Consider the following 72089-nt stretch of genomic DNA (forward strand, 5'->3'; position numbering starts at 1 on the left):
AAAAAGGTATGGAACTGGGCCAGCAAGTCGGCTCAGCAGGTAAAGTGCTTGCTGCCAAAGCTGGTGATCTCAAAAGTAGAACTGTCACCATCTGATAGAGCTCTCACTTCAACTTTACTCCTTCTGATTACCCGTCATCACACTAAAAGTATTTTGTCTTCCTTCACTCTGTCATGTTTATCTAGATAGTGTTTCAACAGGGGCATTTTCAGTTTTCATTTCATAAGCATATCTAAGAGTTCCTTATTAAATTTTTACTTTCTTTTAAAATAAATGTTCTATGCATCTTGTACTTCATGTATCTTAATCCCATTAATTTCCCCATCCCTTCACCCCTGCACCCCGTCCCCCCAATAAAACAAAATTTAAAAGGCAAAGGGAAAAATTAAAAGTCTGATCCTAGAAGCTGCAGTGTGACACAGTGAGCCATGCAGTAAACCCCTTTGTCCATATATCTTTACTTGCAAGAATCATTGGTCTGGTTTGAGGCCTCTGGTTTCTACTATACTATAGATGCTGAGTCCTCACTATGACTCTTCTTGGATATCCTGCTGTTGTCATGTATTGTGGAGATCCCATGGCTGGGTCTTTGAGTACAGATTAAACATGGCACAGAACTTTCTACTCAGAGATAACACTAGGACTCTCTTTGTAATAAATTTCATGAGTATAGAAGACTAGAAATACAGTGTTCCTTAGTAGAAGATATATGTCTAAAATATAAGTTACCTGGCCAGGGACACATTGTTTGGTGATCTCATAGGCCCTGGGGGAAACTCACAGCTATTATTTTGCTAAATGTGCATAGTATCAGAATAAGTCTAAATATTTATATCCATGTTGATAGATGACTGATGTTTTCAGTCCTCATCAGAGAAACTCCTTTTTTTCAGTGGATAGAAGATAACATAGGAACTGATAACTTGTCATAGTATGGAGAATAAATTTCTACAAAGCATTCAGCCCCAAATGAGACATCTAAATAAAAATGTTCAGGAAATAGTGTGAAAAGGGGAGTGGAAAGAGTAAGAGACAAAAGTTTGGGTTTACTGTGGTATTATGCTTTTTGCACACAGCAGGGCCCTTATACTTATAACCTCACAGCATCTATATTTGATTGTACAAGACTTGTACAAGATCAAACCATTCAACACTCTATTGTGAAGGAGAAAAGACTTCATAAGGCTTCAAGCTTGGCTGAGGAACCATTGGCAGTTGATAGCTGCTGGAGGAGACAGAGTCCATTATTTTCAGGGCTGTGATCCCTAGTAGGTTGACAATAATCCTGTGCCAGTGAGTACCACATGAATATATGACCAGAGCTAATTGAGCTAAGAAGAGGTAGAGCTGTGTGTGTGTGTGTGTGTGTGTGTGTGTGTGTGTGTGTGAGAGAGAGAGAGAGAGAGAGAGAGAGAGAGAGAGAGAGAGAGAAATAGAGAAGGGGAAGAAGGAAAGAGGGAGGGAAGGAAGAAGCATTGATGTTAGATTATTGATGAGTGACTAAAACTTCCCAATATTTCTTCTTTTGGTAGGCATATCAAACACATGGAAGAAGGAAATGATACTCAGCTTTCAGAATTCCTTCTTCTGGGATTTTCAGAGAATCAACCTCAAATTCAACCTCTCATATTTGGACTTTTTCTTTCCATGTACCTAGTGACTGTTTTTGGCAACCTACTCATCATCATGGCCATCATTGTGGACAGCCACCTGCACACGCCCATGTACATCTTCCTCTCCAATCTGTCCTTTGTGGACATCTGCTTCACCTCGACCACTGTCCCACAGATGCTGGTGAACATCCAGACACAGAGTAAAGTTATCCTCTATGCAAATTGCATTGCTCAGGTATACTTCTTACTACTTTTTTCAGTATTGGACATCTTTCTTCTGACTGTGATGGCCTATGACCGCTATGTGGCCATCTGCCACCCCCTGCACTACATGGTCATCATGAGCCCAAGATGCTGTGGGTTGCTGATTCTAGCATGCTGGATCATAAGTGTTCTGAATTCCTTGTTACACAGCTTTTTGGTTCTGCAGTTGTCATTTTGCGAAGACCTGGACATCCCTCACTTTTACTGTGAACTTGATCAGGTGGTACACCATGCCTGCTCTGATACCTCTCTTAATGACATGGTGATTTATATTGCCGCTATGCTACTGGTTGTGGGCCCCCTGTCTGGCATCCTTTACTCTTACTCCAAGATAGTATCCTCCATACGTGCAATCTCCTCAGCTCAGGGGAAGTACAAAGCATTTTCCACTTGTGCCTCTCACCTTTCAGTTGTCTCTTTATTTTATTGCACCCTCCTGGGAGTGTACCTCAGTTCTGCTGTGACTCAAAACCCACATGCCACTGCAATGGCTTCATTGATGTACACTGTGGTAACCCCTATGCTGAACCCATTCATCTATAGTCTAAGGAACAGTGACATCAAGAAGGCTCTGAAAATACTTTTAGGGAGGGCAACTAAAAACAGACCAATGGACTTACTTTCATAGTGTCTACTCATGTTTGTAGAACCTAGGGTTATAGAATTAGCAATTGTGGTCTTTGGTCATATATTGCAATACAACTAAGTTTCACTGATAGTTCCCCTGTCCATTATATTGTTTCTTCATACAATTCCTTTACAAGACTTATTGTTCCTTCTGGTATCTGTGTTTTATTTTGTCATTTCTTATTTCCTTAAATAAATACCCATCCTTGGATCAAATCCTCTAGAAATTTCCACTCTAACCAGAAAACAACTGAGACTTCATAAGAATGATCTATTTTGGAATAACAAGTGTTTCGTTATTTTTCTTTTCTGTTACTAAGCGGTATCCCTAATCTACAATCCTCCTATGGACATAATTCCATTCAGCAGGTAGGGTACATAATTGAATAGCGTCTAATAATTTGAACAATACCCCTGAGTCAGAGGTCAAACAAAGGGTTATAAGAAGGAGAGGTTGGGTCCTGGAGAAATGGTTCAGCAGCTAAGAGCACCGACTGTTCTTCCAGAGGTCCTCAGTTCAATTTCCAGCAACCACATGATGGTTCACAATCATCTGTAATGAGATCTGGCACCCTCTTCTGACCTGCAGGCATACATGCAAACAGAACACTGTACACATAATAAATAAATAAAAACATTTTTAAAGGGAAAGGCTGGGGAGAGATGCATGGAAACTCCCTTCTGGATTTGGCAAGTAATTATTCCTGAAATCACAGAAGCTGTGGTTGCCTCTACAAGGCCTACATAAGCTCTTTCTGTTGTGCAGTAGTTTCCTACAAGAGTAGAAGCCTTCCATCTTGGAGGGAAGCTCATTAAGCACAAGGTGTTTGCAGGGAGGTGAATATACAGGATATTCTAAGCGTGGGTGAAATACTCCATCATACAGGAAAACTTTTTAAGTTTAGAGTAAACAACTCAAAATAGCTTGAGCAAGTCCAGAGACTGACTAGGTTCACTAGACCTCTCCCTCTATAATCATGTATATAATCAATAAGGACTGAGGAGACACTTGCTGACAAACTGTTGTCTAGAATACTCTCAAATAAGCCTAGCTGCTTAATGTGGCTCAGATCAGCTGAGCACCCTGGAAGAAGAAAGCATTAGCAGATATGCCTGCGAGAAGCTTAAGAACCAATGAGCTACCTGGAAAGGACACTCTTCAACCTGTTGACCTGCCTACAGGTGAAGAAGTATGCTCTAGGTTTTCAGTTTGGGGGCTGTGGTGGACTTTGGTGATGCAGCTCTTTGAATCATTTCTGTTCCTGTAAGTAACCCCTCACCCATATTCCTGTAAGTTACACCAATAAAACTCATTGGTTCACCAAGTTGGACTTTGGTGGTATCTTTATGATCCTTTGGTCTATCCTTGATCTGGGGTGGGTAGATGTCTTTTCAAATCTCACAAAAGTATCAAAACATACAGTCAACATTACAGCATGGAGGGAGAAACGGATTATTGTTCTCACTCCTAACCGAGGAGCTACAGGTAGCTGATGGCAGCTAGTGGAGGGAGACTCTTTCTTTTTTTAAATGACTGGACCCTAGTAGGTTGACCATGCATAGGTAAATGTCCCCACTCACACGAGCAAATGGACACTCATAATTGGGCTTAGTGTGTTATAGTAAGTTTATAAAAGAAGATGTAGAGTTGGGAGGGGCATATAGTCAGGAGGTATAAGAGGAGAAAGAAGTGGTTATGATCAAAATACATTGTGTGTGGGAGAGAGAGGGAGAGAGAGAGACAGAGAGAGAGAGAGAGAGAGAGAGAGAGAGAGAGAGAGTCTCACAGAGTTAGTAAAATCATATTTAAAAATTTGGGTCTGCAATTTTTATGTTTCTTTCATCTTTGTATCATTCTTTTAAGACTCAGATTCACTATGTTCTGAGAGCTGTTCTTCAATGACACCATCAGCTGTCCTATTACATCTGAAAAAGCTGAATAGATATTGAACTCCCTCAAAATTTCCTACAGCATTTCAACTTTTATTTGTACAATAACAAAACTTTGATTTGTGGACTATTGTTGAGGTCAATTGAATCATTCATACGTCCAAGCACCTCCTTTATATTTTGCTAAGCTTTTAAACAATTTTTTTAAAAAATGTGTTTTCTTCCCACGTGGATTGGTATTTCATTTTAAGAGTGAACATATTTTTATAGTAGATAGCAGTAATAAAGAGACTCAAAACTTGCCAAGCTGCAGAGAATCAGACTACAGAATAACCACCCCAAAATAGGACCTCTTTTTCAAACCACCTTCTCCCAAACTTCAGGTAACATTGCAGAAGAGAGAGAAAGAAGTGAATGACTATGAGAGTCAGGTGTTTTCACAAGATAACAGTGTTTTGCAGAAACAGCATAGCATCTTCATTTTGAACACACAGCAGTGGAAACAGAATGCCCAAGATGTGAGCAAATTGAAGCCGGGTAAAATCCCAGAATGGGCAGGGGAATTTGGTCCCAATTTTCACCCTTATATGGAATAATATTGGTAAGCAGTAGCTACCAGGAGGGAGAGAAGTGGTTTTTTTAAAATAAATTTTTATTTAAAATAGAAACAATCTTATTTTACATATCAATCCCATTTCCCTCTCCCTCCCATCTTCCCATGCCCCGCACTGACCCTCCTATCCCACATCCATCCACTCCCCAGGGATGGTGAGGTCTTCCATGGAGGATCATCAAAGTCTGTCACATCATTTTCGGCAGGGCCTAGGCCATCCCCTGTGTATCTAGGCTGAGAGAGTATCCCTCCACAAGGAGTGGGATCCCAAAGTCCATTCATGCACTAGGAATAAATACTGGTTCTACTTCCAGAGGCCCCATAGACTGCCCTAGGCCTCCTAACTGACACCCATGTTCAGGGGCCTTAGTTTGGTCCTATGTTGTCTCCCCAGCTATCAGACTGGGATCTGTAAGCTTTTACTTGCTCAGGTCAGCTGTTTCTGTGGGTCCCCGAATATGGTCTTGACCCCTTTACTCATCACTGCTCCCTCTCTACAACTGGATTCCAGGAATTCTTCTCAGTGCTTAGCTGTGGATCTCTGCTTCTGCTTCCATCAGCTACTGGATGAAGGCTCTAGGATGGTGTTTAAGGTAGTCATCAATCTCATTACAGGGGAAGGGCATTCAAGATAGCCCCTCCACTATTGCTTAGATTATTACTGGGGGTCATCCTGTAGATCTCTGGACATTTCCCTAGGGCCAGATTTCTCTTTAAACCTATAATAGATCCCTCTATTAAGTTATTTCTTTTCTTGCTCTCCTCTATTCTTCCTCAGACTCAATATTCCTGATCCTTCATGATCTCCTGCCCCCTCCTATTCTACCCTCCTCTTTCTCGTGCCTACCTCTCCCCTCCCCCATGCTCCCAATTTGTTCAGGAGCTCTTGTGCCATTCCCCTTCTCTGGAGGATCATGTACATCTCTCTTAGGGTCCTCCTTGTTTCCTAGCTTCTTTGGGGTTGTGGATTATAAGATGGTTATCTTTGCTCTATGTGTAATATACTCTTATGAGTGAGTACATACCATTTTTGTCTTTCTGTGACTGGGTTACCTCATTCAGGATGGTTTCTTCTAGTTCCATTAATTTCAAGATTTCATTGGTTGTTTTTTTCCCCTGCTGAGTAGTACATTGTGTAAATGTACTACCTTTTCTTTATACATTCTTCAGTTGAGGAGCAACTGGGCTGCTTCCAGGTTCTGGCTAATACAAATATTTCCACTATGAAGATAGTTGAACAGATGTCCCTGTGGTATGAATGTGTATCCTTTGGGTATATGCCTAAGAGTGGATTTGCTGGATCTTGAGGTAGACTTATTCCCATTTTCCTGAGAAACCACTATACTGGTTTCCAGAGTGGCTGTAGAAGTTGGCACTCCCACCACAAATGCAGGAGTGTCCCCCTTCTCCACATCCTCTGCAGCATAAACTGTCATTGGTGTTTTTGATTTTAGCCTTTCTGATGGGTGGAAGATGATATCTCAGAGTTGTTTTGATTTGCATTTCCATGATGGCTAAGGATGTTGAGTAATTTCTTAAATGTCTTTCATCCATTTCAGATTCCTCTATTGATAATTTTCTATTTAGTTCTGTACCACAATTTTTAGTTGAATTATTTGGTGTTTTGGTGACTCGCATCTTGAGTTTTTTGTAGATTTTGGAGATCAGCCCTCTGTCAGATGTGGGATTGATGAAGATCTTTTCCCATTCTGTGGGCTGCTGTTTTGTCTTGTTGACTGTGTCCTTTGCCTTACAGAAGCTTCGAAGTTTGAGGAGGTCCCATTTATTAATTGTCGATTTCAGTGTCTGTGCTGCTGGTGTTATGTTCAGGAAGCAGTCTACTGTACCACTTTATTTAAGGGTACCTCCCACTTTCTCTTCTAAGAGGTTCAGTGTGGCTGGATCTATGTTGAGGTCTTTGATCTATTAGGACTTAGGTTTTCTGCATGGTGATAGATATGGATCTATCTGCAGTCTTCTACATGCCAGCATCCAGTTATTTCAGCACCAATTGTTAAAGATACTTTCTTTTTTCCATTGTATAATTTTAGCTTGTTTGTCAAAATTAGGTGTGTGGATTAATATCAGGCTTTTCAATTCATTTGGTCTACCTGTCTGTTTTTATTCCAATACCAAGCTGTTTTCATTACTATATTAGAGCTTGAAGTCAGGGACTGTGATGCCCCCAAAAGATCCTTTATTGTACAGGGTTGTTTTGGCTCTCCTGGGTTTTTTGTTTTTCCATATAAAGTTGAGTATTGTTCTTTTAAGGTCTATGAAGAATTGAGCTGCGATTTTGATGGGGAGTGCATTGAATCTGTAGATTGCTTTTGGCAGGATTGCCATTTTTACTATGTTGATCCTGCCTATCCAAGAACATGGGAGATCTTTCCATTTTCTGGTATCTTCTTTAATTTCTTTCTTTAAAGACTCAAGGTTCTTGTCATACAGATCTTTCACTTGTTTGGTTAGAGTTACCCCAAGATATTTTATGTTATTTGTGGCTATTGTAAAGGGTAATGTTTCTCTGATTTCTTTCTCAGCCCATTTATTGTCTCTATATAGTAGGGTACTGATTTTTGAGTCAACATTATATCTTGCCACTTTGTTTATCAGTTGTAGGAGTTCCCTAGTTTAATTTTTGGGTCACTTATGTAAACTATCATATCATCTTCAATATGTGAAAGTTTGACTTCTTCCTTTTTAATTTGTATCCCCTTGATCTCCTTTTGTGGTCTTATTGCTCTAGCTAGAACTTCAAGGAGAATATTGAAGAGATATGGAGAGAGTGAACAGCCTTGTCTTGTTCCTGATTTTAGAGGAATCACATTGAGTCTCTCTCCATTTAGATTTATGTTGGCCATTTGCTTTCTGTATATTGCCTTTATCATGTTTAGGTATGTTCCTCTTATCCCTGATCTCTCCAAGACCTTGATCATGAAGGGGTGTTTGTCAAAAGCTTTGTCAAAAGCTTTTTCAGCATCTAGTGAGATGATCATGTAGTTTTTCTTCTTCAGTTGGTTTATATGGTGGAGTACATTGACAGATTTTCTAATGTTGAACAAACCCTGCATCCCAGGGATGAAGCCTACTTGATGGTGGTGGATGATTTCTCTGATGTGTTCTTGGATTCCAGTTGCCAGTATTTTATTGAGTATTTTTGCATCAATGTTCATGAGGGATATTGGTCTGTAGTTCTCTTTCTTAGTTGTGTATTTGTATGGTTTGGGTACTAAGGTAATTGTAGCCACATAGAGTTTGACAATGACCCTTCTGCTTCTATTGTGTGGAACAATTTGAGGATTATTGGTATTAGCTCTTCTTTGAATTTCTGGCAGAATTCTTCACTGAAGCCATCTTGCCCTGGGCTTTTTATTGGTTGGGAGACTTTTGATTACTGCTTGTATTTCTTTAGGGGTTATAGGTCTATTTAAATTGCTTATCTGTTCTTGATTTAATTTTGGTAAGTGATAACTATCCAGAAAATTGTCTATTTTCTTTAAATTTTCCAATTTTGTGGAGTTCAGGTTTTCAAAGTATGACCTGATGATTCTCTATATTTCCTCAGTGTCCATTGTTATGTCTCCCTTTTCATTTCTGATTTTGTTAATTTGTGTTTTCTCTCTCTGTCTTTTGGTTAGTTTGGATATGGGTTTGTCTATCTTGTTGATTTTCTCAAAGAACCAATTCTTTGTTTCTTTGATTCTTTGTACTGTTTTCTTTGTTTCTGCTTTATTGATTTCAGTCCTTAATTTTATTATTTCTTGATATCTAATCCTCTTGGGTGAGTTTTCTTCTTTTTCTTCTAGAGCTTTCTGTTGTTCTGTTAATTCTCTAGTGTGACTATTCTCCAATTTCCTCATATGGGCAACCAGTGCTTTAACCTTTCCATTTAGCAATGCTTTGAAAGTGTCCCATAAGTTTGAGTATGTTGTGTCTTCATTTTCTTTGAATTCCAGGAAGTCTTTTTTGCAGATTTTTAAAATTTGAATTAGAAACAAGAATGTTTTACATGTCAATCCCAGTTCCCTTCTCCCCCCCTCCTCCCCTATCACCCCCACAACTAAAACCCTACCTATCACATATCCTTTCTCCAGGAAGTCTTTAATTTATTTATTTATTTCTTCCTTGACCTAGGAGTGATACAATTGAGCATTGTTCAATTTCCCCAAGTTTATAGGGTTTCTGAAATTTGTGTTATTGTTGAATTCTGACTTTAAATCATGGCGATCCAGTAAGATACTAGGGGTTATTCCAATATTTTTGTATCTGCTGAGGTTTGCTTTGTTGCAAGTTTGTGGTCAATTTTAGCAAGGTTCCATGTGGTGCAGAGAAGAAGGAAACACATTTTTGTGTGGGGGGGGATGTTTCAAGACAGGGTTTCTCTGTGGCTTTGAAGGCTGTCCTGGAACTATCTCTTGTAGACCAGGCTGATCTTGAACTCACAGATATCTGCCTGCCTCTGCCTCCCAAGTGCTGGGATTAAAGGCGTGTGCCACCATCACCCAGCAGGAAACACATTTTTAAAGTCATTTTTTATTTTTTTATTTGAGAGAGAGAGAGTTTTGCCCATTTTCATCTCGTTCCCCTCTCCTCTCATCCTTTCTTCCACCTTTAGAAATTTTTTTCAGTAAGTCTCTTTCTGTCTTTCATGCATTTATTTAGCATATGGCCCACCAAGTTTAATTACCACTTCTCTCTAGAATGTGAGACAAAGGTTATTTACTGGAGATAGGGTGTTTTTTTTTCTAGTATCTCTACTGAAAAATACAGGGAAAAAATGACCCCCTTCTTCCAATAAACCTTAATTTCCAGCCTCCAGAGGGAAGTGGAGTCCCATGCCCCCTCCCTCATCCATAAAAAATGTTAATGTCCCCAATCTTATAGATATAGTTAGAGGATTTCTTGTTGAGAAAATCCACTCAATTCTTGAAAATCCACGGTATAAATGTATTATGTTTCATTAAAAGTTAGTTGATTTATAAAGTCCTATCTGGCATCCTCTGCTGCTGTACTTTACTGTCTTATAGCCAGTCATAAATGCAGGATCTGTAGGACCTTCCTAGATTCAGCATATCAGAACCTTCATTTTTGCAAATCTTCAAAAGAGTCCTTCCATTCAAGTTAGAAGAGTCTTGATCTAGACAGGATTCCTCACTCCCCCAGTGCTGACCTTTGAGTTGCCTCCTTTATGGGAAGGGAGATGGAGGATGGACATTGAGATGGGTGGGAGTATGGGCTGAGGAGGGGGGTTTTCGAATTAGAGCTCCTCTTGATCATTTCTGATGCTGACCATCACCTTTGCCCTCATCCTATCAGATGCTCAGAGGCAGAATCATATCTGATCAATGACAGTAAGTGTAAAAAGTAGAAATGAGGGCTGATGAAGTAGTTCAGTTTGTAAAGTCTCTTGTGTGACAAACTGAGTTCATTAACAAGAGTCCATACCGAGAAAGAGAAATGGCTCCTTAAAGTTCTTCCCTTGTTTGAGGAAATGTGTCATAGTAAGGGCACTCGCACTCGTACACACACACACACACACACACACACACACACACACACACACACAAATACATGGCATATAATGAAAACATTTAAAGAAAACAGGAAAAATCATTTGTGGAGTTCTACTCTAAATCTAGCTGTTTCTTATTTGTACCTTGGGATGTAGCACAGAACTACCTGAACTTCACTTTTGCAAATTTGCAACCAGTCTCTTAATAACAGTTGTCAATGGCTATATTCAAACCCAAAGAAACAAGTAGCTGATTTTAGAAAAAAATGTCTAAGAGATTGGAATGTATTCAATCATTATATGTCTCGTGAAAAATGGCATGAATAGAATTTTTCTATTTGCCTTACAAGGAATACACCCTTCATTGCTTTGGAAAAAGAGCAATGAAGCCAACTAACATAGGACTCAGGTCTCACATCATGAACAAAATCATGAATGGAATACAATGCTTTGGTGATTTGAGACATATTTAAGTCAAGTTTCATCGCTTTAGACTTTGGTGAAAATATTAAATCAGGATGAAGTAAGCTAGGAGGAGGTTAAAGCAAGAGTGTTCATGGGGAAGGAACAACAACTGGTCACCTGGGGTTTTCACCTATTCTTTTGAGAACAGTCAATCTTCAGGAACAATTTTCTTTCTAGGCAGAGCAATGTCCCATGGGGAAATCATGTGCTTAGGGGCTGGGATAACAGGAGAAAAATATTCTCAAAGGAGACGCTGCTGTCATCTTTGAGTGTCTCCCCAGTGTAGTCCTTCTGATTTGCAAACTTGAGCTACACATTAATTTTCTCATTTTGAAGTCCTAACCCTGGCTGGGGATTAATGCCTCTGTTTTTTCTGCTTCATGTGCCAAGCACAGCTTCAGTTCTCCTTCATCAGCCATTCAGAGGGGATTTGGGACTTTGATGCACAGACCTACCTTTCAGAGGTCAATCTAGGTGAGTCCTGGAGCTCTGCTGGTATTTCTGCAAGAGTTCAGAAAACAAGAACAGAAAATGTACATGAGAGAAAAGTTAGCCTAGCCAAGACTAGGAGACACAAGGGAGGCTTTCTGGGTTGGTCCTGGAATACATTGGTTCATGAAGCTGGAAAGAAAAGAATCCACTGAGCTCAGTAATTGGGGTGAGAATTAATCCTTAAGTGATAGTTTTGGAATGATAATCATAAAATGATGGTTTTGTGAACTCATAAAAATTCCATATAAATGAGAACTTATCTTCTGGACCCTGGAAATTATGGAATGTACAGACAAAGCATTGCATGTTAAGTTACATATACCAAAAAATTGCATGTCTTTTTATTTTATGATGAATATAATGTTGCATTGATAAGAAATATCCAAATGAATGGCATATAGCTGGGATAAAGCATGGTATTAGTGCTTGCTGCCATGGTGTCTTTCAGGGTTTAAGTAGACATTGGAAGTTTGTCAGTGTAATAGGACAGATTTGCCCTAGTATTATGATGGAAAAGTCTGTGCAGCAATACTGGAGATGCCTTGGTTAATGACTAAATTTGTTCCTTGGCAATTTGACACATACGTGTATTATAATCTTTGCTCTACCTCACCCTTTCCTGTCTGCCTCCTCTGATAACCCCTGACCTTCTTACTAGGAGTCACTTTTACATACTTAAGTCTTTTTGTTTTGTTCTGTTACTGAGTAAGTATAATCATGGCTGCATGCATGATTTTGGAACTATCCATTGTAGCCTGGTTGGTTCATCAGAACTTATGCAACTAAAGACGGTCTTACCCCAAAATCCACATACTTTGTTAAGAAGGGCTCTGTGACCCCTTGTACTGGTGGTACTTTTGCATATTAATGATCCCTGAAATAAATACTTGAGAGTACACATGAAATTTATCTAAGAAGAGTAAAAATCCAAACCCTAGTATTAAGAAAGAAAAGCTTAATACATGATAAAATTGAAGTATCAATTCACTGGTCCTCCATACAAGCTGGTAGGTCACACAGACATGGTGTAGACAAAGGGAAAAGAAGCTTTTTGTTGTTTCATAGGTAAATACCCCAATCCAGGCATTCTTTGCATATTTCTTTTATTTATGCAAATATCAATTGGTTTATTCATGTGAACACCCAAGTGCCACCACAACAGTGTGTGTGTGTGTGTGTGTGTGTGTGTGTGTGTGTGTGTGTGTGTGTGTGTAAAACTTGCAGGAATGTCCTCTGTCCTTCCATCATGTGTCTCCCAGATAGTCAGTCCAGCCTGTGTGGACTGGTGGGAGGTACATCTACCTACTGATATATTTTGTTGGCTCTGATCCTTTTGAATTGTGGTTTTATTGTCATGGCCATCTTTCTCTTTTTAGAGTCTACATCACTAAATGTCTCTAAAGTAGCAAAGGCCACTTTTCATTTGGAGTAAATTCTTTTCCTCATTTACTGTGTTTGCTGGATGTCATGATACAGAATTGGAAGCAGAACATCTCTCATGACCAAGAAGCTACTCTTCCTCCTACTCTCATGGGAATCATCTCATTTCATTGTTTTTGTCTCTGAAATCGACTTACTTCAGTTCCGTCTTTACTGAGCAGTTATTTAATTGTCACACAAATATCTCATATATACAAAGTCCATTTTTACTTTCTTTTTATTTATTCTTTGTGTCTTGTACATCATGTATCTTGAAACCATTCATTTCTCTGTCCCTTCCCATCCACCTTGCACCCCCCCAATAAAACAAAATTTAAGAGGAAAAGGGGAAAAATATTACAAATCTTGTCGTGGAAGCAGCAGTGTGACACTGTGAGTCATACAGGAAACCCTTTGTCCATGGATTTTTACTTGCAAATGTTCACTGCAAAGTCATTGGTCTGGTTTGAGGCCTCTGGTTTCTACCACACTATTGATGCTTGGCCCTCACTGGTACTCTTCTTGGATATCCTTTTGTTTCCCCATGTTGTAGAGATCCTGAAGCTCTGGGTCTGCAGGTCATGTCCTTTCATGAGCTCCAACAGGTCATAGATGGGGTGAATGTTTGGGCTGGCCAAGTCATAGCACTGTTTCTGGCCTATGCTGCTGTAGGAATGTCTGTCTGCCAGTTCTCCTCTGTCCTCACCACCAGGGTGAGTTCTGCAGCATTGCCCTGACCAATTCACCTCTGGCAGCAACAAGCAAAGGGTGGGACCAGTTTTCCTGCTTGGAAAGCCAAGTTTTAAAAGTCATGCAAATGGAGCAGAAAGATGGCTCAGCTCTCGAAGAAGATTGTTGTGAAGCCTGATGACTCGAGAACTGACTTGTCTTCTGACAAAACACACACACACACACACACACACACACACACACACACACACACACACACACACACACACTCAATGGACAAACAAGCAAAACAATATAATAAAAATGGTTAAAAGTCCTGAAAGTAGAAGGCAGAATATTTAGAGGAAGGGTGCAGCAAAAGCAAAGAGAATGGATTGATACACTGATACACTAAAATATGGTACATACATAAATGGAGATATTACTATCTAATGGTGTGGTATAGTTAGTACACAACAATAAAATGTTTCTTGGATCTGAAAATAGGCCTTAATGAAACAAAAAGATGATGTGGCAGTGACAATTTTCCTAGTGTAGCCAGGTGTAAAAAGACAATGGTTTTTATTCAAGTTTCATGTCTATTTCTGTGACAAAATACTCAGAAAACAAAGGTTACAGGAGAAACAGGCTGGTCCAGCTTAGAATTACATGTTACAGTCCATTATAGCAGAGGAGTCACACTCACAGGAACTCAAAGGAGTTTTCCACATCATATTCAGTATCAAAGACAAAGGGTAACAAATAGGCATAGGATGCCTTTGGTTTTCTCCTCGTTTACACAGTTCAGAACATCCCTGTCTAGGAAACGGTGCCACCCACAATGGAAACATCTTTCCACATCAATAAATAATCAAAACAATTATCCCCAGACATACCCACGAGCCAACCTGTTATAGTTAATTCCTCAGTTAAGACATTTGGCCCATGTGATTCTAAATGTGTCAAATTGACACAACACAGTATTTACAAGGCCTTCACGTGTGTGTGTGTGTGTGTGTGTGTGTGTGTGTGTGTGTGTGTGTGTGTAGGGGATCTTCAAGGCAATCTATACAAGACTTGACCAAATTACTAGGCCAGAACCCAAGGCAATCTGTGGAACAAAGACAGATATACTTCTTTCAAGGAAGATCCATGGAGTCACTTTCCTAATGCGCAAACGTAGTAACCCGTGTTTAGAAATGTCTGCATGAATAAAAATTCTTAGGTCGTTTTTTTTCTGTATGACACTTACGGAACCCATCATTGTCACACAGCTACATCAAACTTCTTTTCAAGTAAATTTCAGATGGGAGTCTCGTTATTTTATAGACTGCTATCAAATTCTCATGCTCATGACATACTCTGCCTCAGCCTGCTGGAATGCTTGTAATTATAGGGGTTTACTGCCACACCTGGCTTATGCACCCATGATTTCATGATATCATTCATAAATGTTCACCCTCCTCCTAATTCTTTTCACAGCTTTTACTTCCTTGTCCAAATTAAATAATTGCAAGAAATATCTTCCTTGAGGCCTTGCATGTATGTTCTTCCTTATATGGACAGTCCCAGATGCATTCTTGGGATCCACCCTGTCTTCCTTGATGACTGTGTATGAATGTGACCTTGTCCAATGATCTCAAAGCACCTATGAAAGGCAATATATCCATAAACAATTGCCTGTTATTGTATTTCTTTTTCTGCATTCCACTTGCTGTAGTGTGCATCTTGAGTGTCCCCCAAATGGTTGTGTGTTAAAGCTTTAACTCCAAAGTGGTGCTATTGGGAGGTGGTAGAACTGTCAAAATAGGGGCCTAGTAGAAGTCTTTAGGTTATTGGACTATGAACTGAGTGGACAGTGTTGCACCCCAGTTTTTCCTTTCCATTTTGCTTCATAGCCTTGGGGTAAAAGGGCATCTCTTTCCCTCTCTATCACCCCTCTTTCTCTACCTCCTCCCTCCCTCCTTCCCTCTCCATTTCTTTTACTTTATGAGCAGTGTGTGTGTGTGTGTGTGTGTGTGTGTGTGTGTGTGTGTGTAGGTGCACTGTGTACGTGCAGTGGGGGACTTCAGGTACCCTGTCTCTGTTATGAACTCTGTCACTGAACCTGGAGGTGCTGTGTCCACCTGGGAATCCTAGTGATCTTCCTACCTCTTTCTCCTGTAGCACTGGGCTTATAGGCACAAGCCTGGCATCTTTTGTAAAATATAGGTCATAGCATCTGAACACAGGTCCTTGGGCAAGCATTCTTATCTGATAAGTTATATCCCAAGGCCTTGGATGAGTGCCTTTATTTGACTGTGTGCTTCAACCATGTTGGGCTGCCTCTATGAAGGCTCAAAGCCACAGGGCCAAGGAACCAGGGCTATTGTAAATAATGTTGCTATGAACATAGTTGAGCAAATGTCCTTGTGGTATAAATGTGCCTCCTTTGGGTATATGCCCCTAATTTTCTGAGAAATCACCATGCTGGTTTCCACAGTGGCTGTGCAAGTTTGCACTCCCACCAGAAATTGAGGAGTGTTCCCCTTTCTCCACATCCTCTCCAGCATAAGCTGTCATTGGTGTGTTTGATCTTAGTCATTCTGATCAGTGTAAGATGGAATCTCAGAGTGGTTTTGATGTGCATTTCCCTGGTAACTAAGAATGTTGAGCATTTCTTTGAATGTCTTTCCACCATTTGAGCTTGTTCTGTTGAGAATTTTCTCTTTAAATCTATACCTCATTTTTAATCATATCATTTGGTAGTTTAATGTCTAGTTTCTTGAGTTCTTTATATATTTCAGAGGTCAGCCCTCTGTCAGAAGTGGGGTTGGTGAAGATCTTTTCCCATTTCTAGGCTTCCGTTTTGTCTTGTGGACTGAGATTTTTGCTTTACAGAAACTTCTCAGTTTCAGGACGTCCCATTTATTAATTGTTGCCCGCAGTGTCTGTGCTTCTGGTGTTTTATTTAGGAAGTGGTTTTCTGTGCCTATGCATTAAAATGTATTTCCCACTTTCCTTTCTATGAGGTTCAGTGTGGATGGATTTATATTGAGGTCTTTGATCCACTTGGACTTGAGTTTTGTGCATTGCGATAGATATAGATCTATTTGCATTCTTCTACATGTTGACCGCCAGTTGTAACAACACCATTTGAACATGTTTTCTTTTTCCCTTTTATATTTTTAGCTTCTTTGTCAAAAATCAGGTGTTCATAGGTGTATAAGTTGATATCAGTGTCTTTGATTTGATTCCATTTTTCCAGCTGTCTGTTTTTGTGCCAGTAGCAAACTGTTCTCATTACTATAACTCTATAGGAGAGCTTGAAGTCAGGGATGGTGATGTCCACAGATCCTTTATTGTACAGGATTGTTTTGTTTATCCTGTTTTTTTTCATATAAAGTTGAGTATTGCTCTTTCAAAGTCTGTGAAGAATTGTGCTGGGATTTTGATGGGGATTGCATTGAATCTGTAGATTACTTTTGGTAGGATTGCCATTTTTACTATGTATCACATTTATCCATGAGCATGGGAGATCTTTCCATTTTCTGGTATCTTCTTTAATTTCTTTCTTTAAAGACTTGAAGTTCTTGTCATACAGGTCTTTCACTTGTTTGGTTAGAGTTACCCCAAGGTATTTTATGTTATTTGTGGCTATTGTAAATGGTGATGCTTCTCTGATTTGTTTATAATCTATATATAAGAGGGCTACTGATTTTTTTTAGTTAATCTTGTATCTGTTACAGTACTGAAGGTGTTTATCAGTTGTAGGAGTTCTCTGGTAGAATTTTTGGGGTCTCTTATGTAAACTGTCATATCATCAGCAAATAGTGAGAGTTTGACTTCTTTTCCAATTTGTGTCTCCATGATCTCCTTTTGTTAACTTATTGCTCTAGTTAGAACTTTGAGTACTATGTTGAATAGATATGCAGAGAGTGGGCAGCCTTGACTTGTTCCTGATTTCAGTGGGGTTGCTTTGAGTTTCTCTCCATTTAATTTGATGTTGGCTGTTGCGTTACTGTATATTGCCTTTATTATGTTTAGGAATGTTCCTTGTATCCCTATTCTCTCCAAGACCTTTATCATGAAGGGATGTTGAATTTTGTCAATGGCTTAATATATAATTATTATAGATAATATATAACACATAATATTATAGATAATATATAATATACATTATATAATTATTATATATTATATTGTTGTAATATCTAATATAAATACATAAATAAACACATATTAATATATTATGTTTTTTTAAATTAATTGTTTTAATTTAAGTCAAATACAATCTTATTTTACATACCAATCCTAGTTTCCTCTCCCTCAGGTCCTCCTGCTCTCCCCACCTTCTCCTAACCCCAACCCTCATCCACTCCTCAGAGAGGCTGAGGCCCCCCATGGGGAATCAACAAAGTCTGTCACATCACTTGAGGCAGGACCAAGGCCCTCCCCCATGTATATAGGCTGGGTAAGGTGTCTCTCCATAGGGAATGGGCTCCAAAATGCCAGTTCATGCACTAGAGATAAATCCTGGTTCTACTGCCAGTGGCCCCACAAACTGCCCAAGCCCCCCGAATTGTCACCACATTCAGAGGGCCACAGGTTCCCCAGCTGACATTCTGGAGTCAGTGAGCTCCTTTTTGCTCTGATCAGCTATTTTTGTGAGTTTGCCCATCTTGGGCTTGAGCCCTTTGCTCATGTTATCACTCCTCCCTCTCTAAGACTGGACTCTAGGTGTTTGTTCCAGTGCTTAGCTGTGGATCTCTGCCCCTGCTTCCATCAGTTACTGGATGAAAGTTCTATGATGACAATTAAGGTAGTCATCAATATGTTTACAGGGAAGGGCAGTTAAGGTACCCTCTTATATATGATCAGCTGAACCTATTTATTACTGCTTATATGTATATGATTTCAGGGCTGAGCATTTGGACTTGGATAACTAGGTATTTGCTTTCCTGTTATAGCTACAAACCCAGCAAACTCTCTAGTCCTTTGTTTTTTACAGTCTTCTCCCCGCCCCCATCTCTGGTGATACTCTTTAAGACATAGGTTTAGTTTTAAATGTATCCCTTGGATTGGGTACACACAGGCTGTTGTTCTATGCATTTTGAAAAGTTGTAGATTTCTGTAATGTTCTCTGTATACTTTAAAATAAGGTTCTTTGATGAAGGATAACATCTATACTTATCAATGTAGTCATTCCAGTTGTGTGGGCTAAGAAGACCATGGTAGGGAGATATCTGTAATCAAAGAAGTCCAAATTTGAGGGAGGGAGCCAGTAGAATGTCACAGTCCTAAAGTTCATTTAATAGATTATCTTTGGGCAGAGGTTGAGTGTGATACAGACATTACTAATCAGAAATAACACAAGGAATCTCCTCAGAATTCATATAAAATTGAAAAATAAATTGGGCTTGCAGGGTCACTTAATGGTTAGAGTTCTTGGCTAAGTTTTTTGGCCAAGAGCCTGTTGGTTGTGGAATTCATGGGTTCTGGTAAGAACTTACTGCTGCTATTTTGTTAAATGAAAAATAAATTTTCTTCTGAATATTTATATGTAATCAGTGAATTCGTTAGTTTCCATCTGAGAAACGTTTTCCAGTGGACAATGGATATTATAAAAACCCATAACTAATCAACGTGTAGAGAATAAGTGTCTACGGCATACTGAGCTCTAAATGAGACTTCTATAGCATAGGCCTCCCCACTAGCCTCAGGGAACACCACAGGAAAGGAAACAGATAGTAAGATGCTGAGAACAGGGAGGGCTTTGTGAAATAGTGGCTGCTGGACATGACAAAACCAGTGAACTAATGAACTCACAGCCTTTAAATGACCTTCACAAGATCAAACCAATCAACATTCCTCCACAAAGGAGGGGATAACAAGGTCTCATCCCTAGCCAAGGAGTCATTTACAGTGATGGCTGCTGAAGAGAATCAGTTTTCTTCAAAGGTGTGGTCCCTGGTAGGTTGACCATGCCCCAGCCTCAGTGTAGAGTCACACACCCATGAATACATGGGCATCACAAATCGGGTCTACTGGTCCATAATACAAATGAAAGGAAGGAAGGAGGGAGGGAGGAAGCATTGATGTCAAGTTATTGATGGATGACTGAGTCCTTTTCAAATTCTTCTTTTGGTAGGCATATCAAACACATGGAAGAAGGAAATGATACTCAACTTTCAGAATTCCTTCTTCTGGGATTTTCAGAGAATCAACCTCAAATTCAACCTCTCATATTTGGACTTTTCCTCTCCATGTACCTAGTGACTGTTTTTGGCAACCTACTCATCATCATGGCCATCATTGTGGACAGCCACCTGCACACGCCCATGTACATCTTCCTCTCCAATCTGTCCTTTGTGGACATCTGCTTCACCTCGACCACTGTCCCACAGATGCTGGTGAACATCCAGACACAGAGCAAGATCATCACCTATGCAGGCTGCATCACCCAGATGTACTTCTTACTGCTTTTTTCAGGTTTAGACATCTTTCTTCTGACTGTGATGGCCTATGACCGCTATGTGGCCATCTGTCACCCTCTGCACTACACAGTCATCATGAACCCAAGACACTGTGGATTGCTGATTCTAGTATGCTGGATCATAGGTGTCCTAAATTCCCTGTTACACAGCTTTTTGGCTCTAAGGCTCTCATTCTGCACAAACTTGGAAATCCCTCACTTTTTCTGTGAACTTAATCAGGTGGTACACCATGCCTGCTCTGACACTTTTATTAATGACATGGTAATTTACATTACAGCCATGTTACTGGCTGTGGGTCCCCTGTCTGGCATCCTTTACTCTTACTCCAAGATAGTGTCCTCCATACGTGCAATCTCCTCAGCTCAGGGGAAGTACAAAGCATTTTCCACTTGTGCCTCTCACCTTTCAGTTGTCTCTTTATTTTATTGCACCCTCCTGGGAGTGTACCTCAGTTCTGCTGTGACTCAAAACTCACATGACACTGCCACAGCTTCATTGATGTATACTGTGGTCACTCCCATGCTGAACCCCTTCATTTATAGTCTGAGGAACAAAGACATAAAGACAGCACTAAAACTCCTGTTAGGGAGTATAACTAGAAGCAGACCAATGGATTCTCTATCATAGCATGCCTGTTTTGTAGTAGTCAATGTTTTACATTACAGTCCATTGATTAGATTGAATAACAAAATCTTAATCTTTCATCTTCTACCTTTTACCTCACCTTTATTGTTTTATTATACAATTCAAGTTCGTCCCTTTCATTCCTTCTGGTATCTGTAATCCATTGCCATTTCCTACTTTCCCCAACATATTCCCATCCTTGGATAAGAATCCCATATTAATGGCTGCCTCATTTAGAGAATGACTGGGAATTCTGGTGAATGATTTATTTTGGAAAATATATATTGAGGATTTTTCCCTGTCACTAAAGGAGTATTCTTAAATTTGATCCTCCCATGAAAACAATTCCATTTGGCAATTAATTTTATAGCATCGGAAAATGTGAAACACCCTCCATAGCCTCATAAAACATAATTGATGAGGGGACAGAAAGTCATAAAAATCAGTGGTTTCAGGTACCACTGGGAAACTTTGTCTCCTGGACATAGCATGACTGTTACAATCATGAACCCACAGTAACTATAGTTGTCTATACAAGACCTCCATAAAATCTAACCAGTCAAGAGTCCAGTGTGTAGTTGAAAAGGCTTGCTAGATCCCACTCCTAGCTGAAGAGCTATCAGCAGTTAATGGCTGCAAGTGGAGAGAGGATTGTTCGTGTTTGGGCGCTTGATCCCTGGTCCTGTGCGTGGGCCCTCATACATGTGCATATGGCCAACACTAATTAGACTCAGTAGGTTATTAAAAGAAATTATAGGAGACATGTAATAGGAGGGGGACATAGTAAGGGGACATAGAAGGAGTTGGAGCAGTAGGGTATGGATGTAATAAAAATATTTGATATACATATGCAAAAATCTCAAAGAATAACTACAAATGTATTTAAAATTAGAGCCACAATTTTTGTGTCCTTTCATCATTCTTTCATTTTTCTTTCTTTTGAAACATAGACTACTGAGTGACCCAGGCTGACCTTATGAACCTCCTTCCTCTACTTTCTGAGTTCTAAAGTTTGTCTTTCCCTTTCTTCCCAGACTCTCTACCTTTGTTTCTCTCTTTTTGTTTCTTCTTTTTTTCTCACCTCTCTGTCCTCTCCTTGTATCTTCATCTCTTTCACTTTGAGGACTGAACCCAGGGACTTGTGCATACAGAGCATGTGTTCTACACTGACCTATGCCATTAATTCCTCATTAATTCCTCATTGTTATTTTATTTCACACCTTACCTCATTATACTCATGCAGACATTAACATAAAATGTCTTCTCAACTGCACCCTTGATTTTATTTTCTCAACACTGTCCCTTGGTAATTGCAGAGTACATAATAAATGCTGTAGTTACTGGCAAAAGCTGATTACCTCACCTAAAGTTTACATGGAGAGAAAAATTTGAATATTAAAGATACGACCTTAAAGTCATGAAGGACTTTAATATGACAAAGCAAACAACTTTACATCATTAAACAACTTTATATTATTATGTAAAATACTTCTTTTTCATGTTCTGTTTCTACTATTGGAACTGTGAAAATAGTAGTTTGTGTTCCCTAGGTTTCAGGATTGGCTGATGCATTTCATGTTGCTTCATTGAATTACTTTTCAGTTGCTGCCTGGAAATGTTTGTGCTGTTGGCAAATATGACTCTTAACTATTGATGGACATGAAATGTATCCTGAGCTAAACTAAGTCATGACACCAAATTTTGTGTGACTGGAGAGAGTCATCATCCTTATATACTGCATTGATTCTTGAGAACCTCTTCATTTTAAAGTCTTTTGAGGACTTACAGCATCATCGTTTTCTGTTTACATTGTAACCTAATTGTACGAAATTGACTTTTAGAGTAGAATAATTGTAAATCCTGTCACCTGGTATTCAAACAAGTATCAAAACACCAGGAAGCTGACTTTGATCATTGAACTCAGCTTTATTTTTTAACCTTTGGTGACAATGCCAGCATTAGATGTGTATGAAACCAAGCTAAAATAAAATAGACTGATAAAATACAAATGCTGCAAAATGTAATTGTTAGGTAGAGAGGATATCCCTCTTAGCTCTGCTATCTTCTCTTAAGTTTATATTCAATAGCGGGTCTGCATGTATAACCAAGGATCATTTGTATAATTATAGCTCTCTTGCCTTAGAACATACAATTGTTTGGGGCTAGAGAGATGACTCAGTAGTTTAGAGCACTGATTGCTCTTCCAGAAGATCTGTGTTTGATTTTCAGCAGGCAGCCATAATACTGATTACAGCCACCTGTAGCTACAGTTTCAGGGAACTCAATATCCTCTTATTCAGCCTTGTTCCTGATTTTAGGGGGACCACATTGAGTTTCTCTCCATTTAGTTTGATGTTTGTGGTTGGCTTGCTGTATATTGGGTTTATTATGTTTAGGTATGTTCCTTTTATCCCTGACCTCTCCATTATCATGAAGGGGTATTGGATTTTGTCAAAGGCTTTTTCAACATCTAATGAGATGATCATGTGGTTATTTCAGTTTATTTATATGGTGGATTACTTTGATAGATTTTTGTAGGTTGAACCAATCCTGCATCCCAGGGATGAAGCCTACTTGATCATGGTGGATGATTTTTCTGATGTGTTCTTGGATTCTGTTTGCCTGTATCTTATTGAGTATTTTTGCATCGATTTTCATGAGGGATATTGGTTTGTAGTTCTCTTTTTTTAGTTGTGTCTTTGTGTGGCTTGGGTACCAAGGTAATTGTAGCCTTGTAAAAAAGAGTTTGGCAATGACTTTTCTGCTTCTATTGTGTGGAACAATTTGAGGAATATTGGTATTAGCTCTTTGAATTTCTGGTAGAATTCTGCACTAAAGCCATCTGACCCTGCGCTTTTTTTTGGTTGGGAGATTTTTGATGACTGCTTCTATTTTGTTAGGGTTTATAGGTCTGTTTAAGTTGCTTATCTGTTCTTGATTCAATTTTGGTAAGTGATATCTATCCAGAAAATTGTCTATTTTCTTTAAATTTGAGAATTTTGTGGAGTACAGGTTTTCAAATTATGACCTGATGATTCTCTTGATTTCCTCAGTGTCTGTTGTTATATCCCTATTAATTTCTGATTTTGTTAATTTTCATGTTCTCTCTCTGCATAAGTTTGAATAAAAGTTTGTCTATCTTGTTGATTTTCTCAAAAAATCAACTCTTTTGTTACATTGATTCTTTGTTTTCTTTGTTTTGCCTTTATTGATTTCTGCCCTCAGTTTGATTATTTCCTGGGTGTCTGCTCCTCCGGGGTGAGTTTGCTTCTATTTGTTCCAGAGGTTTCAGTTGTACTGTCAATTCTCTGGTGTCACTATTCTCTAGTTTCTTCACATGGGCACTTAGAGCTATGAATTTCCTCTTAGTACTGCTTTCAAAGTATCCCATAAGTTTGGGTATGTTGTGTCTTCATTTTCATTGAACTCTAGGAAGTCTTTCATTTCTTTATTTCTTCCTTGACCCAGGAATTGTGCAATTGTGTGTTGTTCATTTTCCATGAGTTTTTAGGTTTTCTACAATTTGTGTTGTTGCTGAATTCTAACCTTAAAGCATGGTGGTCTAATAAGACACAGGGGGTTATTCCATTTTATTTTTACCTGTTGAGGTTTGTTATGTTGCCGAGTATGTGGGTGGCCAATTTTAGAGAAGGTTCCATGTGGTGTGGAAAAGAAGGTATATTCTTTTGTATTTGAATGGAATGCTCTATAGATGTCTGTTAATCCCATTAAGTTATCGTCATAACTTCTGTTACTTCCTTTGTCGTTTGTTAAGTTTCTGTCTGGTGGTCCTCTTCAGTAGTGAGAGTAGGGTGATGAAGTGTCCCAGTATAACTGTGTGAGTTCTTATATATGATATGAGTTTTAGTAATGTTTCTTTTATGAACATGGGTACCTTTGTATTTGGGGAATAGATGTTTTGAATTGAGACACCTTCCTGATGTATTTTTCCTGTGATGAATATGAAATGACCTTTTTCATCTCTTTTGATTGATTTTAGTTGAAGTCTAATTTGTTAGATATTAGGATTGCTACACCAGCTTGTTTCTTGGGTCCATTTGATTGGAAAAAAATTTTTCAACCCTTAACTCTGAGGTAATGTCTGTCTTTGAAGTTGAGGTGTGTTTCTTGTATACAACATAAGGATGGATTCTGTCTTTGTATCCTTTCTGTTAGCCTGTGTCTTTTTATAGGCGAGTTAAGACCATTAATATTGAGGGATATTAATGACCATTGATTGTTGATTCTGGTTTGTTTTGGATTTGTTGTTGTTGGTGGTATTGTGTGTAGATTTCCATTCCATTTTTCTTTTGTCTATTAGTAAATTGGGATTATCTATTACCTATTTTTTTGTGAGTGTAGTTAACTTCCTTAGGATGGAATTTTCCTTCCAGAACTTTCTGCAGGACTGGATTAGTGAATATGTATTATTTATATCTGGTTTTGTCATGGAATATCTTGATTTCTCCATCTATATTGATTGAAAGCTTTGCTGGGCATAGTAGTCTTGGCTGGCATCTGTGGTCTCTTAGTGTTGATAGAATATCTATCCAGACCTGGCTTTCAGAGTTTCCATGGAGAAGTAAGGTATAATTCTGATAGATTTGCCTTAATATGTTACTTGGCCTTTTCCCTTTGCTGGTCTTAATATTCTGTCTTTATTCTGTATGTTTGAGGCTTTGATTATTATGTGATGAGGGGCTTTTTTTGTGGTCCACTCTATTTTGGTGTTCTATAAGCTTCTTGTACTTTCATTGACATGTCTGTCTTTAGGTTGGGATAATTTTCTTCTATGATTTTGTTGAATTTCTTTTCTGTATCTTTGAGGTGGGCCTCTTCACCTTCTTGTATATCTGTTATTTTAAAGTTTGGCCTTTTCATGTTGTCCCATAATTCCTGGATATTTTGTGTTAGGGATTTGTTGGTCTTAAGATTTTCTTTGGTTGATGAATCTATTTCTCCTAGTGTGTCTTCAAAGCCTGAGATTCTCTCTTCCATCTCCTGTATTCTGTTGGTTATTGTTATTCTTTTGCTTAAATTAGAAAAAGGCACAAGATGAGACATGAGAAGGAGAGATACATTAACTGTAGTTTATTAGAGGTCGTCAGAGCAGAGAGAGTAAGAGATAAGAGGGACAGAGAGAATGAGAGAGTAGACGTGAAGTGAAGGGAGAAAGCAAGAAGAGGCAGAGAGAGGGAGGCAGAGGAAGTTATAACTTTTAAAGGGAAGACTGCACATGTGCACTGAGGTTCCACGCATGCACAGAGTCCTCACACAGATCTTAAAGCATAACAAGTGATGTGATGGAGTAACATATCCCTGTGTGTGGCCTGCCCATAGTCAGGGGGCTGGGGTCAGCCTGGTGTCTGTCCTAACAGTTATCCTTGCATCTGTAGTTTCTGATTGTTTACCCACATTTTCTATTTCCAATATTCCCTCAGTTTGTGTTTTCTTTAGTGTATCTATTTTAGTTTTCAGGTCTTGAATTGTTTTCTGCATCTGTTTGATTGTTTTTTTTTTTTCTTGGCTTTAAGAGATTTGTTGATTTCTTGTATTTTTTTCTTTTTAAAAAGTTTTTTTATTAGTTCAAATTAGGAACAAGCTTGCTTTGCATACCAATCCCTTCTCCCTCTACTTCCCCTCCCCACCAAGCTCCCGTTCCCCCCACCTACCCCACACCCCATCCATCCTCCACTCCCCAGGCAGGATAGGACCTTCGAGGGGGGTTCCCCAAAGTCTACCACATCATCCTGGGCCAGGCCTAGGCCCTCCCCAATGTGTCCAGGCAGGGAAGGGCTCTCAATGGGGCTCTGCAAAGTCCACCAAATCTTCCTGTGCTGGGACTGGGCCCTTCCCCACGTGTCCAGGGCCAGAGTGCATCCCTTCACGTGGGATGGGCTCTCAAAGTCCCTTCTTACACCAGGGAAAAATACTAATCCATTATCAAGAGCCCCCTAGAGTGCAGAGGCCTCCTAAATGACATCCATGATCAGGGGTCTGGATCAGGCCTGTGCTGGCCTCCCAGACAGCAGTCTGGGGTCCATGTGCTCCCCCTTGTTCAGGCCAGCTGTTTCTGTGGGTACCGACCCCTTTGATCTTCATTCCTACTTCTCTGCAACTAGGTTCCAGAGTTCAGTTCAGCGTATATCTGTGGTGTCTACCTCTGCTTCCATCAGCCCCTGGATGAGGGCTCTAGGATGGCATATAAAGCAGTCATCAGTCTCATTATAGAGGAAAGGCATTTAGGGTATCTTCTCCACCATTGCCTATATTGTCAGTTGGTGTCATCCTTATAGATCTCTGGAAATCTCCCTAGAGCCAGATCTCTCCTTGGACCTATAATGGCTCCCTCTGATATGGTATCTCTCATCTTGCTCTCCTCTATTCTTCCTCAAACTCAATATTTCTGTTCCTCCATTTCCTCCTCTCCTCTCATCTTCTCCTCCTCTAATTCTGGCAGCTCCCTCTCCCCTAGCCTCATGCTCCCAATTAGCTCAGGAGTTCCTGCCCCTTCCCATTCCTGGAGTCCATGCATTTTTCCCTTAGATTCTTTCTTGTTTTCTAGTTTCTTTGGTGCAGAGGATTGTAGGCTGGTAATCTTTTGCTCTATGTCTAAAATTCATATATGAGTGAGTACATGCCATGTTTGTCTTTTTGTGACTGGGTTACCTCACTCAGGATGGTTTCTTCTAGTTCCATCCATTTGCCTGCGAATTTCAAGATTCCATTCTTTTTTCTGCTGAGTAGTACTCCATTGTATAAATGTACCACATTTTCTCAATCCATTCTTCAGTTGAGGGGCATCTAGGTTGCTTCCAGGTTCTGGCTATTACAACCAATGCAGCTATGAATATGGTTGAACATATGTCCTTGTTGTATGAACATGCATTATTTGGGTATATGCCCAAGAGAGGAATTGCTGGATCTTCAGGTAGACTGATTCCCGTTTTCTTGAGGAGTGGCCATACTGATTTACAAAGTGGTCTTACAAGTTGGCACTCCCACCAGCAATGGAGGAATGTTCCTTTTTCTCCACATCCTCTCCAGCATAGATTGTCATTGGTGTTTTTTATTTTAGCCATTCTGGCCAGTCTAAGATGGTATCTCAGAGTTGTTTCGAGTTGCATTTCTCTGATGGCCAAGGGTTTTGAGCACTTTCTTAAGTGTCTTACAGCCATTTCAGATTCCTCTGTTGATAATTCTCTATTTAGTTCTGCACCCCACTTTTTAATTTCATTGTGTGGTGTTTTGGTGGGTAGCTTCTTGAGTTCATTGTATATTTTGGAGATCATCCCTCTGTCAGATGTGGGATTGGTGAAAATCTTTTCCCATTCTGTGGGTGGTCGTTTTGTCTTACTGTGTCCTTTGCCTTACAGAAGCTTCTCAGTTTCAGGAGGTTGCATTTATTAATTGCAGATCTCAATGTCTGTGCTACTGGTGTAATGTTCAGGAAGTGGTCTCTGTGCCTATTCGTTCAAGGGTATCTCCCACTTTCTCTTCTAGAAGATTCAGTGTGGCTGGATTTATGGTGAGGTCTTTGATCCATAAATCACTTTTTGCACTTTTGCACTTAAGTTTTGTGCAAGGTGACAGATATGGATCTATCTGCAATCTTCTACATGTCCGAATCCAGTTGTGCCAGCACCATTTGTTGAAGATGATATCTTTCTTTCATTATATAGATTTAGCATCATTGTTAAAAATAAGGTGTTCATAGGTGTGTGGGTTAATATTGTGGTTTTCAATTTGATTCCATGGTCTATCTGTCCATTTTTGTGCCAATACCAAGCTGTTTTCAGAACTATGGCTCTATAATAAGCTTGAAGTCAGGGATGGTGATGTCACCAGAAGATCCTTTATTGTACAGCGTTGTTTTGGCTATCCTGGGTTTTTTGTTTTTCCATATAAAGTTGAGTATTGTTGTTTCAAGGTCTGTGAAAAACTGTGTTGGGATTTTGATGGGGATTGCATTGAATGGCAAGATTGCCCTTTTTACTATGCAGATTCTACCTATCCTAGAGCATGGGAAATCTTTCCATTTTCTGGTATCTTCTTTAAGCTGTAGGAGCTCCCTGGCAGAGTTTTTTTGGGTCACTTATGTAGACTATCGTATCATCTGCTAAAGTGAGAGTCTGACTTCTTCCTTTCCAATTTGTATCCCTTTGTTCTCCTTTTCTTTTCTTATTGCTCTAGCCAGAATTTCAATTACAATATTGGAAAGATATGGAGAGAGTGAACAGCCTTGTCTTGTTCCTGATTTTGGAGGAATTGCTTTGAGTTTCTCTCCATTTAGTTTGATGTTGGCTGTTGGTTTGGTGTATATTGCTTTTATCATGTTTAGATATGTTCCTGTTATTCCTGTTCTCGCCAAGATCTTTATCATGAAGGGATGCTGGATTTTGTCAAAGGCTTTTTTAGCATCTAGTGAGATTATCATGTGGTTTTTCTTTTTCAGTTTGTTTATATGGTGGATTACATTGATGGATTTTCGTATGTTGAACCATACTTGCATCCCTGGGCTGAAGCCTACTTGATCACAATGGATGATTTTTTTGATATGTTCTTGGATTCGATTTGCCAATATTTTGTTGATTATTTTTGCAGCAATGTTCATGAGGGATATTGGTCTGTAGTTTTCCTTTTTTCGTTGTATTTTTGTGTGGCTTGGGTATCAAAGTGGTTGTAGCCTCGTAAAAAGTTTGGCAATGTCCTATCTGCTTCTATTGTGTGGAACAATTGAGGAGTACTGGTATTACCTCTTTTTTGACTTTCTGGTAGAATCTGCTGAGAAGCCATCTGGTCTTGGGCTTTTGGCTTTTGATGACTGCTTCTATTTCATTAGGGGTTATAGGTCTGTTTAAACTGCTTATCTGTTCTTGGTTTAATTTGGGTAAGTGATATCTATCCAGAAAATTGTCCATTTCCTTTAGATTTTTGAATTTTGTGGAGTACAGGTTTTCAAAGTATGACCTGAAGGTTCTCTGGATTTTCTCAGTGTCTGTTGTTATATCCCGCTTTTCATTTCTGATTTTGTTAATTAGCATGCTCTCTCTCTGCCTTTTGGTTAGTTTCGGTAGAGGTTTGTCTATCTTGTCGATCTTCTCAAAGAACCAACTCTTTGTTTCATTGATTCTTTGTAATGTTTTCCTAGTTTCTACTTTGTTACTGCTCTCAGTTTGATTATTTTCCGGCATCAACTCCTCCATGCTGAGTTTGCTTCTTTTTTCTTTAAAGCTTTCAGTTGTTCTGTCAATTCTCTAGTGTGATTATTCTCCAGTTTCTTCATGTGGGCACTTAGTGCTATGAACTTCCCTCTTAGTACGCTTTCAGAATGTCCCATAAGTTTGGGTATGTTGTGTCTACATTCTCATTAAATTCTAGGAAGTCTTTAATTTCTTTTTTTTAATTTCTTCCTTGACCCCTGAATAGTGCAATTGCACATTGTTCAATTTGCATGAGTTTAAGGTTTCTGCAATTTGTATTGCTGTTGAATTCTAACTTTAATGCATGGTGATCTGATAAGATACAGGGGGTTATTTCAATTCTTTTGTAACTATGGAGGTTTTCTTGTTTGCCAACTATGTGGTCAATTTTGGAGAAGGTTCCATGTGGTGCTGAGAAGAAGGTATATTCTTTTGTGTTTGGATGGAATGTTCTATAGATATCTGTTAAACCCAGTTGGGTCATAACTTGTTAGATCCTTTGTTTCTTTGTTAAGTTTCTGTCTGGTGGTCCTGTCTAGTGGTGAAAGCAGGGTGTTGAAGTCTCCTACTATAAGTGTGTGTGGTTTTATGTGTGGTTTGAGCTTTAGTAATGTTTCTTTTACAAATGTGGGTGCCTTCATATTTGGGGCATAGATGTTCAGGATTGAAACTGCATCTTGATGGACTTTTCCTGTGATGAGTATGAAATTCCTTTCTTCATCTCTTTTGACTGATTTTAGTTTGAAGTCTAAATTGAATAATATTAGGATTGCTACACCAGGTTGTTTCTTAGGCCCATTTGATTGGAAAATCTTTTCCCAACCCTTTACTCTGAGGTAACGCCTGTCTTTGAAGTTGAGGTGTGTTCCTTGTATGCAGCAGAAGAATGGATTCTGTCTTTGTATCCATTCTGTTAGCCTGTATCTCTTTATGGGCAGGTTAAGACCATTGACATTGAGGGATATTAATGTCCATTGATTGTTGGTTCTTGTTTTGGATTTATTGTTGGTGGTGTCATTGTGTGTGCATTTTGCCCTCCTGTTTCCTTTTGTCTTTGGTAAAATTGGATTATCTATTGCCTGTGTAGTTATCTTTGTTGGGTTGGAGTTTTCCTTCCAGAGCTTTCTGTAGTGCTGGATTTGTGGATATGTATTGTTTAAGTCTGGTTTCATCATGGAATATCTTGTTTTCTCCATTTATAGTGATTGAAAGTTTTGCTGGGTACAGTAGTCCGGGTTGGCATCCGTGCTCCCTTAGTGTTTGTAGGATATCTATCCAGGACCTTCTGGCTTTCAAAGTTTCCATTGAGAAGCTACGTGTGATTCTGATAGGTCTGCCTTCATATGTTACTTGGCCTTTTTCCTTTGCTGCTCTTAATATTTTCTCTTTATTCTGTTTTATTATGTGTCGAGGGGACTTCTTTTTATGACCCAGTCTGTTTGGTGTTCTGTAATCTTCTTGTACTTTCATAGGCATTTGGGGAAGTTGTCTTCTATGATTTTGTTGAATATGTTTTCTGTTCCTTTGAGCTATATTTCTTCACCTTCTTCTATACCTATTATTCTTAGATTCAGCCTTTTCACATTGTCCCATATTTCCTGGATATTTTGTGTTAGGGATTTGTTGGACTTCAGATTTTCCTTGGTCGATGACTTTATATCCTCTAGTGAGTCTTCAACAACTGAGATTCTCTCTTGCATCTCTTGAATTCTATTGGTTATACTCATATCTTTAGGTCCTGATCGTTTATCCAGCCTTTCTATTTCCAGCATCCCCTCATTCTGTGTTTTCTTTACTGTGTCTATTTCAGCTTTCATGCCTTGAATGTTTCCTTCACTTGTTTGGTTGTTTTTTCTTGGCTTTCTTTAGATTCTTTAAGAGATTTATTTCTTGAATTTTTTGGTTTGTCTTTTCCTCCATTTAATGTAATTTTTTGCTTGTTTTTTCTTCTATTTCTTTAAGGGATTTTCTTGTTTCCTCTTTTAAGGTCTCTATCATCTTCCTAAGATAATTTTTGAGGTCCATCTCTTCTTCATCCTCTGTGTTGGGCCTTTCAGATCTTGCTGGTGTGGAGTCCTTATATTCTGGTGGTGTCATATTGGTTTTTCTGTTGTTGAGTGTGCTCTTACTCTGTCTTCTTCCCATCTCTTCTCCCAGTGGGTGCAGGTGTGGTCTCCCTCTCTCTGGTGGCAGGTGTAGGGCTCAGCCTCTGGCGGCAGCCAGATGGCAGAGGGCGGTGGGTGGACAAGGGTGAGGTGTGTCCAGACTCAGGGTGGGCCTTCCACATCTGGGCAGGTCCACTCTTGTCCGGGCAGGCTCAGGCAGAATCCAGAAGGGGTTGATTGGGGAGGTTGGGGAGCAGAGCAGCTCTCAGACTCACCTGAGGTCAGGGGTGAGGTGTATCCCAACTCTGATTTCTTGTATTTATTTTTTTCTTCCATTTCTTTAAAGTATTTTTCTCATATCCTCTATGAGTGCCTCTATCATTGTCATGAAATTGTTTTTAAGGTCATTCTCTTCTGCTTCATCTGTGTTCGGATGTTTAGGTCTTGTTGGGGTTGAGTCCTTAGACTCTGATGGTGTCATATTGTTTTTTCTGTTGTTGAATGTGTTTTTATATTGTCTTCTTCCCATCCCTTCCTCCAGTGGTTGCAAGTGTATTCTCTTCCTCTCCTGGTGCATACAGAACCAAGGTTCTCTTCTGGTGGGTGCAAGCGAGTCCAATTTCCAATGGCTCTTCTCTTCCTGTGGGTGGTGGTGGTACTAGTACTGGGATGTTGGCAGACTCTGAATGTTCTGTTCTGCTGGGATGGGTTCCTCGTGTGCAGGCCACAAGCCTCAGGAGGTTGAGCAGGACATTGGAAGGTGGGCCAGAAAGAGGCCCACACTTATGTCCTCCTGTGATTGGAGGAGGGACTAGGAAGCTGGCAGACTCTGGATAGCCTGGTCTGCTGGGAAAGGTTCCCCTAATCCCTTGGTCTCAGAAGGCTCTGAGCAGGGCCTTTGATGGTGGGCCTGAAAGAGGCCCACGCTTACCTCCTTCCTTGATTTCTTTAAGGGATTCATTCATTTCTTCTTTAAGACCCTCTGTTGTCTTCAAAAAGATGGTTTTAGGGTCTGTTACTTGTGCTTCAGCTATGTTGGAATAACCGTGGCTTGCTATAGTAGAATATCTGTGTCCTAGTGGTGACAAATTGCCCTGGTTGTTGTTGTGTTCTTACACTGGCATCTAAACATCTTCATTTAAAATGATTATAAGTCTATTTTTTGCATTTTTTTATTAAATTATTAATATTTTCACATGTACTTTCCCTCTCCCTCTCCCTCCCCCCACCCCCATTCCTTCTCCCCCACCTCCAACCTACCCCCCACCCCATCCACCCACCACTCCCCAGGCAGGGTAGGGCCCCCAACCAGGGCTCCACCAAGTCCACCAAATCTTCCTGTGCTGGGCCTAGGCCCCTCCCCATGTGTTCAGAGACAGAGTGAATCCCTTCAAGTGGGATGGGCTCTCGAAGCCCCTCCCACCCATCAGGGCAAAACGCCAGTCCACCTCCAGAGGCTCCCAGGAGTGCAGGGGCCTCCCCATTGGCATCCATGATCAGGGGGCTGGATTAGTCCTGTACTGTCCTCCCAAAGAGCATCTGGGGTCGATATGCTTTCCCTTTTTCAGGCCAACTGTTTCTGTGGGTTTCTCCAACCAGGTACAGACCCCTTCGTTCTTCATTCCTCCCTCTCTTCAACTGAGTTCCAGATTTCAGCTCAGTGTATTTCTGTGGATGTCTGTCTCTGCTCTCATCAGCCACTGGATGAGGACTCTAGAATAGCATAGAGAGTATTCATCAATCTCATTCTAGGGGAAGGGTTTCTAGGCCATCCTCTCCTCCACTGCCCAGACTGTCAGATCGTGTCATCCTTATAGGTCTCTGGAGATCTTCCTAGTTCCAGATCTCTTCTCGGACCTATAGTGGCTCCCTCTGATATGGTATCTCTCATCCTGCTCTCTCTCCTCTATTCTTCCCCCAACTCAATATATCTGCTCCTCCATTTCTTCTCCTCTACTCTTCATCTTGTGCTCTTATTGTGGCAGCACCCACTCCCCTACCCTCATGCTCTCAATTAGCTCGGGAGTTCATGCCACTTCCCATTCCTGGGGTCCATTTATCCCTTAGAGTCATTCATGATTTCTAGTTTCCTTGGGGTAGAGGATTATAGGCTGGTAAACCTTTGCTCTATGTCTAAAAATCATATATGAGTGAGTACATACCATGTTTGTCTTTTTGTGATTGGGTTACCTCACTCAGGATGGTTTCTTCTAGTTCCATCCATTTGCCTGCGAATTTCAAGATTCCATTGCTTTTTTCTGCTGAGTAGTACTCCATTGTATAAATGTACCACATTTTCTCTTTCCATTCTTCAGTTGAGGGGCATCTAGGTTGCTTCCAGGTTCTGTCTATTACAAACAATGCTGCTATGAACATGGTTGAACATATGTCCTTGTTGTATGGACAAGCAGTATTTGGGTATATACCCAAGAGAGGAATGGCTGGATCTAAGTCTAAGTGATGATTTCTGGGTTTCTTTGTTGGATGTGTGATTTGTTCCTTGGTTTCTGTTATGCCTCTGGTCTTCTGGTCTGTGTATTCTGTAGTTGTGTAAGGAGTCTCCACCTGATTTGGGGGCTTGACTTCCAGTAACTGGCATGGTCTCTTGTTGAGCAGGGGTTCTTTACCTGAGTTGGAGGCAGGAATTCTGGTGGCCTGTTTGGCCTCTGATTCAGCAGGGTGTCTCTGCCAGAATTGGAGGCTGGTACATGGTAAAGCAGAGGGAAGGGGGATTGAGGATAGTATTGGGGCACACAAAGTGGTGGAGTTCTGTAGGTAGGTGGACTACCTGGAGTTCCGGTGATCAGCAAGTAGTCTCCATCTGGGTTGTGGGCTGGGATATAGCATGGAGGAGGAGAGGGTGATTGGGGATAGTGTTGGAAGGTGAACACCAAGGGAGTAGAGGTTTTCAGGCAGGCAGCCTTCCTGGTCTTCTAGCCTGTATTTTGGTAGGGGTGTCTTCTGGAGTTGGGGGCTGGGACACAGTGACAAATGGGGCAGGGACAACTGAAAATCAGGTCTGTTGGATCCTAAAAAGTGAGGAAGGTCTGAGGGTTACTGCCTAATAGCTTTCTAGTAGGCATGACCTATGGTTGGGCAGGAGGTGTCTGCCTATGTGAACCAAAAATGGGTGCCTGCCTTCATGGTCTTCTGGCAAGTATGGCCTGTGTTTGGGGTGAGTGTTTACCCAATGGAACCAAGTCTTTATCTTATATTTTATTTTACTGTATTTTATTATTATCCCTTAGAAACCTATATGTTTTCTAATGAGACAGAAAGTCTAAACTGGAGAGGAGGCAGTGAGGAACTAGGAGGAGTATAAGGAGGCAAAACCATAATCAGGATACATTATGTGAGACAAAAAATCCATTTTCAATAATAGAAAAAATATAAGGAAAATAAGAAGAGGTTCTATGCTAGGGTCTATAGTTCCCTTTCAGTGAGTTTTGAACATTTTTATAGCATCATACCTCAATTACCTCCTTAATTCAATCAAGGTAGCTGATTGGTTACCTCCATGAACATCCTTGTCAGTATTGTACTAGCAGACACATCTTGCTTAGGTTGGTATTGCATCATTCTGGGTTCAGTGCTTGATAGAGCCATTGACGTCTTCTTAGTATTCCTTTAATAATAGAAAATGGTGATACTGACAGCGAGTCTTAAGGGTCAGTCAGTATTTCTACTATGCTTTGTTTGAATCATGCCTCAATAACCTGGAAAAACATCTTTCACAATTATAAATAAAAAAGTATTTGTGATGGATGGCAAGTTTCCACAACCAAACTGTCCTAAATCATCTAATGTTCAGATAAATCCCCAATAATTAGAAGCCCAGGCAAGATGTGAAGAAACTCACAAGCTGAACACTACTGACCAAAATACCAGGATCAGCATAGCCTAGAGTATCTAGGCTGTCATATTGTCTTATTGAAAACAGTGACACTTCATTAAAATATTTATTATTAGCAATTCTTGTTCTGCAGCAAAAGCAAACCTTTATAATAACCAATGGACATGAAGACAACTGTGTAACATGTTACTTTGGAGTTTTCTCTGTAAATAAAGACATTATTCACCATTCATTTTGCAAGTATGCCCAATAGTCTATATTTAGACATTGCTACATGGAGATTTTTTCCATAAAAAAGAATTTTCATATTTGTATAGGAAAGCTAGTGAACCAAAATCACATGTCTGGATAGGAAATTAAGCTCTCTTACAGACAAATTTTTATCATGATGGCAAAAGTGACTTGTGAGCATAAAGAAGACATATAATAAATTACCCCTCTTACTTGTAACTTGAGAGCAATCAGGTTTCTGGAAAAATGGAAGTTCTAGAAAAAAAACCAAAATACTAACTTTAATAATAACAATAGAATAAATATGTCAGTCAGAGGCTGAGAGATGGCTCAGCTGTTTAGGTCACTTGTCACTCTTCCAGAGGACCAGTACTAAATTCAGGAGATTCACAACTTCCCAGAGCCCCAGCTCCAGGAGACCTGAAACCATCTCGTAGCTTTGGCCGATGCAGTCATGTACACAAGCCCATACATAGGCACACACAGACAAAGGTAAATATTTTTAAATGTATCAATCAGTATTCAGAGTAGTTATTTTAATATGGCAGAACTCTCTTATATCTCAATGAATATATTTATTGTATGACAAAGAAATATTTCCATAGTGATTGAATGTATGATGAATGTATTTATATCATTTTGTATAATGTCCACTACCATTCAGAGGTCAAGGAAATCAATTTACTAAAAATGTGTTTTTCTCATTATATGTGTTTGATAATAGATGTATCCCAATAACAATGGTGAAGGTTTGTGGATGCAGAACTGAAGAAGAGAACAAAATTGGCATGAAAATAAAAAAAAATTCCTTGCTAAAATATAAAGCACAGAAGCCTGTTAGAAGATGCTGAGTCAGGAAAAGATGCAGGAAGGACCTTCACAACCTCAGCTGTCATCCACGACTTTGCAGATGGCCCTTGGTGTCGGATGTGAGTTCCCCTGAGTGGAAGGAGGACAGAGCAGAAGCCCAGCACAAGACCTTGTGTTAGTAACCACAAGAAAAATCACTTTGTTTTCCATGGTATTCATATAAATTATTTATTAGTAAAAGGAGATCCAGAGATGGTAAAAAGAGATTCTGAGGAAAGATGGGGACATGTTAAAGGACATGTGCAACATGAAAGCGGGAGAGACTGAGGGGGGTTACATGGTCTGTTAGAGGTGACAGTGGGCGGGAGAAATGGGAAGGAAAATTCTGTTGAAACACACTTGGCTTCAACATGCCATAATATATCTTTTATACTAATTTTAAAATGAAGATCATTTTTAAAAAGAAATTCATGTATGACATAAATGGGGATCTTTAAAAATATGTGTTATTTGTGACTGAAAACAGGGTTGAGAAAGTCTGAAAGTTGTAAAAGGGAAAACTAGGTACTGGGAGAAACAGTATGCTTACAGGATAATTACCGACTTAATAGAAAATTTGAAATCAAATAAATGGAAACTACTGAAAATACCTTAAAGTAACAACCCCTGCTTCTGTCATTGTACCCAAAAATGGGATTTCTCTTCTATTAGTTCTTTGGGACTTTCATATGTGCTTTGGCCATATGAGCCCCTTCTTCAGCTCTTCACATCTACCTACCCAGTCCATATCCATCCACATTTGTGTTCTTTTATTTTTAAATATTTTGGGACTAATTTGTGCTGCTCCAATACTCTTACATGTGTGGCTTTCCACTGGAGAGTGATCAAAATACCAGGGTCTACACTCTTAGAGAAAACTGTCTCTCCTTCAAGCAGCTAAAATAACTACACTATGTGGGCTGGAATTGTGTGCCACTTTCCCTTTCTGTGCTTGGGTTTGTCTGGCTTGGATTTGGACATATTTTGTGCATCATGTTGCAACTTCTTTGAGTTCATATAAACAGATGTCCTGCTGGGTCTAGAAGACAATGTCCCCCTTGTAGTTACCCACTGCCTCAGGCTCTTAAACTCTTTCATCCCATTTTCCAAAATGATCTCTCAGTCTAGGCAGTGGGATTGGTGTACAAGTCCAAGAGTCAGAGAAGATATTTCAAACTCTTCAGACCTTAAATTGGAATTTCTTATTTTAAAACTTAAGGCCCAATACAGTACTCACTTTTCTAATTTCTCTCTCACAAAGTTCTTCTTCAGCGCTCTCTTGATGTCATTGTTCCTTAGACTATAGATGAAGGGGTTCAGCATGGGGGTGACTACTGTATACATCAATGAAGCTACTGCAGTGGAGTGTGAGTTTTGGGACACAGCAGAACTGAGGTACACTCCCAGAAGGGTACAATAGAATAAAGAGACAACAGAAAGGTGAGCTGCACAGGTGGAAAAAGCTTTGTACTTCCCCTGCGCTGAGGAGATTGCACGTATAGAGGACACTATCTTGGCATAAGAGTAAAGGATGCCGGTGAGACAACCACCACCCAAGAGTGCAGCTAAAACATTCATTACCATATCATTTACAAAGGTGTCAGAACAGGCAAGGTGAACCAACATGCTAAGTTCACAGAAAAAATGTGGAATTTCCACATTAGCACAGAAAGAAAGCTGCAGGACCATGAAGCCTTGTAGTGAGGAATTCAGGGAACTTGTGATCCAAGACACCAGAACTAGTGACACACAGAGCTGAGGTGTCATAATGCTTGTGTAGTGCAGGGGGTGACAGATGGCCACAAAGCGATCATAAGCCATTACAGCCAGAAGGAAGTTATCTAGCCCTACAAATAATGTGAAAAAATAAATTTGCATGATGCAGCCTTCATAAGTTATGGCCTTGTGGTGTGCATAAACATTCCGCAGCATCTTTGGGATGGTGGTGGAAGATAGACAGATGTCCACGAAGGACAGGTTGGAGAGGAAGAAGTACATGGCTGTGTGCAGGTGGAAGTCTGAGATTGTGGCCAGGATGATGAGAAGATTCCCCAAAATGGTCACAAGGTACATGGAGAAGAAGAGCCTATATATAAGGGTCTGCAGTTCCGGGTCTTCTGAAAGTCCCAGGAGGAGAAACTGTGAGCCCTGAGTATCATTTTGTTGTTTCATGTGCTGTAAGTGACTTCTGGAAAAGACAGAAATAATATGACTGCTTTTGATATGCACAATAATAAAAAATATAAAAACTACAGTGGAATAAATGCATGTAAATAACAAAGTCCCCACGGACAAAACATAAGAAAGAAAACAGTCACAATGGCTGGAGAATTCAGAGATTGTTGCATAATGAGATCTCATCATTTCCAGAAACACAGAGCTAATACATTCAAAGTAATGTTCCTAATCTATTATTGGATTCATTTGTCTATAGTCAGGACTATAGGTTATTTGTGTAGCTTATAAGCATATACATATGTGTGTATGTATATAAACATATATATATATGTATACATGTATATAATGCATCCATATTGTGTGATGGGTTTCTTAATGACATCTTAATTCAAGTATTTATTCACTCTGATTATATTCAAGTTACTATCCTATGTTCCCCTTCCCACACCCAACTAGTCTCCTTCCTTTTCCAAAATAGTTGTTAAGAATACTGGGCTGCAACTGCACAGATGTCTCAGAAGTTAAGAGCACTTGCTCTAGCAGGTATCCCAGGTTTGGTTCCCATAACCCACATGGTGGCTCACAACCACCATAACACCAGTTACAGAGATCCAAACCCTCTTCTGACCTCTGTGGAGCATATATGGTGCACATACATACAAACAGGTAAAATGCTCACACATAAACAAATAAACCTGAACATTAAAAAGAACATTGGCCTGCTTTCTTTTTCTTTCTTGTTCAGTTCTTGTATACTCAAGTTATAGCCCTTTTAATTCAACTGCCTAGGGGTTAAATAACAGAGTGGAGTCATGATCACTAGGATCTCAGAATGCCTGTGTAATCAAAATGTTGCATGATCCCACCCATGTACACCAGACAGTTATAGCAGTAGGTCTCATTATGTAATGGGTAGAAAGGTGGCATACATAAAGCGGAGGAGATGGGGGGCTTATCTGAATGGATGTCACCTTTCAGTTATATCAACAGAATAACTTCTATATACCCATTCACACAGTGCCTGTGCAAAATGTGTCAATGTGCACTTTAAATTATGCTATGTGGACTGACCTTGGCTAGTATTTCTGCCATAGAAAATCACAGTGAGTCAGTCAAAATGACCCAGCAGATAAAGGTGCCATCATGCCTGAGAAGCTGAGTTCCCTCCTGAGATCAATATAGTGGAAGAAAGAGCTGACTCCTACCAGTTGTCCTCTGACCTCCACACATGCACCATGGCATGTGCACCCATTTGCATATACAGTCTCTCTCTCTCTCTCTCTCTCTCTCTCTCTCTCTCTCTCTCTCTCTCTCTCTCTCTGTGTGTGTGTGTGTGTGTGTGTGTCTGTCTGTCTGTCTGTCTGTCTCTCTCTTTCTCTCTCTGTCTCTCTATCACATGCATGAAAAAAGAATGGCATTTAAAAATAAATAAGTAATATCAGGGAACTAGGAGGTGAGCTGTATCTGTAGCATGCGTCCTAATGATGAGACTCAAGGGTCTGCAACATGTCTCAACTTAGCCCATCTCACACGTTGCACATAGACAGGTTTTAATGTTCCAATAGAGCTGCTTACAGCAGAAGCAAAAGAGGTACCACAGACTTGAAGAGTTGTCTGCACCTGGAAAATCTCAACATTTCAGCATCACACAAATTATTTCACCTTTCCCTTAAAATAACTTATTCCCATTGTTCAAAGTGGAACATCTATACATATAATGAAAACTTGTAGGGCTATAAAATATGGGCACAGGAACCAGATTGGTTGCATGTGCCTGGGATCCCTGAGCTAAGGAAACTAGGGCAAAAACACTGTGAGTCTGAGAGCAGTCTAGGCTACATGGTGGCATCATGCTTGGGAAATCATTCTGATGAACATATGTAGATGAACTGTAGTTGAGTGCAAAAGAATATGCTGTGAAAATGCCTTCTTGGGAGCCCCTCTTGCACTCAGGATTTCCTTCTCACTTTTCCTTAATACAGCTAAGTTTTGTCTGCTCAAAAGAAAAGACTATGCTGTAGAAAATGGCAAGAAATGATTGCCATAGAGAAATTGAATCAACCACATAAGGCAAAAACTAGTGTAAAAAAGACATGAAAAAACCTTCCAAAGGCATAAAAAGCAGTTATTACTAATAATATAGCAGATACCCCCAGGATAAGAAGCACTGGGTTGGCAAGTGTTGCAATGAAGTGCTGACAGAGCATATTACCCAAGATTTAGACATTCCATATATCTCCGTTATACCCATACATATAGATGCATACAAAAAACGAGGTGGGACTCTTCAAACACTGAGAGAGAAAAAACAAAGCAAAACAAAACAAAAACAAATTGCCAACCCTTCAGCCCCACGCTAGCATGGCTGGATTCTTGGGGGCATCAGGTACATTTTATCACCTTCCATTCTTCATACACAATTGTAGATGCACCTACTCGGACTCAGCAGGATGGGTCCTCTGTGAAGTTCCTCCTATAGAGGTCTTGATTCTTTCATGGATGGCTTTCTGTAACTCCAGAAAAGACTTTGAGAATGAAGGAAGCAGTGGTCCCTAATCCATAGATGGACTGCAAATGGAAATAGTTTAATCTGTCCATCTGAGAATTGTCTCCAATGAGGACCAGGGGTGATGCCTGTTGCTCCCTGTATTCTCATTACATACAATTCCAAGCTCTAAGCAACTAACTGATTTCTCTGGGGGAAACTGGTCTGAGCAGAAAAGAAATTTTCCTGTTCACGTTATAGCCCCATGAGACCTGGTGAGAAACAGGCAAATTCAGTCAGTCCTTGACTATTACTCCTTCACAAAGCAAACACCATTAGCATGCTTGAACAACCTTCACTTTTAATTTTCTTTCATATCTAACTTCCTGTATTTGCTAGATTTTCTGGAATTCTCAAGATTTGAAGTGTGGATGACACACATCCTTGTAGACTTGGAGGGTGCTATCTGTCTTCATCAAGTTAGAAATGCACCATTAATAAACTGTGAGAAGCTACCAATGCTCAGATTCAAGAAGAGTTTTACAGGCATTTAGGATATTTACACTAGGAATATAAATTCAGGTCTGTATTTACTCCTTGATTTATGAAAATTTTGGTAAGTGTAAGAGCCTTGTTTAGAGAATCTATTCTCTGTGGGCTGAAGTTAGAATGTCAATTCATTTAATTTAGGCACATATCCAGAATACAATGGATATGTATCTAATAATAGTATGAGCTAATTTTCCATTCAGGGTCTAGAGTCATCCCATTCTGAATGTACATGATCTGGTCTGTTCACAGAAGCTAAGCAGAATCACAACTATCTATTACTGGGATGGGAGACAGCCTTGAAATACTAGATGCTATAGGATTATTTTTAAGATGGTTTTCATAGACTTAAAAATTGAGATGCTACTGAGAGAGGGCAAGTGATGAAATGGGCAATGTTTACTGAAAATGCTCTCAGTCATCATGCTTTAGGTTAGAATTTGTCCTCTAGAAGGGCTCAATCTTCCATGAGATGTTTGGTCACGTGGAGTACATGCAGGCTTTTACAAGTTTATTCTGTACCTAGTGGGTAGATGTTAAGATGCTGCCCAGACTCCTAGGTGACACAGAACCTTGAACCACAGTGCATAGTTAGCACAACTGCCAGAGTGGGAGAGGTTTAGAAAAATCATTCTATCCTGGAACTGTTTCAACTTCAGCATGAAGCACATAGCCACCATACCCAGCTAGAAAACATTTTATTATTTGAGTGTTTCATGCATGCATACAATGTATTTGCTTTCTCCCCTTTCCTATACTTAACGGTTTTGATATCCACACCCACCCCCTTCAGGCCCCTCTAAACTTCACTTCCTTTTTATCTTTTCATACTCATTGAATATGAGTTATATTGCCCATACACTCATGGGTGTGGGGCCATCCACCGGAGCATGGTAAATGGATCAGGTGTTACATCCACGGACTCTTTGCCCCAGTGACTTCAACTTCAATAGCTCCTCAGTGGGGGGTATGAGTTGAAAGTCCCTACCCTCTTCATGCTGGAATTCTGTTTGGCTGAACTTAGTGTAGGTTTTTTTGCAGGAAACCACAGCTGTTATGAGTTTATGAGTACAGCAGTCTTTTAAGATCCCATAGGATTCAGAACATGTGACATTTGTCTATCCTTGTCCGAGTTATTTCACTCAACATAATTACTGCTGATTTCATATGTTATGCTAAAGGTTTCATGTGTTTTCACAGCCCACTGACAACTGATTCATATACCTCATTTTCTTTCCTGTGTATCATTGGCCTCAGTGATGGATTCTGTATCTCAGCCATTTTGAATGATGCAGAAATGAAGATGAGAATGCAAGATCACTTTGCGATGCTAAATTCATTCCTTTGTTTATAAACACCATGGAGCCATTTTTGTATCACACATATCTTCATTATTGACTCCCAGAGCTGAAGCTCATTTTCAAAATGCAGATATTTTAAACTACAGAACGAATCTTTCCAGTTCCATCAGTTCTAATTTTACATGATCAGATACTAGGCTTAGTAGCTCAGTTTCTGCTTTTTCAAATTTAAACTTACCTTTTGTAGAAATTCCACGTGATAGTAAATCAAAGCTACATACCTTGGCTCCTTATATTTAAGGTAGAGAAAGTCCATATGCTTTGTAAGGTTTAAGTGAAAACTAAGTAATACATAAAGCCACTACCTAGCATTTAGCAGATGTTCAATAAACAGCAGCAAGTGTGGCCACTTCACTGTATCTTGTTTACTAAGTTGTCCATGACACCATAGAGTTTTGGGACAGAAAATGAGTTCAATAATGCACTGACCCTGGGAGACAGCAATAGTGATGTGAGAAGGGGAACCTCCTCCAGTACAGCACGTTGCAGTCGAACATTCTGTCCTCTGCTGAGCTAATAAGGGCAAATTCTGACCAGTTATGGGATCATTAAATAGGCATATTTAGACATATTAGGTAAAGTGGCTGGTGATGTTCTGTACTTGAGGATGTCTACAAAGTTGATATTTCTTGCTAGATCAAATTAACTCCCTCATCCTTCTCATTCCTCTTGTTCCATGCCTAAAAACATATTCATAATATTTGGCTGTCTACTGAAATATTTTATGGTCCATACCATTTTCTGCCTTAAGTTGAATGTGGTACACATTTCATTATTACTGTAACCTCCCCATTCTCTGCAGAATGATTATATAATCCTATCTACAGATTGATTGTTTATAGTACCTTATAACCCACATGCTAAGAGTTTTGTCCCTCCCATGTAGTTTTTGACTTTCATAAGTGGATGGTTAACTTGATGTCATTTGAGTGGGCTGAGAAATGCCCAGAGTCTCAGTAAATCATTACGCAATAGTGTGTGTGTGTGTGTGTGTGTGTGGGGTGGGGTTGTGGGTGTTTCCAGAGAAGACTGGCAAGTGGTACAGTGAATAGAGTGGGATATTTATATAGCATTTTAGAAAGGAAAAGAAAATGTCAGACTAGTGATATAAATTGATTGCCTGCATCTCTAGGGTTTTATTCTGAAGTACAGTCAATGAAACACTTTTTAAAAAATTAAATTGATGTGAACTCCCACAGACATTTCCTGGAAATCATCCAGTCATGCTAGCAAGGGAAGCAAGAAGGCAATCCTAATTCTTCCTTCTCTCACCAAATGCAATTCCTTAGTAGCAGACAATCTGTTGCGACATCTCATTCTCTGTCCCCATTTCCAGAGGACTAAGCAGATCCTGGTGGCACACTGCTTTTGTTCTTCTTGTGCATCCCCTTGACCCTCCTCTTCTAGCCCATACCCATTCCTAAGTGTCAGTTCCCAGTACCTAGAAACACAGTCTACTCAGAAATTCCAGTAGCCACACCAATAGGATCCAATCATTAAAGTCAGCCAAGAAGATATTGCAATCCTAAACATCTATGCACTAAACAAAATGACGTAAGTTCATAACAAAATCACATCTACAGCTAAAATCACATATTAATGCTTACACAGTGATTGTAGGTAACTTTAATACTGTATTGTCACCAATAGTCAGGTCATCAGGACAAAAACTAAACAGAAATGCTGGAGCTAACTGACATGATAAAGCAAATGGACCTAACAGTCGTTAACAGAAACTTTTACCCAAACACAAAGCAATATACATCCTTCTCAGAACCTTGTAGAACTCTCTCCAAAATTGACTACATTCTTGGGCAAAAAGCAAGACTCAACAGATACAAGAAAATCAAATAATATTTGACCACCTCAGATAAGAGCTGGACATCAACAACAACTTATGCTCTCTTGTGTTGTGGAGAGCAGCCAAAGGGCAGAGACTGCATCGTCTGGAGCAGGAAGATTGCTGCGGTTATTTACTCTTATATGTTTAAGTGCTTCCCTAATAAACAACTAAGTATCATATATCTTGAGTCTGGTGGACTCATTTAAAGCCCGCCCACTTGAGTTGATTCACACAATCACCCTATGCAGCTGGCTGGCCATGGCACTCCATAACCCAGAGCCAGCCATGCCAGTCTCCCAGTGTTCACTCAGTCAGACAAGCCCACCCCTCTACCTTATAATGGGTCATATCTGCAGCTGAAAACCATGCCCAAAGAGTGTGGCCACCTCCAAAAGTTCACTGACAAGGCAAGATGCCACTACCAAAAACAATACAAACAACAAATGAAACAGAGTTAATTGTTTGAGAAAATCAGTAAGATAAACAAATTAGCTAATAGGCAGGAAGAGAATATTCAAATTAACAAAATTAGAAATAAAAGGGTGGCATAACAACAAAAACTCAAGAAAGCCAGAGAATCATGAAGACATACTTGAATATTCTCTCTTTTTTCTGTTTTATGTGGTTCTGGGATTTGAGATCAGGGCCTTGTGCATGGTAGGTGAACACTATGCTACTGAGCTACATTCCCAGATGCACTCTAAAAAAAACTGTACTTCACCAAGTTGAAACAATCTAAAAGAAATCAATAATCTTGATATAAACCTGTAACAATAAATCTTTCCGCCAAGCCACCTGAGCCCCGCCGCCACATGGGCAGTCAAAATAACACAGAGAGACTTATATTAGGTACAATGCTGCTGGCCAATGACTAGGATTTCTTATCTGCTAGCTCAGTCTTAATTATCAACCATAATCACTAATCTATATATTTTATAAGACTTATCTTATTGAGGATGCCAGCTGTATGCGTCCCCTCTTACCAGCGGATCACATGGCAGCTCCACGGAGAAGAGAAGAGAAAAAGGAAGAGAGCAATTTCCTGCTTGTCCTGGCTTATATTCTGAGTCTGCCTGCTACGTCACTTCCTGCCTGGATCACAAGACTTATCTTTACTACATTTCCCAGAATCTTCCTTGACTCCTAGTCCCACCTAACTTGTTTCCTCATTGGCCAACAGTACTTTAATCAACAACCAATAAGATAAACATACACAGAAGGACTTGCCCCATCATCTCCTCTTTTCTGTCTAAATAAAAAGGGTTTTAACATTAACATAGTAAAATATATAACAAAACAGTTATCAAGTAAGAACTATAGTTACAATATTTAGTTCATTAACATTTAGCAAGATTTAAAGAAAATATTCCATCATCTATCCTGTCTTTTTGAGTCTAAGATCTTATATGTAACTTATCTTTTATAATAACTAAAGAAAACTATAACCATAACTATCTGTCTTCAACTCCATCAAAGACCACAGAAGGATAATATATAAACTCTAGAACTGACAGAGACATCTTGCTACCTGGGCAATCACCCAAACTTCCTCTGTAACATTGGAGCATCCATCTTCAGCCTATAGGCCACCGTGTGTCTGGCAGACTTCTCCACGAAGCAGGAACCCTTCAGGACTGTTCATCTTGTTTTGTATGTTCAGCATATTTCTTGTGGGTCCTCATATCCAGTTTATACAGCAACAAACAGTCCAGGCAAGAGCAGTTTCTTGCCCAAATGGCTAAACTTGCCATGTTGAAGGCAAACTCCATATTGAAATTCTTCAATGCCCATTCTCCTTTCTGACATAATTGGTGTGCCAGTATTAGTTGTGTCTCACTGTCATGAAAAACTCTAAGCCATTTAAATGCTATATATTCTGTAGGTCCTTGAAAGGTTTGAAGAATATCTATCCATCTCAAATACATCTCTGTATATCTAGAAAACCTAACTAACCTAATTATAAGTTTTGACTATTATAGCTGACTATATAATCTATATATAATTATGTATTACATTTTAAAAGATCTGTATAAACACAATACTTAAAAAAGAGGAGAAATATACACATCACAAAATTGACCTTAAAGTTGTATCAGTAAATGAAAATCCATACCAATATAAAGTATTCATTTCTACATCCTATTTCTCTTTTTTCCCTTAAAAAGAGATTGAATGTGATCATTACCATTTATAACCAATCCTGTTTAAATGAAAACAAACACTTATAAACAATATTTGGGAATTTGGGTGTTGTTCATTCCAAACTGCTTCCTGCTGGTTGGGGGAGAGGTCCATATCATGGGAATCATAATAAACACAGAAATCCTGGCTGTAGAGGTCTATGGCTGCATCATGTCAGCTGTTTTGGATGTAGGATCAGTTGGGCCACTGCTTCAGGGGGTCTTGCTTGATTGAACCATATTAGTCTGGAAGGAATCCATAGCTTTCCATTTTCTGTGGAAATACAAGCAAAAACTCTTTTCCCAAGTAACCAGTCCTTATTTTTAAATTTTGAAGTCAAAGAATTTTTAAAATATATAAATTGGATTAATTTAGCAGCATTGCTAATCAAATGTCTGTTAACAGTTGTTGCTCCTTCCTTGGAAATCAAACAATTTAAAGACAACAATATAGCATATAGTATCCAGACTTCGTGTGTATTTTCCATCTTTATGTGGATTTTTATTATTCTATTTCTTTTGCTTTTATTTTTTCCTTTTATGAGACAGTGTTTCTCTGTGAAATTTTGGCTGCCCTTGAATTCACTCTATACACCAAGCTGGCTTTGAAGTCATAGAGATCTGCTTACCTTTGCCTCCTGAGTGCTGGTATTAAAGGCCACCAATGCCCAGCTACTCTTTTTCTTCTTCCTCTTGACTTTTTGGGAATAATTAGCAACAATTATCCCAAAACTGACAGAATTATACTCATAAAAAGGATGATCTGGATCCTTCCACATATTGTAAGACAAACTCCTATTTCTGGAGTTCTTACCTTCTATACTGATGCCAACAAATCAGGTAAGGCAGGATATAAATCAGGAGAGGTAAGTAAAGCTGTTCAAAGTCTGTATACCTCTGTACAGAAGACAGAATTATATGCAATTCTTATGGTACGTGTGAATTTTAGAGCCTCTTAATATAGTTACTGATTCTCAATATGCAGAGGGTCGTGTTACACATTGAGACTGCAGAATTCATTCCTGATGATACAGAATTAACTTCACTGTCTATGCAATTACAGGACACAATCAGGAACAGAATTAATGGGAAGAAAACAGTATAAGAACACATTCAACAACATAAAGAGTAATATGACGCCACCAGAGACTAGGTGTTCTACACCAGATAGATCTTAACATTCCAACACAGATGAAGCAGAAGAAAATGACCTTAAAAACAACTTTATGAAGGTGATATAGGCCCTTAAAGAGGAAATGAGAAAATCCCTTAAAGAAATGGAAGAAAAGACAAACCAAAAAATGCAAGAAATCAACAAATCTTTTAAAGAAAGCAAGGAAAGCCAAGAAAAAACAATCAAAGAAGTGAAGGAAATAATTCAAACAGTTCAAGACTTGGAAAACTGAAATGGAGGCAATAAAGAAAACACAAACTGAGGGAATGCTGGAAATAGAAAATATGGGTAAATGATCAGGAACTACAGATGCAAGCATAACTAATAGATTACAACATAAAATATGTTGGGTTAGTCTAACCAAACAAGTGAAATACCTGTATGACAAGAACTTTGAGTCTTTAAAGAAACAGACTGAAGAAGATACCAGAAAATGGAAAGATCTCCCATGCTCTTGGATAGGTAGGATCAACATAGTAAAAATGGCAATCTTGCCAAAAGGAATCTACAGATTCAATGCATCTCCATCAAAATCTCAAGAGAGGTAAGACCTGGAAAGAACAATACTCAACTTTACGTGGAAAAAAAAAAACAGTATAGCCAAAACAACCCTGTACAATAAAGGAAATTCCAGAGGCATCACCATCCCTGACATTAAGCTCTATTACAGAGCTATACTAATGAAAACAAATTGGTATTGGCATAAAAACAGACAGGTGAACCAATGGAATCAAATTGAAGACTACTATATTAACTCACACACCTATGAACACCTGAGTTTTGACAAAGAAGCTAAAAATATGCAGTAGAAAAAAGAAAGCATCTTCAACAAATGGGTGTTGGCATAACTGGATGCTGACATGTAAAAGATGAAGATAGATCCATATCTATCACCAAGCACAAAAATTAAGTACAAATGGATCAAAGAACTCAATATAAATCCAGCCACCCTGAACCTCTTAGAAAAGGTACAGGAGACCACTTCCTGAACATAACACCTGTAGGACAGACACTGAGATCAACAATTAATAAATGGGACCTCCTCAAACTTCGAAGCTTCTGTAAGGCAAAGGACACAGTCAACAAGACAAAACAGCAGCCCACAGAATGGGAAAAGATCTTCATCAACCCCACATCTGACAGAGGGCTGATCTCCAAAATCTATAAAGAACTCAAGAAGCTAGTCACTAAAACACCAAATAATCCAATTAAAAAGTGGGGCACAGAACTAAATGGAGAATTCTCTATAGAGGGATCTATAATGGCTGAAAAACACTTAAGAAAGTACTCAACATCCTTAGTCATCAGGGAAATGCAAATCAAAACAACTCTAAGATGCCATCTTATACATGTGAGAATGGCTAAAATCACAAACAGCAATGACAGTTTATGCTGGAGAGGATGTGGAGAAAGGGGCACACTCCTCCATTGCTAGTGGGAGTACAAACTTGAACAGCCACTTTGGAAATCAGTATGGCAGTTCCCCAAGAAAATGGGAATCAGTCTACCTCAAGATCCAATAATTCCACTCATAGGCATATACCCAAAGGATGCACATTCATACAACAAGGACATCTGTTCAAAAATGTTAATAGCAGCATTACTTGTAATAGCCAAAACCTGGAAGCAACCTAATGCCCCTCAACTGAAGAATGGATAAAGAAAATGTGATACATTTATACAATGGAATACTACTCAGTGGGAGGAAAGAAAAAGAAAAACAACAAAATCTTGAAATTCACAGGCAAATGGACTGAACTAGAAGAAACCATCCTGAGTGTGGTCACCCAGTCACAGAAAAACTCACTCTTATATGGATATTAGACAGAGAGCAAAGGACTACCAGCCAACAATCCATACCTCCACAGAAGCTAAGAAAAAAGGAGGTCCCTAAGAGAGACATAAATGTTCCCCCAGAGAAGGGGAAAGGGACAAGATCTCCCAAGGAAAATGGAGCACAAGGAGGGGAGGGGAAAAGGGAGGGAGAGAGGAGAAAGAGGGGAGAGGAGGACATGAGGGATCAGAAAGATTGAGTCAAGGGAAAAATAGGAGAGCAAGAAAAGAGATATCTTAATAGAGAGAGCCATTATAGGTTTGAAGAGAAATCTGGCACTAGGGAAATGTCCAGAGATCCACAAGGATGACCCCAATTAAGAATCTATGGAGAGGCTATCTTAAATGCCCTTCCCTGATAATGAGATTGATGACTACCTTATATGCCATCCTAGAGCCTTCATCCAGCAGCTGATGAAAGAAGCAGCAGACACCCACAGCTAAACACTGAGCTGAACTCTGGAATCCAGTTGCAGAGAGGGTGGAGTGATGAGCAAAGGAGTCAAGACCAGGCTGGAGATACCCACAGAAACAGCTGACCTGAACAAGGGGGAGCACATGAACCCCAGACTGATAGCTGGGAAATCAGCATAGGACTGATCCAGGCCCCCTGAACGTGGGTGTCACTTAGGAGGCCTGGGCAGTCTATGGGGCCTCTGACAGTGCAACCAGTATTTATCCCTAGTGCAGGATGGATTTTGGGAACCTGAGGAGGGATACTCTCTCAGCCTAGTACTTGGGGGAGGGCCTAGGCCACAAACAATGTGACAGACTTTGATGATACTCCATGGAAGGCCTCATCCTCCCTAGGGGGTGGGATGGGGAGGTCAGTGGGGACATGGGAGGATGGTAGGGAGAGGGAACTGGGATTCATATGTAAAATAAGATTGTTTCTATTTTAAATAAAATTTATTTTAAAATGAAACCTAAAAAATCTCTCTTGGGAGTACTTTTTCAAGAATTTTTCGTTTTTGTTATCTGAACATACTTAAAGTTTTTCCTTACTTTGTAAAATTCATAATTTTTAGAGGAGTTTGCCTTTTATAGAAATGTGCTTTTATATTGGGACTTGCAATGTGGACTTAGGCCTTTGGTTGAATTGTTTTCTTCTTTCTTTCAATTCCCTCTTATTCTGAGTCCTCAGGTCTTCTGTTGTTTTCATGCAGGCGTCAGAACTAAAGCATCATAGTCATGCTGTATCACCATGACTGGTCACACAATCTTCACCAAGATGGTTTGGTCTGGATACTTCCAGGTGTGCTGTGCTTGTCAGGGTAATGAGTAAAGCCAGTGTATTCCTGGAATGCTGTGCTCATTGAGGTGATGGGCAGGGCTAGGTCTTCCCAGACATAAAGCTTCTGCTTTGCAAATAAGCCAAGGGACAGAGCCTCCCCAGCACCCTAGGCTTACCAGGATCACAGGCTGACTCGGAATCTCCCAGGTATGAACCGTGCTCAAACAGTCTCCTAGACATACGGCCCTCACCTGGATGGGTTTGGAGGCTTCTGGGCATAACACACAAACTGGATGGGACTGGAGCCTCCCAGGCACCTTGTGCTTATTGAGGTGCAAGAGCCACTTAGGAATGCTTTGGTCACCAAGGCAACAGGTGAGGCTGGAGCTTCTTAGATGTGTTGTGTACACTGGAGCTGTTGATAGGATGGAGCTCACCAAGCATGTTTCACTTACCTGGGCTGGAGGCTCCCATGCATATCTCAATGGGGCCACAGGATAGGATGGAACTGCTGGCTATTCTATGATTCCTGGGTAATGTGAAGTTGCCGGTTATCACAACATAGCCCTCACCTGTGTGATAAGAGGGGCTGACGTCTCCCAGGTACAATGTGCTCACAGGGGCTGGAGCTTCCTGGATATACAGCCCTCATGTATGCAATGAACAAGCTTGAGTCTCCGAGATGTGCAGCCTCACCTGGGTGACAAGGAATGGATACAACTGTATATATGCTCAGCAAACTGACAGGTAGGTATGGAGATTCCCGGGTACAATATATTTAGTAGGGAAAACAGAACTAGCTGGCACATTTTAGTCATGCTGTGTTTACCCAGGCAGTGAGATACAGCCCTTCTAGGGAAATGGGTGGGGCTGGTGTCTGCAAGACACACTGTGCTCACTTACATTCAAGTTTCTTACCTGAATGTGTTCTCTGATGTCAAGTAAAGGTTGGGTTCTTATGGTAAGGCTTCTTGTTGCTCATCCATGAATTCTCTGATGCTTATTGAAATTCGAATTTTGGTATAAAGATTCCCACATTCTTTACTCTAAAATGATTTCTCACCTGTGTGAATTCTGGGATGTCATAAAGTTTGACTTACATGAGGAAGTTTTCAAACATGCTTTAAAAATTATATTATGTATGTATTATATTATGTATGTAAGTGCTTTGCCTGCCCCCCTATGCCTGCCTCTCTCTCTCTCTCTCTCTCTCTCTCTCTCTCTCTCTCCTCTCTCTCTCTCTCTCTCTGTGTGTGTGTGTGTGTGTGTGTGTGTGTGTGTGTGTGTGTGTGTGTAATATATGGTTGCAGTGCCCATGGAGGCCTTTGGAACTGGAGTTACAGACAGCTGTGAGCCATGTTGATGCAGAGAATCCAAACTAGGTTTTCTGGAAAAGGACTCAATGCTCTTCATGGCTGAGCCAACTCTCCAACCCAAACTCCTACACATTTAAATGTCCATAGGGTACGGTATTTACTTTTCCTGTGGCTTTTATAAAATATCCTGACATAGCAAATTAAGAAAGTTTGTTTCTTTTTTTCTTTTTCTTTACTCATAGTTCAAAGGTAGAATCCATCCAGACAGGGAGGGTATAGTGTCAGGAGCTCGAGGCCACTGGTCCAGTGGCCTCCATAGTCAAGAACAAGCACAATGAATGCTCAATCTTAGCCATCTTTCTCCTTTTCATCCAATGTAGACCCCAATCCATAGAAGGGTGCTACAAACATTTAAAGTAACTCTCCCCTTCCCAATTAACTTCAGACAAATTCTCCCAGACACCCCCAGAGGTCGATCTACCAGGTGATTCCAGACCCTGTCAAGCTGACAATATTAGCCACCACCTTACAAACCTGACATGGTTGTCACTGTTAGGCAATTAACTTTTCCTTTCTTGTCCCCATAAACTGATGACCACTTCATAATGCAAAGTTAGGTACAACACCAAATATCCCTAGTCTTCAACAGTTCAAACACTGTTTTAATATCCAAAGTCCAAGTTTCATCTGAAACAATCTTTTAATTGTGAGGTCCCTTAATACCGAAAAGCAAGTTACATGGTTCCAATACATAATAGCATAGAGTAAACATTCCCATTCATGAAAAGAAAAATCAGGGCTGAAACCCAGCAGAGAAAACAGTACATTTTGCTGCTCCGTGTCCAGCATCTGAGATTTGTAATAGTCATCTGGAATCCAAAGTACTTGAGAAGTCCCAACCTTCCATCTCTGCTGCCTGTGGCCCAGACAACCCCTGTAAGTCTGGCCCGACTCCTTGCCTGTAGCTTTCCTTGGTGGATGCCACCATGGTCCTGGTATCACTTATATACTGGAGTCTCCATGACAACTTAGAGTTCATCTTCACAGGTTCAGGCAGTGGGCATTCAGAGCCTCCTGGCCTGACCTACAATACTGAGCCTCGGCAGCTTTCTGAAACTCTGAGTGAGTCTACCTGACCCCTCAATATTCACACGAAACTAGTATCACACACACAAAACTCCTAGGAGCTGTTGCTCATTGGAAATGTGATGTGCCCTCTTGGATCACAGCTGTCACCTACTGTGTGTTGACCCTACAGAAAGACTTCCCTAGGGCACTGTCCTCCAAGAGCAGGATATCCTTTCAGCAGCATTCTCAGCCTAGGCTCTTTTCTTTCAAATAAGTCTGCATTTTCACAAGCTGAAGCCTTTGATACGTGCAGCAGCACAATCAAAAACACATTTCCTATTGTTCCTGGGCAGATCAGGGCATTGCTCTTTTATCAATGAGACCCCTTTTCCATACATGTCTTGCCTACAGGTGTGCCTTGCTTTAGATTTCTTAATCCTTGAGAAGGTGCAATTTTTAATCACTTTTGTATTTATCTTCTGCTCAATCAAGTGTTTTCATTGTAAACTTTTGGAAGTGCTGTTACCAGGAGCTGTGTCACAGCCTGAATGCACTCCTACTTGGAAATTTTCTTCATCCAACAAATCAGCATATTTCCTTTAAGTTCACCTTTACTCAAGTTCTCAGAACACAGGTAAAATGAAACCAGATTCTTTGCAAAGGATCGCACAAATGGTCTCTAGCCCAGTTCCTGACATTGTCATTCTCCTCTAAAGCCTTGGGAGAGAGCCAGGCCTCCAGTCTGTACTTCCCTCTGCTTCCTGGTCTTATAAACTTCCACCAGAATGGACCATTAAGCTCTTTAGCATAGCATTCATAGGTTTTATTAGCCTCAAGTTCCAAAATCGTCTACATGCCTCATGAAAACCATTGCCAATGGCCAAACAACCATATAGTCAAGTTTTTCAGAGCAATGACCCCACTTCTCAGAACCAATTTCCTGTATTGGTTCCTTTTTGCTGTGGCTCACAGTTTGAAGGTACAAGCCTTCATTGCAGGGGAGTCACTGTGGTAGGAGTTTAAGGTGGCTTGTCAAGTGGCATCCACAAAGAAAATAGAAAACAACCAATGGTCATGCTTGATCTACCTTTCTCCTTTTCATGTAGTCCAGAACCCCAGTTTATAGAATGGTGCCACCCCTTTTCATGCAGTACATAAACCCAGACCAGGGAATGATGCGACCATATTTATGGTGGGCCTTCCCACTTTAACTAGCCAAATCAAGATAATCAATGAGACACCCCCAAAGGCTAAGAATCTGCATAATCTTTCACAGGCATGACTAGAGGCCTGTCTCCCAGATTATTCCAGATATTGTCAAGTTGACAATCAATATTAAACATCACATAGGGCTTTTCATCTGTATGACTTCTTTGATGCTCAGTGAGCTCTGACTTAGAATAGAATGTTTCCCTACATTCTTTACACTCATAAGGCTTTTCATGTGTATGGGTTTTCCGGTGTTGGTTGAGATTTGACTTACAATAGAAGGCTTTGCTACAGTCTTTACATTCATAGGGTTTTTCACCTGTGTGTGTTCTCTGATGCCGAGTGAGATCCGACTTTTGGAAGAAAGTTTTCCTACATTCTTCACATTCATATGGCTTCTCACCTGAATGAATTTTTTGATGTTTGACAAGGCTTGACTTGCAATAGAAAGCTTTACTGCAGTCTTTACAGGCAAAAGGCTTTTCTCCTGTGTGAGTTCTCTGATGTTGATTGAGGTTTGACTTACAGTAAAACGCTTTGTTGCAGTCTTTACATTCATACGGTTTTTCTCCAGTGTGAGTTCTCTGATGTTGATTGAGGTTTGACTTACAGTAGAAATTTTTCCTACACTCTTTACATTCATAGTATCTCTCCACTGTATGAGTCCTCTGATGATTAATGAGTTCTGACCTACAGTAGAAGGACTTCCAACACTCACTACATTCATAGGGCTTCTCTCTGGTATGAGTTCTTCTCTGATGCTCAGTGAGGTTTGACTTCGAATTGAAACTTTTCTTACATACATTACATTCATAGGGCTTCTCACCAGTATGAATCCTATGATGTTGATTGAGGCTTGACTTGGAGCAGAAAGTTTTCCTACATTCTTTACATTCATAGGGATTATCATCTGTGTGAGTTTTCTGATGATTAGCAAGGTCTGATTTATAGTAGAATGTTTTAGAGCACTCATTACATTCAAAAGGCTTTTCTCCACTATGAGTTGTTTGGTGTCGAGTAAGATCTGACTTACAGTAGAAAGTTTTAGTACAGTCTGTACATTCATAGGGCTTCTCTCTACTATGAGTTCTACTCTGATGTCGAATGAGGTATGACTTACAGTAGAAGGTTTTACTACATTCTACACATTCATAGGGTTTCTCTCTACTATGAGTTCTTCTCTGATGTCGAGTGACGTCTGACTTACAGTAGAAGGTTTTCCCACATTCTATGCATTCATAGGGCTTCTCTCTGCTATGTGTTCTTCTCTGATGTCGAATAAGGTTTGCCTTTCGGTGGAAAGACTTTCTGCATTCCTCACACTCATAGCGTCTCTCACCTGCATGTACACTGACTTGGGACTTCCAGGGGAAAATTTCCCAGCACTGTGGAGACTCATAGAGTTTCTCACCTATATAAAATCTTTGATGTTGAGTGAGGGTGGACTGATAATAGAAAGATTTTCTACATTCCTCCCCTCCAAAGGAGTTCTCATAGGACAGAGATGTCTGATTCATGGTGTGCTGTGAATTCTGATAAATTGCTTCCACACATTCTTTATATTCATACGGTTTTGCCCCTTGATGCATTTTCTCTTGAATCTGTAGTTCTGCCTTGAGACAGAAAAATGTGTTACATTCTTATAACCCATGAGACTATTCACCATTATTTGTTTCCTGATATTTTTGAGGTCTGACTTCTTAATGCATAATTCTCACAAATTGACATTTGTAGAAGTGTTCTTTGTGTATTTCATACTCTTTATTAAGTTTAGTCTTGCTACCCAAAATACATTAGACTTAAACTTTCCATTCTTAACTAAGTCATGACTTGGGTGGAAAATGTGACATCACCCAAAGGATTTCCGTACTCAGCAAACTTTAATTAGGTCTCCCATAAATGAAATTTCTCATGTATCAATAAAATTGGCTGCAAATAGTAAGTATATACTGCAAAGTGTGGTTCTAACAATGGAAACTAAGATGCTCCATAAGTGTCGGTTACATTAAAATTATCAGATTCTTTTCTACCCTGCATCTTTTCAGGCCCATTGTGGAGAGTCAGGGCAGTTTGCTGTGGATTAAGTTCCTGAGTAAGTACAGCACTATTTAATGTTCACACTTTAAATGTGGTTTAGCTTACACAAAAAACTGTACCTACTTCAACCATCTGTTCATATGATGTAATGCCATTGGTGACTTCCACTTGCCACAAGTGTGTCTCTTGATTTCCCAGGCCACTTACATTATGGACATCTAAAATAACATTAAACAAACAAGCAAACAAAAACAATGTTTATTAATCATACGAAGATTTTTTTTAGGTAATTCAAATAGATAGTAGTGTCTTTGTATCCTCAAGACATAAGTTTTAATATATTCACTTATGATAAGTATATCTTAGTCTTCAATGAGTTAATACAATACTACAAGAATAGGCATTCCAGAGCTTAGTCAGTTTGCTTTGAGGCTTTGCTATGCTTGGTTCAAACAAGTAAGTAAAGTATCCATCTACTTCTCAGTTATATCTTTCTAAACACCAATTTTTACCAGTCATTTGTTCTTTGTTCCATTTCTCTATTATCTGGGTTTCTAGTGCTAGTCCACACTGAACCTCTTTTCTATGTGAACCAATGGTAGTCTGTATCAGTTTCTTTAAGGATGTAAGCACAGCTGAATGGGCAAGAATAAAGATTAGGGAAAGGATTTCTATGCATGTGTAATTCAATTAATATACTTTGTCCTGAGACACGGCCAATTATTTACTTATGCAAATTTTCTGCTTAAAAGAAAAAAGAAAGGAGCTTTCTTCAAATTCTTCATTTGGTCTACCTTAAGTTTTGTATATTGTTTTCATTTTCTGGATTTACATGGGCTTCCTAAAACAACGATACTCTTTTGCTGCATCACCTTCTTGGAGACAATTTTAAAATAACTATATTTTTCTTCTTCAGTAAAAATATGTTAAAAGAAAGAAAGTAAACAAATTATAAGACTAACATTTTATCTGTGGTCTCTACTATTGGGCTACAAGTTAAGTATAATGCTTTTTTTTTTTTTCCTCTCGGCTCACCCTTAGTACTATATGTTGGCTGAGAGCTGGGATAGTCACTGTTTTGTGATCAACAGGGCTGCATTCAGTTAAGAACCCCACTGTTTACAAAAAACGGAGCTCTACTTTACAAATAGAGCAGAATCATTTCCAAAGGCCCCATTTTTGGACTATGGAAGACCAGAGGAAACTGGGACTTGACTGGTCTTGATTCTTTCAGAACTAACCAATAGCAAATCATACAACAGGGAGCAGACTGAAAATCTAGACCTGTTGGACTTAAGTACAGAGTTGTTGGTCTGATTATGCTAGTCAAGCATTCATTGATGGGAGGAGAGTCTGGAGGCCAAACAATCTGCTAATGATGGTCTCAGTTTCCTGTTCTTTGCAGTAAACTACAAGGAATGACTGGGGTTTACTTCTCACACACATCACAAAGTCCCTGTTGCTTAAGTTTCTCATGGATTTGGCATCTGAACCTGCAGCTCCCACAACTTCCTCATGCAGCCATCTCTCATGGTGTCAATGCGCCCACAGTCTCCCTGTTTCGTGACCGCGCCTCATTTTCAGGTCCTAAGACTAGAAGGCACTCCCACATAAATGCACCGATTTCTCCTCCAAGCCTAGGCTGCCAGGCAGAATATTTAATCCTTTACAGAAAAGATGTGTGTAGTGTGCTCAAAAATTCTAGTCTGCTGGCAATCACGCTCTTTGTACTTACCTTACAGTTGAGTTTACTTTACAGTTCTGGCTTTGGGAGATAGGGGTATGAACTGTTTCCCACTTCCTTTCTGCTTTGCCTGTCTGCTTTTCTCCTTTATAACTGTCCTGATGCATTTTTCTGGATCCCCAGCACATTTCACTGTCTTCCCCTTAAATATAATCTCTCCTTTGCTGTTTGTATTCTCCCCATTCCCATAACACCATGAAGAAAACTTCTAATCTGCCATCTTATCCTGAAAATCAGATGTTCCTCTCTCATTCTCTTAGAAATCCCACAGGCTAGTAACTACATTAAAACTGTTTAACCTCCAGTACTGTAACACCGGTCAAAAAGCCCATGGCAGGGGAGTGCAAACTGCTACCTTGGGTAGAAGCTGCTGTTGTTACTGGGCTAAATGGGTACCCTGTCAAATTGCCTTCTAAATAGCTCTGTTTATGCCCACAAAGATGGGCTTCTCTAAACTTTGTCCAGAGAAGCCTCTTTTCTCAGTGGCCAGCAGTCAGCAGAGATGGACAAGTGGTCATGGGGATGAGCAAGATACTGAGTGCTCAGTCCAAATAGGACATCTATATTAACCCAGCACCACCAAGGCACAAAGGGAATCTTAGAAACAGAAGCAGAAGGAACACAAGAGCCAAAGGGTGGGAATGCATGCTCTGATGCTGTTTTCTGAAAACTCATGAACTCACGGCAGCTGTGTTTACTTCTATAGGACAAATGCAAGGCCAAGCCAGGGGAAAACCAGGCATACATGAGATAGACAGTCTGCAGGCCCATTCTTTACTGAGAAGCTATCTACAGTGGATAGTTGTTAAGGAGGCAGCATCATTCTTTTATGAGGATAGAGCTGTGGTAGGCTCTCCATGCTCCATGTGTGTACATACAACACTAACTGGACTTAGTGGATTATAAAAACTATCATCAAAAACAAAAAATATGATATGAAGAAAAGGACTGTTGTGGGACCATAAGGAGACCTGAAGGAGAAAATGGGACAGATCACACCTCACTGAATACACATACAATGTTCTGGAGAATAAAGAGAAATTTAAAAACAAGCTGTTTGGGTTGCTGATTTTCAAATTTGTGTTCTAATCATGATCACTATTAAATGTGCCCCAAAGAAAGATAATTACAGACCAATTTCCCTTATGAACATAGATGTGAAATTCTCAATAAAATACTTGCATATGTTCTAAAAACACATCAAAAAGTTCATCTACACTGATCAAGTAGGCTTCATCCCAGAGACACAGGAATAGTTCAACATACATAAGTCAATAAAAGGAATTCACCATGTAAACAAACTGAAAGAAAAAAAGTACATGTCATGGCCAGAAAAGGCCTTTGACAAATCCAAAATCCATTCTTGATAAAGACCTGGAGAGACCTTAACATAAGGAAGGCAGTTTACAGCAAATTTTATCCAACATGAACTTAAATGAAAAGAAACTCAAAACAATTCTACTATATCACAAATAAAACAAGGTTGCCCACACTCTACACACCAATTCAATATAGTATGTGAAGTTTTAGCTGGAGTAATAAGACAACTGAAGGAGATCAAGGGAAAATAAATGTGAAAAGAAAACTCTAAATACCTTTATTTGCAGATGATATGATAGTACACAAAAGTGACACTAAACATTGCATCAGAAGAGTCTTATAGCAGAGGAACACTTTCTACAAAGTAGCTGGATACAAAATTAGCTCACAAACCTCAGTAGCTCCCCTATATACAAATGACTGACTGAGAAAGAAATCAGGGAAATAACATCTTCCAGAACAGCCTCAAATAATATAAGCCATTTTGCAGTAACACAAATCAAGCAAGTTGAAGACATATTAAAAACCTCAAGACACTGAACAAAGAAATTGAAGAAGATAATCAGAAGACAGGAAGATTTCCCATGTTCATGGATAGGTAGGATTAGTGCAGCAAAAATGGCCATCCTATTAAAAGTAATCTACAGAGTCAATGCAACCCCCCTCAAAATTCCAACACAGTTCTTCACAGATCTTGAAAGGGCAATTTTCAACTTCATATGGAAACATAAAAATACCCATGATAGTTACAACAATCCTGACTAGTACCAGAACTGTAGGAAGTATCACCATTAGTATTTTTAAGTTGCGCTACACAGATATAATAATAAAAACTGCATTTTATTGGCACATAAACAGAAATGTGGATCAGTGGGATCAAATTGAAGTCCCAGAAAATATCACTCTTCTTATAAAAAAGCAATAAAATGACTCCTACTGACATTCTCCATACTCTTCCTTACCCATCTTCAGAGGAGCTTCTTCCTGCAGCAGATGGGAGCTACTGCAAGAATTATGCAGCATGCAGAGAACAAGAAACCGAGAGATTTAGAAACACACAGCTCCAAATGGGATCTCTCCATTCCTCAGAGTTCAAGGAAACCCAAGGAAGAGTAGGTGAAAAGAGTATAAGAGCCAGAGGGGACAGAGGACACCAGAAGAACAAGGCCCTCTAAAGCAACATGATCAAAACTCACATGCACTCAGAGACTGAGGGAGCATGCACAGAACCTGCATGGATCTGTACAAGGGCTGTGAGTATATTATGCTTTCCACTTTCATGCTTTTATGGGATTCCAGAGTGTGTGAACAAATGGTTCTCTGATTTGTATGCCTTTTCTTAGGGACATTTCTTTCTATTTTTTTGTCTTGTCCAAACCCAATGTGTTAGTTTTGTTTTATTTCAATTATCTCTTAGAAGCCTGTTTGTTTTCTAATGAGAGACAAAAAGGGAGTGGATCCGGATGGGAAGGGAGGTGGCCAGAAACTGGTAGGCGTAGAGGAAGGGGAAATTGTAATCAGGATATATTGTGTTGTGTGTGGGGAGGAATCTATTTTCAATAAAAGAAAAAAGAAAACTGTCATATCAAAGTTTAAATAAAAACAATAAATAATTCCTTAAAATTTAGGTCACTTTAGTATCTTCTCTAAGATTAGAAAAGACAAACAAAAGTGTATGTTTTGTTCCCTTCCACCAAGTAACATTCTTTGTAGTTCTTACCTCACCAAAGTACATCATACCTGTCCTTAAGTTTTCTCTCCCTGAAGTAAGTCCTTTAAAGAGAATGTTTGTTCATAATAAAGGCAATATGCAGCAGCCAACAGCCAGCACCAAACTAAATGGAAAGAAGCACAATGTGATTCCTCTAAAGTCAGAAACAAGATAAGACTGTGCATCCTCTGCACGTCTCCTCAACACAGTACTCAGAGCTGGAGCCAGAGCAGCGAGACAGCAAAGGAGATCAAGGGGATACAAACTGGAAAGGAAGAGGCCAAACTTGCACTATTTAGAAGATATGATAGCATGCATAAGTGACCCCAAAAACTCTACCAGGGAACTCCTACAACTGATAAACACCTTCAGCAAAGTGGCAGGATACAAGATGAACTAAAAAAAATCAGTAGCCCTACTGTTTACAGAGAATAAATGGGCTGAGAAAGAAATAAGAGAAATATCACCCTTCACAATAGCCACAAACAACATAAAATATCTTGAGGTAACTCTAACCAAAAAAGTGAAAGACTGTATGACAAGAACTTCGTCTTTAAAAAAAAAAAAGAAAGAAAGAAATTAAAGAAGATATCAGGAAATGGAAAGATCTCCCATACTCTTGGGTAGGTAGGATCAACATAGTAAAAAAGACAATCTTACCAAAAGCAATCTACAGATTCAATGTAATCCCCATCAAAATCCCAGCACAATTCTTCAAAGAGCTTGAAAGAACAATACTCAACTTTATATGGAAAAACAAAAAAAACCAGGATAGCCAAATCAATGCTGTACAATAAAGGAACTTCCAGAGGCATCACTATCCCTGGCTTCAAGCTCTACTATAGAACTATAGTAATGAAAACTGCTTGGTTTTGGCACAAAATCTAACAGGTGGACATATGGAATAGAATCGAAGACCCGGATATTAATCCACACATCTATAAACACCTGATTTTTTACAAAGAAGCTAAAATTATACAATGGAAAAAAAGAAAGCATCTTCAACAAACTGTGCTGATATACCTAAATGCAGACATATAGAAGATTGTACATAGATCCATATCTATCTCCATGCACAAAACTTAAGTCCAAATGTATCAAAGACCTCAACATAAATTCAGCCACACTGAACCTCTTAGAAGAGAAAGTGGGAGGTACCCTTGAACGAATTGGTACAGGAGATCACTTCCTGAATGTAACACCTATAGCACAAACACTGAGATCAACAATTAATAAATGGGACCTCCTCAAACTGAGAAGCTTCTGTAAGGCAAAGGACACAGTCAACAAGACAAAATGGCAGCCCACAGATTGGGAAAAGACATTCACCAACCCCACATCTGACAGAGGGCTTATCTCCAAACTCTACAAAGAACTCAAGAAGCTAGTCACCAAAACACCAAATAATCCAATTCAAAAACGGGGTATAGATCTAAAAAGAGAATTCTCAGTGGAGGAATCTCAAATGGCCAAAGGTACTTATGGAATGCTCAACATCCTTAGCCACTAGGGAAATGCAAACCAAAAAAGCTCTGAGATGCCATCTTACACCTGTCAGAATGGCTAAAAATCAAAAATAACAGCTTATGCTGGAGAGGATGAGGAAAAAGAGGAACACCCCTCCATTGCTTGTAGGAATGCAAACTTGTACAGCCACTTTGGAAATCAATATGGTGGTTTCTCAGGAAAATTGGAATCATTCTACCTCAAGACCCAGCAAAATCCACTCTTAGCCATGTACCCATAGGATGCACATTCATACAACTAGTACATCTGCTCAACTATGTTCATAGCAGCATTCTTTGTAATAGCCAGAACCTGGAAGCAACTTAGATGCCCCTCAACCGAGGAATGGATAAAGAAAATGTGGTACATTTACGCAATGGAGTACTACATAGCAGAAAAAGAAAAAAAAAAATGAAATCTTGAAATTCCCAGGCAAATGGATGGAACTAGAAGAAACCATCCTGAGTAGGTAACCCAGAAAGACAAACATGGTATGTACTCACTCATAAGTGGATGGATATTAGACATGGAGCAATGGATAACCAGACTATATTCCACAACCCCAGAAAAGCTGGGAAACAAGGAGGGCCCTACGAGAGACATACATGGACCCCCGAGAACAGGAAAGGGACAAAATCTCCTGAGTAAATTGGGAGTATGGAGAAAGGGGGTAGAGAGACAGGAGAAAGAGGAGAGGAGAAAGAGAAGGGGGAGGAGAATATGAAGGAGCAGGAAGGTCAAGTTGGGGGAAGAACAGAGGAGAGCAAGGAAAGAGCTACCTTGATAAAGGGAGTCGTTGTTGGCTTAACAAGAAACCTGGCACTAGGGAAATTCCCAGGAATCCACAAGGGTGACCCCAACTAAGAATCTAAGCAATAGTGGAGAGGCTACCTTAAATGCCCTTCCCCTATAATGAGATTGATGACTACCTTAAATGCCACCATTCAGTAGCTGATGGAAGCAGAAGCAGAGATTCACAGCTAAACAATGAGTTGAATTCCTGGAATCCATTTATAGAGAGAGAGGAGTGATGAACAAATGGGTTAAGACCACCCTGGGGAAACCCACAGAAATAGTTGAGCTGAGCAAGTGGGAGCTCACTGACTCCAGACTGACAGCTCGGGAACCTGCATAAGACCAAACCAGACCCCCTGAATGTAGTGTCAGTTGGGGAGCTTGGGCAATCTCTGAGGCCTCTGGCAGTGGAACCAGTATTTATCCCTAGTGCATGAATGGGCTTTTTGGAGCCCATTCCCTATGGAGGGATACTCTCTCATCTTAGATAAGGGGGGAGGGCCTAGGTCCTGTCCCAAATTATGTGACAGACTTTGATGATCCCCCATGGGAGACCTCACCCTGAGTGGGTGGAGGGTGAGATGGGGAGACAGTGGGGAGAATGGGAGAGTGGGAGGAAGAGGGAACTGTGATTGGTATGTAAAATAAGAATGTTCTCAATTTAAATACAAAATTAAAAAAAAGAAAATGTGTGTAATTGTTATTTGTTCCTCAATAACACAAGAACTGTCTACAAAGTAATCAAGAAAAAATAATAAAATAATGTGTCAATAAAACCTAAACAAGAAACAAACAAAAACCACTATCATTTAAAAAGAAAGAAAAACAGTTAGGTAAGGTAGCTAACCAACAATGGCTTATAAGACCTATAAATGTACTAGAAAAAAAATCTACAAAAACACACCTCGGGGAAAAAAAATAGGGTGATGGATAAAACCATATCATATGCAAATAAAGATACTATGGCTTCTTTCCTATTTGTATCCCCTTGATCTATTTCAGTCATCATGTTGCTCTAGCTAAGACTTCAAGTACTATACTGAACAGGTATAGAGACAGTAGGCATCCTTTCTTGTTCCTGATTTTAGGGGGAAACATCTTGAGTTTCTCTCCATTTAGATTGATGCTAGCTATAGGCTTGCTTTATAAATTATATAAACCTGCACATATAAATTTTCTTTATTGTGTTAAGTCCCTTGTATCCCTCATTTCTCCAGGACTTCCATCATGAAGGGATTTTGCATTCTGCCAAAGGCTTTTTCTGCATCTAATAAGATGATCATGTGTTTTCTGCCCTTCAGTCTGTCTATGTGGATTACATTTATTGATTTCCATATGTTGACCCAGTCCTGCATCTCTGGGGTCAAGCAGACTTGACTGTGCTGGATATTCTTTTTGATGTGTTCTTGAATTTGATTTATAAAGTATTTTATTGAAAAATCTTGCATCTATCTTCACAAGGGTCATATTAGTTTATGCTTTTCCTTTAATTTGTTTGGTCTTTTGGTATCAATGTAATAATGGCTTTGTGAAAGGAATTTGGAAATGTTCCCTTGGTTTAGATTTTGCTGAATAACCCACAAAGACAGCGTTTTACACAACTTGGATATTGGTACCACTTCTTTGAAGCTCTGATATGGGGAACTGTTTTGGACATTGCATAAAGTAAGTGTCTGTGAGATCCATGAGACCAGCGGTCTCTTAGGCTTGGTTTGGTGAAAGTGGGTGCAAAGAGATCAATCAATATAACCGGTATCTGCTGAGCATGTACCAACTGACCTGGGAGGCTCCAGAGTGAGGCTTGTGAGGCACTCCATGGCTCAAATCCATGCTGAAACTTGATGTTCAACTCTGGTCTGGTCATGTAGTACCCTGTAAAGGGGAAATGAGGTAGTTGATCCAAATGGGCCAAGTTAGGGCCAACGATGAAAGACAGCAAGTCCATTTCAAGACTCTGCTAAGATGTGTGGTTATGAAACACTTTGAGTACAAGATTTATACTCACACTCTTTACTGAGTGGAATATTATCCTCAGATCACATTAAGCTGCATGATAGCCTAAAATAATGACTGTTTTTAAACTTAAGTAAACAGAATAGAAAACTAAATGGTAACACAATGAAATTGCAAAGGCACACACATTTAAGGCAATTGAATAAGATGAGGGCATAAAAACAACAACAATAACAAGAAGCAAGAAAACAAACACCCAGAAAATTTGCAGAGTGCAGAGAACTATGGGAATGTACAGCAGTGACAACTAATATTTAACAAGTTGACCCACTAGATGCTGTCGGGGAGCCCTACCTGGCAAAGCCATAGGGTTATTGATTATGAATGACAGGTTGTTCCTGTCCATAAAGTCATAAAGTTCTCAAGTGCCTTTATTTATCTCTCTAATAAGAACAGTTGTGGGTTCTCTCCACAGCCCTTTGGTGGTGTGTGTTATACTTGTTGGGCACACATCAGCTGTGATGGTCAGGAGGACGGTTTCTGCCTATATTTTTCATTACTCAGGTTTACTCTTTGCATAGGATTCTCAGTCATAAAGACAGCCTTTTACACAGCTAACTTTAGACTTCAGAGCAGATTCAAAGCAGGCTGGTTGCCCCTGGAGAAAATACACAAGTTCATTTTCCCAGGTGTTGTTTTACTGGTGTGTGTGTGTGTGTGTGTGTGTGTGTGTGTGTGTGTGTGAGAGAGAGAGAGAGAGAGAGAGAGAGAGAGAGAGAGAGAGCTGCTACTACATAGAGAAACTGTGCCTAGGAACTGTGTAAAGTTCTGTATGGTGAGAGCTGTGTAAATAAGATATATAGCTATGGCTGTGTGGAGATTTGTGACTGTGTGGAGGTAAAGGAAATGAATCAGTGTAGAAAAGAGCCGTGGAAGGAAAATGTATGTAAAAGAAAGATGTGTAGCCATGTGAAAAGAGATGTAATTGAATACAGAAATATGTAGCTGAGCAGGAGAGAGATGTGTGTATATAAAGAGAGATTATCAAGAAAGACAGATGATTTAAGACAAAGTAAAAGAGAAGGTCCCCATCAGGAAAGCATGCACTTGTTCCTTTTTTCTTAGGCCACCAGTAGAAAGCTTGTGTTTCCTTATTTTCTCCTCAGATGGTAAAGTCTAGCCACCCTCAGGTAAAAATGTCTCTTCAGATGGTAAAGTCTAGCCACCCTTAGGTAAGAATGTCTCCTCAGATGGTAAAGTCTAGCCACCCTTGGGTAAGAATGTCTCCTAAGTCCCTGCTACCTTCATGGATGCTTTTGCAGCCCTGGTACTGACTGGGGGCTGGTTCTCCCCAAGTCAGCTACAGCAGGGGAAGTAGCTCAACTAAAGAAGTAAGTAAAATGCAAAAGGACTTCATAGGAAATGGACCAGGCAGAGGAAAACTGGGATGGGGGCGGGGGATGACTGTGTACAAAGATAGGCTATTTTAAAATAATCCAGGCACATTAAAAAACTGGGGTGGGTGGGGCTGGGGGGAGGAAACATACCTGGTACACAGATATACATCCAAGCAAAAACTCATTCAAAGAAAATAAATATAATCATATGTTTTTTTTAAAGTTGGGAAAAAAGAAATAAAGAATGCTTTCATTCATAAGCACTGCCTCTAAGAAACCAAATCTGTGAACTCAGAGACTGTGACAGCATGCACAACTAGAGTCCCCGAGTGGAGGGGGAGGTGCTCATAAAGTCCGACTCAACCTGAGCAGTGACTGGCAATGAATGCCCTTCTGGGAAAGGGACAGTCTGTTTTCTTTAAGATGAGGTCACTGAAAGACTGCCTATGGACCAGGAGATGCCACTACACACAGGCATCTATTGGTAGCACTAACTGGACTCATGGATTCACAAAAGCCTGGGTCACCTACACAGGACCTGCACAAGATCAAGGGAGCTAGAGTTCCATCATGAATGGAACTCTAGCTCCCACAAATTCCCACACCTAGCTGAGCAGTTTTGGCAGTTGAAGCCTGCTGGGGCAGGAAAGCCAGTGTTGTTCAGTGAAGTAGCCCCTGGCTGGTGTGCGTGCTCCAATAGATGGGCCTACACCCATTCACAGAGGCATGCACTGACTGCATTTGGTGGGCTATGAAAAGAGGACATTAAGTTGAGCGGGGGATATGAGAAGGGGTCTGGGAGGAGCTGAATGTTAATATGATTAATATATTGTATACAGGTATGGAATTCTCAAAGAAGAGATTAGAACACACACACACACACACAAACACACACACACACACACACACACACACACACACACACACACATACCACCACCAACAACAACAACAACAACAAAGTTCTTGACTGTCACTTTATACACCAGGGTTACAACGATTTTTTTTAAACCAGACATAGATACAACAAACGATACAACCAATACTTCTGATGAACACAGGTTAAAAACTCTCACTGACAATAGAAAGGCAAAGGGGAACATGAAATGACTACAGCGATCATGTGTGAAGCATCCCAGCGGTGAAATACTCACTGTACAGAAACTATGAAGCTTCTAGAAAATGCAGGGACATACAGGACAATGCAGACAGAGTATTTTTAAGTATGTCAAAACCACAGTCAACACAAACAATAGAACAAACAGGGTTACATTAAACTGAAAACTTGACTATACAGAAAAGCAAGCAATCAACAGGATGAAGACTTGACCTTAAGACTGGAGAGAATACTGGCAAACTATTTATCAAACAAAAGATTCAGAATATGTAAAAACCCAAAACACCTAAGCAGCAGAAAAGCAAGTGACCTAATGAAATCTTTGTAACCAGCCTAAATAAGAACCTTCTCCAACATGTCAAACAAAGAACTCATGGATCAGTGAACAAATGTGTACTCCCCCAATCACGAGGAAAATGAACAAATGTGTACTCCCTCAATCATGAGGAGGATGCACATAAAAACCATAAAGAAGACCATTCCTGCATTACAGTGACAAAGGTTCTTATGTAAGATACAGAATGCAGACAAATATTGAAAGTCTCATAACTATTATGAAATATGCTGCTCTGAAAGCCAAGTGCAGCGTGATCACATCATATGGAGGTAAAGAAAATGAAATCAGTCTTCTGCCAAGAAAGTTGCACTCCCGTTTACTGCAGCAGCTGTTTAAATGTCAAGACACATCACCAATGTAGTCCATCAACCCAGGAATAGACAAAAGGAAAGATGGCATATATCAACACTTGAATATTCATCCATTAAAGCAAAACTACTGTCACTTCTAGGGACATGGGCAGGAGGGAAGGGCATTATGTTAAGAGGAGCGTAGCAATTTCCTCTGTCTTTGAAATATGTATCACCATCTCAAAAACAACACAGCTTCACTCACGGCAATGAAATAATAAAGAAAAATATATTGCAGCTATCTAGGTTCATGGTAACAGTAATGTGGATTTTATATTCTCTCAAAGTTTGACAGAAGCCCCTCAAGTGAGATTTTTTAAAACTATAATATTTGCATTAATTTTGTGACAATTTCATGTGATTCCTCCCTTTAACTCCTCTACATCCACCCCTCACTCCTACCTTCATCTCCTCCCCTCCCCAGCCCTTTAATGACCTATGACTGGAATGTGTGCTGCCCAGATACCCATGGGTGACTGTGGGGTTGTCCTAAAGAAAACTGACTGGACCTCCTCAACTGTCAATAGTTTCTTAGCAAGGAATGGGGGCTCAGGTTCCCCCACAAACCCCATGCGAGAATGCCGGCTGACTCCCCTTGTAAAGATTCTGTGTAGGCAACCATAGGCACCTTGAATTTACCAGTGCAACAGTCAACTGAGATTTCACTGAGGACTCCTCCGCCCAACTTCATGTGACATAAAGAGGTAAGAACTGACTAGGGTTGAGATTTGGAGGTGATACAACTGTCTCAAAGCTACCTTTGTATTTAAGTAATTTTAAAAGGCATATTTATTTACTAAACAAAATGAATGAAATCTTTCTGTGGGCTAGTGAGGTAAGGCTCATTTGGATGAATGCAGATGGCCTACATAGGCTCATTTTGAATGTTTGATCTAAATTTGGCATGAATATTTCAGAAGGATTAGGAGGTGTGGCCTTTTTGGAAGAGGTATGTCACTGGGGGCAGTCTTTGAGGTTTCAAAAGACTGGTGCCATTTCCAGTGTGCTTCTCTGCCACCTCCTTGTAGTTTGAGATGGGGGTTCTTAGATGTTCCTGCTGTCATTTCTTTGCTCCACCATCATGTACTGAACCCTCTGTAACTATAAACTCACTTCCTCTTAGAAATTGCTTTGGTAATGGTGTTTTATCGTAGCAATAGAAACTCTAACTACGACGGAGCAAATAGGTATTTCTTTTCAGCCCCCTAGGAATGTACTAAGACATGGAAAAAACATGTCAGGAAAAATAACAACATAAAATCGTGTTGTCATTACATCTGCTAGCTAAACTTGACCTCAAATATGAGTGAGACTAGATCTCTATAAAATATACTTGAGCAAGGAAACAGGGAGATGGGTTTAAGTGGAGAAACATCTTCAGGCTCTGTCTAATCCACAAGGCCAACCATATTCAAGCCTGTCTCTAGGTATAATTCGGCAAAACCACCTCACCATGACAGATATTTGATGACCTTTTCCCTTAGCCAGTATGGACCGACTGACCTGGAAAGTTCCAGAGTGAGGTATCTGCTACCCTCCATGGCCCAAATTCACGTTCCAGCATGAGGATCAGCTCAGGTTTGATCATGCAGCAGCCTGTAAATGAGAAATCATATACAGTTTCTGCCAATAGCACCCAGGTTCCCTAATGACAGACACTCTTCTGTGGGAGGAACTGTGGGTGAATCAGAAATTTTTGCTAGAACATGTTTACACTCACCCACTTCACAGACTAGACTATTACCCTTATGTGGCATTAAACTACCTGACACATAACCCCAAATACCATGAATATGTAAAGAGAAGAAAATAAGACAGCAATACAACGAAACTAGAAAAACAATGCATGATAATTAAGAATAAATTGAAAAAAGAGCAAGAGTCATTGAAAAAGAAATAGCTAGAAACAAAATTGGTGGGAAGAGCACACAGGGGCTGGGGAGATGGTGTAGTGAGGGGGGAACTGTACCATTCCCTGGTCAAGGAGACCAGCTAGCAGGAGCATCCATCACTCTGATAGAGGTGTCTTCATCAGGTAGAATATGTGACCAGCCACCTCAGGCTCCTGATGTCATGACTTCCCTGTCATAATGGACTGTACCCCGGAATTGTAAGCCAAAATAATTACTCCCTTCCTTAAGCTGTTTGGCCAGCGTATTTTCTGACAGCAACAACAAAAATAACCAATATACGCAGGCTTGAAGAAGATACCCAGGTCCTCACACTTACATGACAAGAAGTTTCTGGGTAACCCATTTCCCCAGCCATGTTCTTTAACCCCACTAAATTCATTTATTTGCAAAGCTGGAAGTTATAAGGCATTTCTTTGGTCCCTGATTCCCCCTGTATCCGGAGTGACCAGATCTTCTGCATCTCCCTAGGAAAGCTGCAATACAAAAGTGAACTATGTCAGAAAAAGAAAAATGCCGTGTGTTTTAGTTACACATGAAAGCTAAAGGTAGTTTTAAAGAAATAAGGGGGAAAT

The 72089-nt window shown here is 39.8% G+C and overlaps 4 protein-coding genes across 5 annotated transcripts in view; 2 read left to right on the forward strand and 2 right to left on the reverse strand.

Moving 5' to 3' along the window:
- Window positions 1-1545: 1545 nt before the first annotated feature.
- LOC100772840 (putative olfactory receptor 7A2) lies at window positions 1546-2505 on the forward strand. The gene has a single exon (XM_027419576.1). It carries the CDS (start codon window positions 1546-1548, stop codon window positions 2503-2505), a length of 960 nt encoding a protein of 319 aa, XP_027275377.1.
- A 17205-nt stretch (window positions 2506-19710) lies between these two features.
- LOC100773130 (olfactory receptor 7A17-like) lies at window positions 19711-20670 on the forward strand. Its single transcript, XM_027419575.1, has one exon. It carries the CDS (start codon window positions 19711-19713, stop codon window positions 20668-20670), a length of 960 nt encoding a protein of 319 aa, XP_027275376.1.
- A 15530-nt stretch (window positions 20671-36200) lies between these two features.
- Window positions 36201-39338, reverse strand: LOC100760194 (olfactory receptor 1073). Its single transcript, XM_027419574.2, has one exon. It carries the CDS (start codon window positions 39270-39272, stop codon window positions 38142-38144), a length of 1131 nt encoding a protein of 376 aa, XP_027275375.1. The 5' UTR covers window positions 39273-39338; the 3' UTR covers window positions 36201-38141.
- Window positions 39339-53705: 14367 nt separating this feature from the next.
- The window catches only part of LOC100773418 (zinc finger protein 883), a 24624-nt gene continuing 6240 nt past the window's right edge, over window positions 53706-72089 (reverse strand). Inside the window, exons 3-6 of one of the 2 annotated variants that reach the window (XM_027419476.2) lie at window positions 71108-71200; window positions 66231-66323; window positions 57499-57593; window positions 53706-56951 (exon numbers count right to left, since the gene is read on the reverse strand). In XM_027419476.2, coding sequence (XP_027275277.1) covers window positions 55380-56951; window positions 57499-57593; window positions 66231-66323; window positions 71108-71200 — 1853 coding nt within the window. In that variant the 3' untranslated portion in view covers window positions 53706-55379. The remainder of the gene's footprint in view (window positions 56952-57498; window positions 57594-66230; window positions 66324-71107; window positions 71201-72089) is intronic. The other variant, XM_027419477.2, reaches the window with a different exon arrangement.

The sequence above is a fragment of the Cricetulus griseus genome, chromosome 5 (genome assembly GCF_003668045.3).
Source record: "Cricetulus griseus strain 17A/GY chromosome 5, alternate assembly CriGri-PICRH-1.0, whole genome shotgun sequence".
NCBI classification, from domain to species: domain Eukaryota; kingdom Metazoa; phylum Chordata; class Mammalia; order Rodentia; family Cricetidae; genus Cricetulus; species Cricetulus griseus.

Bases quoted from the DNA above. Each gene is read 5' to 3' on its own strand.
- LOC100772840 (XM_027419576.1), top strand. From the start codon at position 1,546: ATGGAAGAAGGAAATGATACTCAGCTTTCAGAATTCCTTCTTCTGGGA.
- LOC100773130 (XM_027419575.1), top strand. From the start codon at position 19,711: ATGGAAGAAGGAAATGATACTCAACTTTCAGAATTCCTTCTTCTGGGA.
- LOC100760194 (XM_027419574.2), bottom strand. From the start codon at position 39,272: ATGATGAGATCTCATTATGCAACAATCTCTGAATTCTCCAGCCATTGT.